Here is a 70141-nt window from a genome sequence, read left to right on the forward strand (position 1 = left end):
AAAGACTATACTGTATTTGAGGCTAGGTTCTCACCAATTGTCCTGTTGTGAAGCGTAAAATGTCAGAACTGAAGTGTGGTTTGTGGTCATTATTGAGACAATGCAACATTCATGCTCCTCTTTGAACAAAACAAATGATCAAATACAGTTTACATACAGACGGCAACTTCTTAACTCTGTTGCCTTTCCTTTTAAATTCAAGATGCAAACAAGCAAATGTGATGATGTAGCACCACCGTGTGTTTAGAAGCAGCACAGCACATGGAGAGTGCGTCAGATATAAATCATATTTCGGAAATTCAAAAATAAAATTAGATTTGGGATAATAATGGCAAGGAATGTAAATTATGTAAGTTTAGGTCACTTGAATAAAGGATAAGAGGTAAATATTTTCATAAAATAATCAGTAAAAATAACAATATCAATAAAACAAACATGGCGCTGATAAAAACCTAAGGCTATAATTAAAAGGCATAATAAAAGGGTACCATCAATGTCCTTGAAATTAAATTTAAATTCAACAGCAGCAGCCACAATAATAATAATTTTAGAGAAAACTGGTTCATTCTTTGTGCACTGTATATACAAGTTGTTAAAATGTGTTTTAAAAGAAAAGAAGTTTGAAGGTGCAAAGATTGAGCTGCATCACACCATGTTGGTTTGAGTGTTGGGGCTGCGGCTCTGCAAGTCCTGTACCTGGTCCAGGACCCAGCTGATGTTTGGTCTCTCCTGGGGGTTTGTAACCATGATGGAGCTCAACAAGACTTTCAGGCCTTCAGAGTAACTAGGCAGAAAGTAAAAATGTACAATTACATTCACATCTTATGCTATATTTCTGTCCTTGTGTCTTATTTTCAGTATTGGTAAACAAAGATATATTGATGGCAAAGAGCAAATTGATTTGACTTGTGTTCTGTAGTTGCTCAGCACTTTAGATAAAGTACATTAAAGTCACATTAGCACATAAAAAAACAACTTGTGACTAACCGGCAGGACTGTGGGATGGTCACTGGGTTCTGCACAGCAAGGGCCACACTGTCGCCCTTTTGAAAGATGAGATCATAAGGTCCCTCTTGCATCATCATGCAGAACAGCACACAGCCGAGCGACTGCAGAGATACAAGAGAGGAAATACACATGAAAAAGATTGTGAGGCGACAGCAAATTACAGCCTTGTTAGCCCGGCTTTACCCAGATATCAGTGCGTTCGTCAATAATACAGTGGCTCTCCACATTGAAGAGTTCAGGAGCTCTGTAGGAAATAGTGCATCGCTGTGCTGCCCAGTCCTGAACGCTCATCGCCTCCCTGCTTCCTCTGACCTGGAAAAAGACAAATATGTACTCACTAGAAGAAAATGGAATATTCCATACTTTATATACATGTGGTTGTAGCTCTGAACAGCAAAGACTTAGTGAATATTATTTTTCTTATCACTGCAATAATCACCTCTATCCTGGCTCTGTTCATTGACCCCAGATCCATCAATACTGGCTTGTCATTTTCATCCAGAAGCACATTGGTAGGTTTTATGTCCCTGACATTTCACAAAACAAAGCAACAGTAAATGTTGGTTATGCAAATGTTGCACCACAACAAAAGTTTACTTCTGGAGGCATTTACCTGTGTGCATAACCCCGCTCATGAATTGCCTTAAGTCCATTGCAGATTCCTCGAAAAATTTGCAGAATCAGTTTTTCAGGCATTAAACTTCCTTTGTCTCTCAGTTTCTCAAGAACTGACCACAGACTTCCCTTCTATTTAGAAAAACAAAAACATCTGCATCCAGCTCATGTGTAGTTATTTTTATGGACAGATTTGTGGCACAGCTTACACTCATGTAAGGCAGGAGCAACCACGCTTCGGTTTTGCTGCCACGTTCCACAAAGGCCTGTGCCACCAGACCCAAGACGTTTGGATGGTTAAACATTTGATGCATCTCCATCTCTGTCTGTGCATCCTGCCGCCCCTCACGATCATGACACAGGATCCTCTTCAGAGCATAAAATTGCCCATCTTTTACACCTTCCACCAGATCCACATAACTGAATCCACTGGAAATGGACAGAGAGAAGGGGGATTTAAAAGATTTAGAAATACTTATTATTATTATTAATGGACAAAACTCTTACTCACCCTTCATCTAGTTTTTGAACAAAGTAGTATTTCTTGTTGTCTACAGTGATGGACCCACGGGAGCATATGCACATGGTTTGCCCCATAGCGACTACTACATTGCTGTGAACCAAACTTTAAAAACCTGAGAAGACAACATTTCATAGAATTATTGGATTGGTTAAAATGCCAAGATGTAATCATGGACATAAACAGTATTTTCAGGTCAGTCAAAACAGTCATGAATTACATGAATGGATTTTTAGAGTCAGTAAGTTTTCTCTTTCATTTTTGTCTTTGCCACATTAGTCCACCACCTTTTTGCATCAGTTTTCCTCGAACAATCAAAATAAATCAGATAACTTACATTCAGATGTAGTCGTTTCAATAATCTAACACCAAATATCAGATTTTTGGATCCATGTAAATATTACATTACATTACACTTACAACTAACTAACAACTCAGGTATATTAACTGTTAGGTGATATCCTCCGATTTCCTAAATGGTTCTTAAATTTTCCCAATAATTGTGCCTACGTTTTAAAGTTTCAACAGAAATGATTAAGTTGATTCCCTTTGAGTCCATTGTCCAAACAGCTGTTGTGTTGTAGCTAAATGTTGTGTTGCAGGATTGTGGCAAAGATAGCCCAAATAACTACATCTTGACAAATATAATTACTTAATAAACGACATGCTTTGGTGGAAGAGTAATATATTAATCCAAATCAAGTATCCACATCTGAATACATATCTTACCTCTTATTTTCATCATTGAAGCTTTGTTTTCTCAGTTAGCTTTAGCTAGCGGCTTGGCTAATCTTCTTCATCGTGGGTTATAAACAAAACACTGAGGCTCGAGCGCCAGAACAACATTAGTGGCGTTAGTGGGCATTTGTCAAACTGAGGCTATGGCGGATCGTAAGCGAAACAGATGGGGTCCTAAAGCGGACGGAGGTGATATTTGAGCTGTTCTGTCTACTTAAATGCATTTGAGTCGTTTGCTCTTAATACTTGTTTTATTTCCATGAGAAAACCGTATAACGTGGCTATAATAGATCCGGAAAATGTCTAAAGATGTTTCTAAGCTAACATGCTAATGCTAACACACACACAGAACACGACTGTCTTACAACATTAATTTCATTATTGATATAGTATGGAAAATTAGCACCACATAACATTACTAAGTTTACAGAATTGATGAGGTTGCCAGCTCTTAAAATGAAGAACACTGAACGTTGCACATACGACACAGTCTTTTCTTCATGGTATCTCGTGCATTTTATTTAGTAGTTTCGCAGAAATTTTTAAATTTAATTGTACTGTGGTCAATGACTACAGCAGGTTTTATGTTACAGGTAAAGTGTCTTCTGTAGATTAGCCTCGAGTAAGCGACTAATCATGACCAAACTTCACTATATACAAAAAATAAACCTAATGTTGACTATCTTAATCGTTTCTGTACAGATTTTAAAACTCGTGCGAAAATACTTTTTTATAAAAAAGGCCGTGTCATTAAAATGTCCACAAAACAACAACGACTTTATTAATAATACACTTAAATTGTAAGTATTCTCTATCTCTATTTTAATTTAGATTTTGTTGTGCCCGTTGGCTTTATTAGACCGGAGAGGAAAGTGTGAGATGGGGGATGAGAGAGAAGGGAGGACATGCAGCAAATGTCGGGAGATGAGCGCAAAGGGAACCAGGAGAGAAACAAGTGAGGAGGGACAAAGGAGGGACAGAGGAGTAACGGAGGAGGGACAGAGGAGGAGAGGAGAGACGGAGGAGGAGAGGAGGGACAGAGGCGGGACGGAAGAGAGACGGAGGAGGAGACGAGGGACGGAGGAGATATGGAGGAGGAGACGAGGGACGGAGAAGGGGTGGAGGAGGGACTGAGGAAAGACGGAGGAGTGACTGAGGAGGAGGGACAGAGGAGGGACGGAGGAGGAACGGAGGAGGAGAGGAGGGACGGAAGAGAGACGGAGGAGGGACGGAGAAGGAGACGCGGGACGGAGGAGGAGACGAGGGACGGAGAAGGAGACGAGGAACGGAGAAGGAGACGCGGGACGGAGGAGAGACGGAGGAGGAGACGAGGGACGGAGGAGGAGACGAGGGACGGAGGAGGGGTGGAGGAGGGACTGAGGAGAGACGGAGGAGTGACTGAGGAGGAGGGACAGAGGAGGAGAGAAGGGACAGAGGAGGAGAGGAGGGATGGAGGAGGAGAGGAGTGACGGAGAAGAGAGATGGAGGAGGGACGGAGAAGGAGACGTGGGACGGAGGAGAGACGGAGGAGGAGACGAGGGACGGAGAACGGGTGGAGGAGGGACTGAGGAGAGACAGAGGATATTTAGAGAGTAAATGTCAGGAGATGAGCACTAAGGGAACCAGGAGAGAAACGAGTGAGGAGGGACAGAGGAGGGACGGAGTAGGGACCGAGGAGAGACGGAGGAGAGACCGAGGAGGGACGGAGAAGGAGAGGAGGGACGGAAGAGGAGAGGAGAGACAGAGGAGAGACGGAGGATATTTAGAGAGATTAACCCTGTGTTGTGCGCTGTCACGCATAATGTGTGCACATTTCTCCAAATGTCTCGCACCCCCCTTAACATGGCTCTGCACCGCCCGAATGGGCGCGCCCCACACTGAGAAGCTTTGCGTTGAATTCTAGAGCTCTCATTACCGTGATTAGTTATTGACTGATTCACCAAAGTCAAAACGTCTAAACAGTTATCCATAATTGCGTTATCAGTTTAATAAGCAACATAAGGATTTGTCTGTCCAAGAACGATTCCTTATTTCAAGATTTGGCAACCCGAATCAAAGAATGACAATATAATATGCAGGCTATGCCATTTACCAACTTTTCACACATGAAGAAAGGTAAACACACCTTAAATGACATAATACATTTGTTCTAGATTTGACTGTCAACATAACATTTAGCCCCACAGGTAAAGTTTAGTCTCTTGTTATTCTGTAGCTCCCCTAAAACAGTTGTTCATCTGGTTGAGTTGTCTCGCCTCAAGCAGGGACGCAGGAGGAGGGAGACAGAGTGAAAACTAAGCCTGTCTCTTGTAGCACTGTGGGGACAGCAGCCAAGCGCACATCACAGCATCTCTCCTCAAGTGATGAAGAGGAGGGCTCAGTCGACCCCCCGGCACCCTCAAAAGTGTCCAAAATTGGTTTCAACTTGAGCAAGTCAAGTCAAATTGGGAAGAAGTCCAGCAACCCCATATCTATCAAACTCGGAGCTTCGGTGAGCTTCGTAAACACAAGTGACACCCTCATTGTTATGCGGTTTTAAATGATTAATTGCTATGTGATGTTTCTTTCTTTATCAGAAACCTAAGGAGCCCGTTCCTACAGCTCCTCCTAAAAAGGCTGGGCTTGCATCAGTTTTCAATGAAGATGATGACGTAGGTTCACACAGAATGATATATATCCTCTTGAGAAAATATTGTTTCGGTAGACTCAATATTATTTCTGTTTGAGCGCAGAGTGAACCAGAGGAAATGCCCCCTGAAGCAAAGATGAGGATGAAAAACATTGGAAGGTTATTGACTTAACTTGTCTTATTCATTTACCACAAAGCCATACAAGTGACTTAGCGTAATAAAGTAATGTGATTTTATGCCTCAGTCTTTTGACACCAACTCTGAACCTTTTCGTTTCAGAGAGACTCCAACATCTGCAGGGCCCAACTCATTCAACAAAGGCAAGCAGGGTTTCTCTGACAATCAGAAGCTTTGGGAGAGGAACCTGAACGCTCACGCAGACGAAGAAGACTAAATGACAACACAACAGTAGTTTTATCAGTTGTCATTGATTATGGCAGTGGTTCTCAACCTGGGGGTCGCAAAATGATTCCAGGGGTCCGCAGATGATGTGGGGAGTATTGAAAACGTATGCAATAGTCTTGAACAAGGCTTTACACTCTTTAAATGCAGTTGTAAATGTAAATTCCTGCCCTGAAAATAAAACCATTCAATAGAAATGAGGCTACTTTATCACTTTGTGGGTAGCCTGTTTTTTGCGTTTGGGGGTCACGGACGCCATGGTTGATATTATGGGGGTCGTGACTGAAAAAGGTTGAGAACCACTGGATTATAGGACTGACTTGTTTTCATCGGCCTACGTCTGTGTGGACAAGTATCTTTAAATTGTTAGTTTCAACTGAATTACTACTACAAGGTTCTTCTGCGGTGACATCTTGTGGTAAGATCTAGAAGATACAGTTGTGTGTGTACCTTCCTGGGGCCCCTTATTTTATAAAAGTAACTATTCCAAATATCACCAAAAGAATGAGTAACTGTACTGGAATTCATTGACTCAAAATGAATATTCTGAATACATATTTTCGGTGCTTGTATTCAGTTATTTCCCAATACTTATAATACATCCATGTGTTTGAACTGATATTAAATCCTGTTAAATGTATGTGTGAAAATGTACATAGTATGACTTTTTAATTTTAAGTCCAACTATGAGAGACATGAGTATTTTCACAGAATGTGTACTGTTAGTTCTCAGTTTTATCCAGGTTTCATTTCACTTTGCCCTGAACGTTGTTTTCTGCTAAAGGTTGGTTGTAGTAACTTTAGTCTTATGCATTTATTCTTGTTATTCATCTATAAACCTCCAAAGATCTTTACTTATAAAAATGTTTGGAGAGTTTATAAAATGGATAATAAGGGAGAATCCTTTGTTTGTACTTGTAATTAAATAAAAAATGAATGTTCCTTTCCAATTGAGTGATGCCAATCATTAATTTCCCAAGTTTTTGCCTAAAGAAAACATCAGTTTAGGAGTAAGAGTATTAAATTATTTTATTTTTTCGAAGGCTTCATGTTGGATCCATTATACTTTATAGCCTACTTTAAATTGTATTTGCTATGTGCTTACGGTGACTAATACTTTAAAGTCACTATCTTATGTGAATAGTCTTCACATATCCAGGCAAAGAAGCAGTATCCAATGCTCTTGAACATTTAAGATTTAATATTCAGTCAATATGACACCAAAAAAAAAATCACTGTTTTGTATTTGGGTTAATTTGCCCTTATCAAAGACTTGTAAAAGCTGCTTGTGATATTACTAAACAATACTGACTTAATTATCACAGTTTAATCACAAACGCAACTACAAAAAATAGTCTGAACTCGGCTCCAAACCAAGACCCGAGCTGATCATTGATGATTCAAAATGACTCGGGATCTGGATTAACTGCACCGCCCTGATCGACACATGTTTCCACTAAATGTCTAAATGTCACTCGAGTTGTTGAAATGTCCTTGACGTGACGAATGATGTAGAGCTGTCAAAAATAAAAGTCCCATTCACTTCTGTAGGGACGAGAGTTTTTGATGGGGCATGGCTTTCCTCAAACACTTCCAGAAGTTGGTGTTTGTGCCTGATGTCCACTTCAGAGCTGGCAGCACCTTCAAGGCTTTTTCAATGACAACAGGAAGTGGTGGGTCCAACTGTGGGAGGGAAACTGGGCCCCTGTTTATCCATATTAGCTGAAGTTTGACACCGGCGTTTTGCAGAAGCGTCTAGTAAAGGTGTGAAAACAAAACCACAAGCAGTTAAAAAAAAAGAGCCCAGAAACATTCAGATAATTATGTTTTCCAGTGAAAGTACCAACTTACGCTTAGACATAAAATGAAACTGGAAATAGTTTCACGCTATGTTTTTGGAGAATGATTAAACTGTGTTATACCTGCACTCCTGATTCCAGCACAAACACAGCGTTGTTATCAGAGAGGTAATCAGCCGACAGAAGGCAGATCAATAGCTGGCTTCTTTGAATAGCATTTGCCACAGCCGTAGTGTAAGCTGCAAGATGAAACAATATTAAAATGACACTGAGTGAATGAAAAATATGTTATTAAGTTGTTAATCTCAAATGTAATCAGTTTTATCTCTAATTAATTTAATATGTTTGAGGCATTCAAAGACAATACTTACAATTGCTTATTCGTACCTACAAATATCCAATGGTCAGGTAATATAGAAATAAAATCATCAACTTCAAATTCCGTTACCAATTTGTGTTTTGCTCTATATATTCCGAGGGTTTTATCACAGCAGATTTTAAAACGTTCTTCCTGCCACATCAAGCTAGATTATTTTGACTGGGGAGATTGGGTGACAGAACAATAAGATGTTCTTTGTTTGACTGATATTTGAATCGTTACCCTTTGTTCATAACACTAACTACACTGTGCCCCTCATCTAAGATTCATACACCAAAATAACTCTGTGTCTCTTTGCATCCCTGACCTCGCCCTGGCAGAAAGTCCCGGTCCATCAGGCAGAGTCGATAGCCCCACTGGTCCTCCAGCACGTGGGGCAGGAGCAGCTCCAACCTCTCTGAAGGCACGTTCACTTCCAGAGGGTCCAGGCTGAACGGGAAAGCTCCATCTGAGAATGACGCCCGCGCTTTAGCCGCCTGTTCATCATCAAAGCCATGTTTACCTTGTAAGTGCTGTAACCGACCGTGATTGTTGTGTCTGCGATGAGAGGAAGCCAGCTCCGTGGATGAGCGTGTCCACACATACGACAGAAACACATCGTAGTCTTTATGACCTGGTTAATATCGTTTGAATTGATGCAAAATAATGAAGACATATCATAATTGTGTAGTACGCATTAAGGCCCTATTGATCTGTTTTAGCAGTGCCCAGAGTTTAGGACACTGTCTAGAATTATACTACTTTTTAAATTATAGTACTACCAGTAAACCGTGTAGTTATATGTTAAACTTACAATTCATAGCTCAAGATAACTGACTCCTTTCTGCTGTTGTGAATATAAAATCCCCCCAAAATATTTTGCTGACTAATAAAAATGCAGGCTGACCAAGACTAAACATTCAGGTAGGTTCTGCCAAACACAATTCAATTCTTACATTTGTCTGACAAGGTTCTGGTAAATCACTTGTCACATGAACTGAAGAAACTACTTGGTTGAGCAGCGAAACATCTTGACTTGAACTTTTGTCCTTTTGACAGAACTCAATTATCTATTGCTAACTGTTTCTTCTTACGTATCAGGTCCACATCTAACCGTTAATTCATTGCGTTCTACTGTAGTTTATTTGAACCTAAATATAGAGCAAATGTTAAGCTAATTTAAGTGAATTTACTTCAAAAGCCAACTATTTTCTGAATCAATTGATCTGATATTGGGCTTTCCCCCCCCCTCCTAAACATGTTTTTTTGTGATGATTTTTGCATTGTTCTTCTTACCTAATTCTGGTTTATGAAAAGTCCAGCGGGATTTCACAAAAAGCTGTATCTCCATCCATTTCACCCGTACAACAAGCCCCAAACACGTGACAAACAGTAACGGAGCCAACGAATATTCAATCAAGGACGGCCATTGTACTGAAACATAAAGAGGCGTTAGTTACCACACACACCGTGAATTCTCTTTGTAATACTGGCTCACTCTTCTTGAGGTAGACTGTGGAACTATTGTTTCCAGACTTATTTTGAGTGAAGCAGATGTATGTTTTGTCGAGGTCGTGGGCTGTCGTTTGTTCAATTATGACTTTCCCAATGATGCAAAGCCCCCAATCAAGTTTTTCTCTGAATAGGTTAAAAAAAAATCATTTCAAAACAATATCATTTGGTGTTAATAGAGTTTATAGTGACGTACTCTCTGTAAGTCGCCATCGTCATGTTCACTAAAGCGCCGTCATCGTTCATGAACCACTGGACGACTCCTGGATCAGCTTCAGGAAAAAACACCTCACAGCGGAGTGTGTTACTCGAACCTAATGTTTCAAAAACATACAGTAAGATCTTTTCCTGTGCCCTTTCTCATTTTATCTCCATCTCTGAGATTTGTGACTTGAAGACACATACCCAGCTCCACTTTTTGTACTGTGTTGTTTTCTGGAGACAGGATTCTTGGGGGGTATTTTTCAGGCTCTAAAGTCACATTAAAAAGTAAAATCATCACATAAAAAACCTACTTAAGTAAAAGCACTAAAAAATCTTTACTACTTACTAAAAAAGTAGATCTGAAAACAATTAAAGAGTTGAATAGTGATCCATTTCTTATTGTTTTCAAGGGAGTTTTGAGCAGTTTTAAACATTCAATCTCACTTTCACTCTGTGTCACACTGAGTGATTTCTAAACAGAGATTTCTAAACAGCAATAACCACATCAAAACCCCACCAGCAGTAGAGGAAACCTATAGTTTTGGGTTCTGACAACAAGACTCCCTCTAATGTCCCCTTCATATCAACATGAATACACATCATTTGCACGTAATGGACTTACCTAAAGCCTTGACCGTGACAGACCTCCTGATGGTCCAGTTCACCCCTCGCTCGCTCACCACTCGGTCACAGAAAAACACATTGTTGTCGTGTTTGCTCACTTCGTGCAGAAACAAGCTTCCGTTTTCAAAAACTTCTTTTCCTCTCAATATCAGTTCAGACACACGCCTGTTTCCCTGTAGCATTAGATGAGCACATAAGCACTTTTTGTTTGATGTATTATTACTTTCATATAGTTCAAAATGAAAACAGAACACAAGACACAGAGAGCAAAGTGACAAAAACAAACAGAGTAAAGAAAGTGAGTTTGGCGTATGTCCCCTTTAGATTATGTCTCATTTGCTCCAATGTGCGGCAAATTTATCAACTTTCAAATGTATCACAAAAGTCAGTCATTTCATTTAATAAATGTCCGATTTTTCAGTCCAGTAATCAAGTCTGCCCTAGTCATCCATTTATTTGTTATTGCTTTTTTCTCCATTGTAGGAAGATTTTTGGACGTTTTGTGCACTGATGCAGGTTTGTCCTTACAATTACATTAATTTCAAAATTGTGGATCAGGTGACTTGACAGTCAGACTCTTACTTGAGTGGTAGTTTCCCAAAATATAATACTCCCGCTGGAACACCAGGTGCCACCAGGTGCCACCAGGTGCTAGAGCGAGTGTATTTCAAGAAACTTCACCCACATTACCTAGCGTGAAAGTGTTGTGAGTGTGAATGATTGGTGGTGGCCAGAGGGGCGCAGATTGGGATCCTCGCTTCTGTCAGTCTCAGGCCCAGGTCTAGACCAAACTGACAGGGTGCACCTGAGTTTTAAAGGGGTGCAAGGATGATACTCTTATTATTTAGCGCACCTGAAATACAAACTTTTAAATGAGGTTGCAATGCACCCTTTTACATCCCTGTTATATTTCTATTGAATGGTATGTTTGATGTTGTATTACCTTGTGCCAGACACTGGTGGTGCTGTTGCTACAGTTGTGTCCGGGACATGTGATTTGTCCTCCCTGTCCGACCCACAGTGTCACTCTGCTCTCCTCAACACTGGAGCATCCCACTGTGTTATTAACGACCTGGAGATGGAGCAACTGCAAACCAGCTCTGCACAACAAAGATTTGTAACATTTACAATAAACTCGTCATGCTATTGTCAGAGCAGTTACCTGCCAAAAACTCTGGGCCTGGGGTGGATTTAACTTTCTTTTGAAAGTTGCAGTATATAACTTTTCTGACAAGGGATGCTGACTCCAGTTTAAGTTCTTACTTTACGTGAAATGTTCCACGTGGAATGTATCTACATTGCATTTATTCAATTACAGATGTTTTTCTTACTAAAATATACCTTATAAAGCATTCTTACTCGTTGTTGCACCTCCACAGTTCTGACCTGCTTGTCTCCATGGAGATTTAATGCCAAACTGTTGAACAATGCAGGAAATGCAAAAACATATCCAAGACAATCAGAAGGTGGCTCTCCACCAGAAAAGTTACAGAATCCACCTTTAATTTTTATTCAAGTTTTTGGGAAATACGATGTTGAAATCAAGTCACCATTTCTCAAGTCCAATTAATTAACTTATTAATGTATTTATTGATGTATTTATTCATTCATTTAATTTGCAGTGATTCATAAATGGAGACTCACGGATAGAAGACTGCAGTGACATAACTCATAACACAAGAGCATTAGTGCAAAATAGTCTCATACTCAGATACAGAAAACACTAATTTACTTCTGTTTACTTCTGGGAACTACAATGTCATTCATATTTTTACTTAATTTACCTTGTGTGGCATGTGTAATTTCCTGAGTGTGTTGCTTCAGTTTTGAAGTGAGCAAAGCTGATCTCGGTCACATTCTCCTTTTTGGGGGCTTCAACCCTGGACCAGCTCTTACACGGCATCATAAATATTTCTCCTTTGACAGCTCGGTAGCGCATTGTTGGTGAGGGTTTCTGATAGATATCTGTGCTCAATGCTGATATAAATACAGATTAATCATAGAGTTTTTAAACACACAAACGTTTGTTGAAAGGCTTACCCGTGCACACGATCAAGGAGATGTAGACTAACCATTGCATAAGGTTCATTTTTGTTGAACCACTTCAGCAGTACTTCCTCATGACAAAACAGTCTTGAAAGATAAAACTTTTTCCATATGTGGTTTAAGCAGGAGCGTCAAGAGATCTGGTGACAGTTCACAGAAACGACCTTCTTCACTGTAATGACAGTCAAACCACTTCCTTTTACACAAGAGCATCTCTGTGTGTCTGAGAAAATGCTGAAGATAGGTGGACTTCACAGTAATTGTCAGAGAAGGTGATGATAATAAAAACGTTGCTCTGGCAATGGACTTTCACAAAAAACATAGAAACAACAAATACTAGAACTGTGTCCCTCATAATGAATAATATAATGTAATGAAAGGCTTAAGATGAGAAAGGTGATGACAATAAGAATGAAAGGTAATGTTAACAAGGGTCTAGTGTTGTAAATATAAAGTTTAGTTTGTACATAATTTAGTTAATCACTGTGGTTTAGTTATTAATGTACTCTTCTTAGTTCTAGTCAGTTATTAATTTACTCTTAGTTCATCAGCTATTCAGCCAATCACATCTTCCCACTTCTCAACCAATCATCTTTTAGCATCCGATGGGACTTCTGATTGTTGAGTAAAACTTTGTGTTGTTTTTCTCTCTTCTAGTTCTGTCGATTCCTGTTTGTACCTAATAGGCCATATATAATAGATCCATGGTTTGTTCTTGGTCCTAGCGCAGTCTGGTTTAATCGTGTCATTATCATCGTTACTTGTGGTGCTCCTTTTTCTTTTGTTATGTCATCGCAATACTTGTTAATGTGTAATTATCCATAATGTTCTGAACATAATTTACCCATATTTGTCGTAATTAGTGCTATTATTCACCGTGCGCCGATGATGCATTCACGGACCATAGGCCACTATCACTTCAGAACACGCTGGTGCTGATGCGTATAGGACACTGGGAATTTCACATTTTTAAATCTTGAAATAATTGCTAACTGTTGTGTTGTTGTGAATGTGAATCTGTTTTATGTGAACGTCTTTTAATGTATATAATTGTTCTCACATATGTATTGTTTATATATTCTACAGCTGTCAAAATTCAGTACATTATTGTGACTCAATGTATTTGTCCATAATATGTCGGTGTAATCCCTCATTCGTCCAGGCGTGTTCCATAGTAGAAAAAGCTTCAGTTGTAGTCATCTGGACTCAGTTTGAAAAAATAGACGTTTCGACTCTCATCCAAGAGTCATTGTCAATAACAGAATTTAGGTCGAGAACTCCGATATTAATACTGTTCTGTGGTAAGACCCGCCCATTGGGAGGAGCCTTCCTGAAGTAGAAAGAGTTGTTTGTTTCAACAGAAACTCCCCCCTTGTATCTACCGAGCTAGCCTATTCAGAATCTTAATGGGCTATTAGAAACCTCTTTGTCTTTGTGAGACCCTGGCTCAACCACCCTGAGTACCTGATTAGCATCTGAATGTCCTCTACCTTTCCAGGGGTTCAGTAACCCATTATAAATAACAGGAAGATTAAACCTTAGCCCTCCATTTCTGTTTAAAGAAGGTCTTTCTTTTTTTAACAAAAATAGCTTCCTTAACTCCTCTTTCAAACCATCTTTTCTCCCTGCTTAAAACCTTCACCTCACCGTCTTCAAACGAGTGATTAGAGGCTTCAAGATGGAGATGCACGGCACTCTGAGGTCCTGAACTTGTATTTCTTCTGTGCTGATAAAGCCTCTTGTGTAGAGGCTGTTTTGTCTCACCTATGTAACGTTCTTTACAGCTTTCTTCACTGCATTGGATCGAATAAACTACATTGCTCTGTTTTTGAGTCGGCAACTTGTCCTTTGGGTGAACCAGTTTTTGTCTTAAAGTGTTTCCTGGTTTAAAATAAACAGGGACTTCGTGTTGTCTAAAAATTCTCTGCAGTTTTTCCGAGAGGCCAGACACATAAGGGATAGAAACACCCTTCCTTCTCTGTTCAGTTTCCCTTTTGTCCTGCTTCTTGGTTCTCTTCACTCTGTTGAGAGCCCAAGCGGGGTAACCACAGGCTGAGAGGGCATTTCGGACATGTTTTTCCTCTTTCTTCTTGCCCTCTGAGCTGGTGGGCACACCTTGAGCTCTGTGTTGTAAGGTTCTGATCACCCCCAGCTTGTGCTGTAGTGGGTGGTTGGAACCAAAGAGCAGATACTGGTCCGTGTGTGTAGGTTTCCTATATACTTCTATTTGGAGTTTCCCGTCCTCTCCTCTGATCGTGGAACAATCAAGAAAGGCCAAGCGATTCTCCTTAGCGTCTTCTCTTGTAAACCTGATATGTGGGTCCACAGCATTGATGTGATCAGAGAAGGTTTCCAGCTCATGTTTCTTGATTGTTACAAAAGTATCATCGACATAGCGGAGCCACAGTTTTGGGGCTATGCCTGAGAATGAGGACAGTGCCTTCTTCTCAAAGTGCTCCATGTACAGGTTGGCCACTATGGGAGAGACGGGCGAGCCCATGGCACAGCCATGAATCTGTCTGTAAAATTGTCCCCGGAATTGAAAGTAAGTGGTGTTCAGACAGATGTCCAACAGTTTACATATGTGTTCAGGTGTCAGTTTGGTCCTTTCCTGTAGGGTGGTGTCTTCCTGCAGTCTGATCCTCACTGCTGCTACTGCATCAGTGGTCGGGATGCAGGTGAACAGGGACACCACATCATATGAAACCATGAGGTCATCTGGGTCCAGTTGGAGATGTTTCACTTTATCCACAAACACGCACAACTTTGTGGATAAAGCCTAATCTTTGATCCTGACCTGTTGGTAAAATATAGACCTATTTCAAATCTTCCCTTTGTCTACAAAATCTTGGAAAGAGTTGTAGTTAAACCGCTGTGTCGCCACCTACAGAATAATCATTTATTTTAAGTTTTCCAGTTGGGGTTTCAGAGCTCACCACAGCACTAAAACTGCACTAGTTAAAGTCACAAATGATTTGTTAATGGCTGCTGCTGATGGACTGGTCTCAATCCTGGTTCTGTTGGACCTCAGCGTTTTGACATGACCTGCTCAAGAGCAGGTCATCACAAATACACTTCAATCCCACACACTCGGTTTACAGAAAAATGTCACCTTCAGTCAAGAAAAGTCTAAATTAGAAAAAGAAAATAAGTAAGTGTTGGAGGTTGGGCAGAAGAGAGGGCTTGTCCAACGTGGGAGATTGTCTTGTGAGTGACATTCTCACATGAAATGTACAATCAAAATGTTTAAAATCTCATTTTGAGACGCAGGAGAGATAGGCGTGGCTGGGATTATTTAAATATACTTTAGTGTGTAACCCCTGTGACGAAGGACCCGCCCCGTTTCTGCCAGGTGCCTGATTGACAGGTCGAGTAGCCAATCACGCGTTAGCATAGGCAAGTTAGGTTGAGGATGCTACGTGTTTGCAGAGTTTTAGTTGTTTTCCCCCCCACATCGTGTAGAGCTTGTGGTTGTTGTTTGGTGTGCGTGATAAAAAGTGAGTATTTGTTAGAAAGGAAAGTAGACATAGACACACCATTTGTTCCATGAGTGTATAAAGTGTTGCATGCCATTTGAATTGTTTAATAGTGTCGTTAAAGTTATATATTTACCTTGTATTTGTGAATGCTAAGTGCCTCGAGCTAAGCGCTAACAGCAGTAGCTACGACGGAGCTCATGTATATTTGTGCATTATATGTTATTGTTTTACAGATTTTATTATAATTTATGTTCTCCTTGTTTATATTACAGAACCACACACGTATTTACATGATTAATAACTGCTCTGTAAATACCAACCACCAGTATTATTTGACTGAAATCTTTAATAAAGAGAAAACCCTGGATCATCTCTCCCAGTGCATTCTTGCCAATGCCCCCTGGCGGTCACAACCCGTATGAAACCAGAAAATTAGCTCTCCCCCAAACAACACCAGAGGAAAGGTTTATTTTGGATAATCTCTTTTCCTATTCTTCAATCCCACTTGTCAGAAACAGTGGGCGACCACACTGCACCACATTATATTATTGACCAACAACTGTATTTTCCCTGGTTAAATAAAGGTTGAATAGAATAATAAATTAAAGGTTTTTGCAAAACCTCCAGTGAGGGGGGCCGAGCCAACTGCACGGGGGTTAATATGGGACCGGCTGTGCGCTGATTGGGAGCGAGGAGCCGCGTTGATTGGCGATAGGGAGCAAGTGCAGGGCGATGTCCTGTCCTTAGACCCTCCTTCTCTGCCAGGAAAAACTACAAAAAAACCTTCACTGGAAAAAAGTAGAAACCTGGAGGAGTTCCGTGATGAAGAAAGGGATCTGAACTCTCACAGACGGACAGGTCGGACTGGGTGCGTTGGTTGAGCTGAGGAGCAGGTGCCTTGATGTAGATGGAGTTAGGTCTTCCAGGCTGAATTTACGCAGGCTTCATTTGCCATTTGTATATTATAATTTGTAATAATCATAGCTTGTACCCATTTGAGCAAGAGTAGTTTTCCTGCAGGTTGATTCACAGAGTGCTCCAGATCACCTTTGCCTTTTGACCGGGTCTGCTCGGACACTGCAGCTCAACAGATTTAGCACACAATCTTTCCACAGTCACTCCTAAATAAACAAGAGTTTTTTTTAAAACCAGAGTTTAATTACAACACAATAATAATTTAAAAAATATTAATGAATTCAAGTAAAACAAAATGTATGCTGATGGAAAACAAGTTAGTTTGTGAGTTTTCTGTCCCAGAGACAATCGATAAATGCTGAGTTGCCACAAAAAATCAGACAAAAATGTGCTGAATGAAATCCCCAGGATTTGACACATAATGAACAAATGTCGTACCTTTTATGGTGTACTGTAATAAATGTTTCTTGTCAAATAATGACTTACCGTTGGATACAGTAATAAATAGTAGAAGCAGCAGAGCGTTCATCATGATGCCGCTGCATGTGCACAAAAAGAACTCTTCTCACTGAGCAGCTTCTGCAGGGCAATGCAGTCAGTCCTTTTACACCCACTAAACGTTTGGAGGAAATAACACATCGAAACCAGGGAGGGGCATTTCTTACGGCCCAAGCATCCCATAATTACACATACAAAAGGTATTGTAAATAGATTTTAAAATTAAGCAACTATTACAGAACTCCAGAATTGGTTTTGTATAATTTTCATGTTCAGAGTTACTTTAACGTTCACTGTGTTACTTTTCTGTTGGAGTGCTTTTTAGCTTGCATTTATTTAATAAAAACTGTTTTTATTCCTTAAAGATATATTTTAAAACGTGCATTCTTACAGTGAGCGGAGTCACCTCTCCATAGATCTGACCATTACCTTATTTTCCGCACTGTAAGGCGTGTTGGATTATAAGGCTCACTGTCAAAACAGTCAGATAAGTCAGTCAGTTGAACTTTATTAATGCTGTATGTGCGGAAAGTGGCCAGCTTTTATTCATGATCCTGGCAGTTGCTGTGAGATATGAATTAATCCATATATAAGGCACACTGGATTATAAAGGTTACTGTCGTATTTTGAGAAAATGAAAAGTTTTTAAGTGTGCCTTTTAGTCCAGAAAAATAGAAAAAAATAGAAGAAAAAAGTAACTTAATGAATGAAGTTTAATAAATACATTTACACATAATGATGAATGCATACATAACGTGAGTAGAAAACCACTATATAAGACAAATACATTTCTATTCATTATAAAAGAGCAAGTCCCACAGTGAACCTCAATAAAAGGTTTCTCTGATCTGATTGGTGGTGGCAGTGGGAGGAGCTACAGATCTGGTATGGCAACTGTCTTGAAGTAAAACACCATAATTAGACTTTACACACGTCAGTGCAGCCACAGCAGTCAGCAGGAGCATGGCCATGATAATGAGAATAGGAAGAAGTGCTGTTTCTTGTTCTATAGAAAAAACAAAGCACTGTAATGAATCATGTTTACGATGCTAAGTCACCTTTAATGAGCTTTTAACCTTGTTACAACAGTGTTTTCACATCATTAGTTTTCTTAAAGCTGTATTTTGATTCCTGCATATTCCTGTATTGTCCTGCCACTGAGGCTTGTCCTATTTACACCTACCCCCTATCCCTGCCCACATCCTGTACTTAGTTGTGATTATTTGGATTGTTATTATTATTATTAAAACTCCAAGTAACACATGAAAAGTTCTAAAATGTCGTGTCACAACTTTTGAAAAATAAAAAGGAAATGACAAGTTACAGTGAAATGTCACTATGAAGAGGCGGGGCTTATCTGTTCTGAAGTTTTGTCAATGGACCTGTTTCTATTACAAAACTATTATAGATCAATATTGTGGTTTAAACTGAACAAAATGTAAAAATATGATCTACTTATGTTATAGTTCAATAATAAATGAAAAAATATGATATGTTTCTGTTAATATCAATTGAAGAACATGGTGTAATTATTTTATTGGACAGGGGTGGGAGATTTGTCACATAATGTTTTGTAATCCATCCAAAATGTACTTAAATGTGCCAGGAAATGTGGTGGCAATGCCCAAAAAGTGAACGAACCCAAAATCAAACCCAAAAGGGCTTATCATTATTTATCATTTAATTATACTCTTGTTTTCAATGCAATTCACTGTTCTATTAAGTTCTTTTTCATCTTTTATACATTTTCAAAAATACCTGATATTTAAAAAAAAAAAACTATTTTAGATTGCGCACATCTATTATTACATAATAATATAAAGGGAGATACGCAAATAAATAAATACATTTCAAACCACAAAACAATATTTCTTTTGGTCACTCTAACGTACTTCTTTTCTGTTCCAGAGTGATTGTCACAAAGCTTGACATCACTAACACAGATTCAAGTTTGCAGGTGAAATTCTTCGACAAATCCTCTTCTAAAACCTCTTTGAAGATCAACAATGTGGTCATGCGTTTCTCCTTGGCATTTGCAAAACTGAAATGGAAAAGAGGACGTTCAAAACCATTTCAGACCTGCATTTGGGGCTCTTGGATTTGATTTATTTACATTGTAGAGTTTGAGAAGACTCTCAAGTTTGTATCAGTGTTCACAAAGGATGCGTCAGTCATCCAGAAAGCCTCATCAAAATCTGAGGATATTGTGGCTGTGCAGTTGACCACAAAAACACAACCTGGAAAATAAGAAATACATTAAATTCTATTTTGAAATTAAGTTTTTATTTCTGTTGGTATTTATTTTACCTAATTCAATTTCAAATACTTTGCTGTTCTGTGGTGAAATAATCTGAACATCTGGCCGTGGCTCTGAAGAAACAATTAGACATGGATAAACAATGCAGTCGTGGATGTAATGATAATTCTCACATTATCACAAGCAGTTTCTGTATGTTAAAGTAACACAATGTGGCATTTATGGTGCTGGGTCAGGTATTGCTTTGTCTATTCCACAGTTAGAGGTGGGCGATAATGACAAAAGGTGAATATGTCAATAACGATAGTAATACATTATGTAAATCCAACAGAAATGTATTCAAACAGGTTAAATTACAATAAAAATCTCAAATGTCTGTCAAATTAACCATAAAAGTGCAAAAATATCACATTATTCCCTTATAATATATATTTTTAAAAACTCTTTCTCACCCTCCGCGGGTGGTCTCTATTCATCCCCATATTAAGATTTAGGTCTGGTTAGAATATGAAGTTCTTGAGAGTAAATTACCATGATGTTTGACTGAGAGTTTGTTGATGAAGGTCATGTTATAAGTTTGACCTTTGTAGCGATAGCTGCGAGTGCAAGTATAAGTTCCTTCGTCTGTTTCCTCAACCCTCGGGAAGAAAAAGACGTCTTTGAACAGCGTCCCTCCGCCCTACAACAGGAGGGGGAAGCATTAAAACCACCGAGACGAGAAGATGAGTTAGAGGGTCTTGAAACAGATTGACAAATCCAAATTCTGTTTATGATTGGAGCGGTGATTTAATTAAAACAAACGGCTACTGAGACATTGTCATGGTTAACCTTTACACAGCAAAGTAAACAAATGTCCAAATAAAAAAATAATTTGAGCAGGTTTGTTTGACACTGCACAGCAAACTTACAGGTGAACCCATAACCTCTCTCCCTCTCTGAACGCTCCTCCCACCTATATTAATCATGCAAATTATGGAGCCCCGTGACCAAAGAAACAATTTACATGATTGAAGTGGCAAAAAGCTTGTAAACAATGAATGATCACTATTCTCTTGTCTGTCTTCTATAAAACGTCTGTAAAGCTAATTGATGATATAGTCTTTGATGCTAAATACCTTAGTCCACGTGATGCCGTGTTGGGTCATGTTGGGTGTGTCTGATCCAGGGGTGTTGGAGCTGGGACACCATAAAGTGCAGCTCTCCTGAGTGTAGCAGGTGGTGGTGTACTGCGCCCCCTCGTGGTTAACATAAGACACAGCGGACAAGACAACTAGCCTGGACCAGAATGTGTTGTTCCTGACGATACAGACATCATTATTATCACAAACATCCATACATTTGTAGTTCATTCATTTCAGATGGATATACAACAATGGATATACATGAAATTGGAGAGAATGAAAAGAAGCAGAATGAAGTATATATGTATATTATCTGATAAAAGGATTTACAGTAAAACATGAAATAAATTACTCTACTCTGCTTTTTCCTATTATTGTATCATAGAATGGTTTCAAACATTTGAATATTTTTGAAGTTTTGATTGTACCTTTGATTCTAAACCTGTTTAGTGTTTCAGTGGTGTATGATTTTCTGATTTGCTTTTTATGTAACTGTTAACTTCAACTGTTCAATATTGGGTTTGATAACGTTTGGTGTGAGGTTCAGCAAGTCATTCAGTATTTCAGTTGAGTTACAGTTTCACTAAATCCATCAATAACTATAGGCTAGTATCTGAATTAATATATATAATAATGTTTACATAACCAATGGTGAACAATAAAAAACATTTGAAATAAGATGGCCTGTATGACTTGCAAATTGCCTTCATTATTAAATGTTTTCTTTACCCCAAAGAGCAGGAGTAGTTTCCTTGTTGATTTGGAGAGACTCTCAGGAATACAAGGCTCCTCTTGTGAATCAAAAGTGTTGTTGTATTTGTGTTGCTTGTTAAAATCCTCTTTTGGGGTGTGTAACTGGTCCAGGTCGCCATGTTGCCCATTCCTCTGACTTTTGGACACCGCAGTGCAACCAAGTCTCCTGCCCTCACAAGTATCTCCTCTGAGAAAACATCTGAGAAAACAGAGACGAATAAGTGAACAAATTTGAGGGACACAAGTATATTCTGTGAGCCAAACCACTTTAAATATGTGTGTTATTTCACTTTTCTTCCAAAAGAGAAAATGCCCGGTGCAATGTGAAATATCACCACCAGATAACCTCAGAGGACTAAAGAAGAGAATATTGTTCATGTAAAAACAAAAAAATCTTTTGTGATCTCTTTGGATGATCTGCAGGACTATTCAGCCCACTTTAGATTTTGACAATAACAATAATAATAATAATAGCAATAATAGTAATTTGGTTATAATTTTTTAAAATATTAAGATTAAGTCATTCTATTTAAAAACATAAAATAACATTAAAGGAAACACTGTTGAAAAAGTGCTTTCATTGGAGAAATATAAAAAGCAACAGCACGTACCTGAGTGCAGGGAGCTGGACAGCAGCAGAAACACACGCAGTAGAGTCTTCATCTCCATCGTGTCCAATGGTCAGAAACACCGCGGCTCCAACATTTAAGCATCACGAGTTCAGACAATGACTCTTGGATGAGAGTCGAAACGTCTATTTTTTCTAACTGAATCCAAATGACTACAGCTGAAGCTTTTTCAACTAAAGTTCAGACAAGTTCAAACAAGTCCAAACATCCTTTGACAAACCGAAAGTGAACTCAATCTATTCAAGTCATTGATGGCTTAACCGAGAAAATCAAGGTGTATTTAGGCCTGATGCCAAAATAAAGAAATCCTCCCGCAAGAAGGATAGATTTTTAGTTTAATAGAGACGTACACTTTTTATGAGCTGATGCCATTTGTTTTCAAAAGGTGACTTTATTTTAGCGAAGCACTTAGACTAATTGACATTGACAATGACTCTTGGATGAGAGTCGAAACGTCTATTTTTTCAAACTGAGTCCAGATGACTACAACTGAAGCTTTTTCCACTTAGACTAATGATTGTTCATTGTTCATCGTGCTGGCTCTGCTTTTCTCGTTGGGTAAATGTTAAATGGTAAATGGTAAATGGTAAATGTAATATTTAAAACATACATGGGACAGGTAAATGACCTGTCATCATACAATACTGTAAATAAACACGAGCACAAGCATTAAGTCAATAGCTGAAGGAGCAAGAGGACCATCAATTGCCTGGACAACAGGATAAAGTCAAAGAATATTTAGACTCATTCATGTCTGCTGAGAAAGGACGGCTTAGTCATTGTTATTTTCGATGTACGTGTCAAAAATGTGTCTCGACTCTTGACCACGGGGTTTTGGCGCACGCATTTTACGCACGCGCTCGACACACACTCACAGCAGGGGTGCCGGATCACTCATGGCAACGGCACCGCGTCCGCAGAGACCCAGAGACCGGATTTACCACTCGACCAAAACCACTGCAACAAAATGACTGATCTCATGCGGCTGGCGCCACACGCGGACAGACGCGCGTTACCCGCGCTGTCTCAGCTCTCAGCTCACGGTGCGCTCTTATGCTTCGTATATATTGTTTTATATAGAACATTCTTTTCTCACTGGGAAGTGAATGTGATGGACCCATGTTCTATGACAGGCCAGAACATTTGAAAATTAGGTTTCTTAATTGCAGCTAGTATTTATTCAGCTGTTTGTTTGTGTTTTACCTCTTTTTCCTTACAGACATTGAACATATCTGGGCCCATGTTTCTGCTTACATTAAAAGTCAGCTGGCCTTGCTAAAGGTATGAACTACCAACGTTTTTTGACAAATTGTTTTGAAGATACACCCATTTTCTTTTGCTGGGGGCAGTCTGAGCAGGGAGGCCCAGACTTCCTTCACTCCAGACACTTCCTCCAGCTCCTCCGGGGGATCCCAAGGCCTTCCCGGGCCACAGAAGGACATAGTCCCTCCAGCGTGTCCTGGGTCTTCCCACCTCTTCTTGGTGGGACATGCCCAAAACAGGCGGTCAGGAGGCTCCGGAACAGATGCCAGAGCCATCTCAGCTGAAGGAGCAGCGTCTCTATTCCAAGTTCCTCCCATGTGACCCTATCGCCCAGCGGAGGAAATTTTACCATTGTATCCGCGCTCTTGTCTTTTCAGTCATGTTCCAAAGCTTATTACGATAGGTTAGGAGTGTATACTGACCGATAAATCGAGAGTTTCACCTTTTGACTGGTTTAATGATTGTTTTTCTTATTTCAAATTATACCAGATAGTAACACTGAAATAAAAAATCCTTAGTGGCAGAATATGTCGGTGTAATCCCTCATTCGTCCAGGCGTGTTCCATAGTAGAAAAAGCTTCAGTTGTAGTCATCTGGACTCAGTTTGAAAAAATAGACGTTTCGACTCTCATCCAAGAGTCATTGTCAATAAAAGAATTTAGATCGAGAACTCCGATATTAATACTGTTCTGTGGTAAGACCCACCCATTGAGCGGAGCCTTCCTGAAGTAGAAAGAGTTGTTTGTTTCAACAGAAACTCCCCCCTTGTATCTACCGAGCTAGCCTATTCAGAATCTTAATGGGCTATTAGAATCCTCTTTGTCTTTGTGAGACCCTGGCTCAACCACCCTGAGTACCTGATTAGCATCTAAATGTCCTGGTCCTCTACCTTTCCTGGGGTTCTGTAACCCATTATAAATAACAGGAAGATTAAACCTTAGCCCTCCATTTCTGTTTAAAGAAGGTCTTTCTTTTTTAAGCTATTTTTGTTAAAAAAGAAAGACCTTCTTTAAACAGAAATGGAGGGCTAAGGTTTAATCTTCCTGTTATTTATAATGGGTTACTGAACCCCAGGAAAGGTAGAGGACCAGGACATTTAGATGCTAATCAGGTACTCAGGGTGGTTGAGCCAGGGTCTCACAAAGACAAAGAGGATTCTAATAGCCCATTAAGATTCTGAATAGGCTAGCTCGGTAGATACAAGGGGGGAGTTTCTGTTGAAACAAACAACTCTTTCTACTTCAGGAAGGCTCCGCCCAATGGGTGGGTCTTACCACAGAACAGTATTAATATCGGAGTTCTCGATCTAAATTCTTTTTTTGACAATGACTCTTGGATGAGAGTCGAAACGTCTATTTTTTCAAACTGAGTCCAGATGACTACAACTGAAGCTTTTTCTATTAGTGGCAGAATATAACATCACTTCCATGCAGTTAGTATCTGACCTTTACTTTCAGGGTATTCGTGTGGCTGGACTAGGAACCTTCACCTTTTCTCAGCAGAAACTAGACCTCGGACTCAAGTCCACCACAATTCAAAGACCCATCTTCATCTTGTCTGGGAAACTGGTTCATTCACTGGGTTTAAAACAAGCCAGACCATTGGCTGCTGGTGAGATATATTATCTCATGGCTTTTTTCAGCGGTAATGAATATCTAGTTTCAATTCAATTCAATGCAATTTATTTTTGTAACGCCCCAAAATCACAACAACAGTTGCCTCTGAGCACGGCAGTGAAAAACAGATTAAACAATGTCTGTGGGGACATGGAGCGATGTCCCAGGGTCCCCTGTCCTTAGACCTTCCAATAGTTTTAACAATTTTTTCAACCCTAGTGCGATGGAATAAACTTTTGTGTGGTACAAAATGGTAGGTTACATTTTTGTGTTAAATTGGATAAACAAGATAAGCTACCAACTTTTTAATTGTACCTTTTTTCTTTAGTTCTGTGTATGTTTTGCATATTTGTTTATAGAATCTTTTTTTTAAATTTATGACTTTATTGATCTCACAGTGGAGAAAGCGATTAATAATGCACAGCGAAGATACATTTAGATAAAAATGAATACATTGGAAAGTCGTATAGGCCTTATTTACAAGTAAAGCCGCATGACACATAGTGATATTATTTATTAACCATCGTTAATGTAAAAATGTGTGTGCGTTTGAGCAGCTACTCATCTTCCTGTGGTGCCCCTGAACTACACGGCAGTGTCCAGAGAAACACTGTTCAGTCGAGACCGTGTCGAGGGCTGTATCAGAGAAACTCTCCTGCTCCTCGTCAGGACTTTGGCGTCCCCTCAAAACGTCCTGTTACCATTCCAGGGAATTGGAGTCCTCTCATTTAAAAACTATAAGGTACAAACCTAGATGTGTCTATTTAGAAAGTGGACAGAGTAATGACATTTGTTCTATACAGGTGCGAATGAAGTTCTGTAAAGAATTCATAAATGCTATGGACGGGACTGGCAACCTAATCTTAGCTTTCAAAAAAGTGAGTAATGGTTATTGTATATATATATGTATATATATATATATATATATATATATATATATATATATATATATATATATATATATATATATATATATATATATATATATATATATATATATATATATGATGAGTATATAATGAGTATATTTTCTCCTTTAGAGACCAGGGAGCAGTGCATCTTTCACCTCTGCTGGATCCAAGTTTCAAAAGACACAGACGGTGAACTTCAGCAACCTAGCCACATTCCATTCTCCAGAGCCGGGGGATCAACCTTCAGACCAAGACAGACAACTTGAACCACCAAATGAACCAGGCAAAATTATGTAGATTTTGATATTTATTTAAGTTGATACAAGAATCCTGTTTCCTGCCTGACAATGATACTAACTTTTTAGACTCAAAAAAACCTTTCACCCCAGGGCAAAAGGAGCAATTAGTGCATTTCCCCAGCATTCAAAAACATAGTTTTTTAAATCAGGGATTAAATGCTTGTTCATTAGTGTATGCTTAGAAATATCAGCACTGGGACTTAGTGAGCACTGCCCTTTTTAAAGCTAATCAGCTAATCATTCAAAATGTTGATACATTATTGAACTGTGCTATATGATATATTTACAGTACATTGCCACATCTGCATTTGTGTACATTTGATAAAGCTAATGGGGGGAAAAGGATTTGTTTTTCATCATGATATTGTCAGCATCTAGAAAATGACCAACATTTCACATCCAAATTGCCAAACACATCACAAACACATCACATACATAAGTCCCAGTAAAATGACAACAACAATATTATTAAACAATATTTCTTTACAGATATTTCTCAACAGCTGGAGCAAAAATCCCACTGGATCCCACAGTCTGCCAAGTCTACCACAGAAGTGGACCCAACCCCTCATGTGGAGACACACAAGTAGCACACACACATAAGCATGTGCACGCACACACACACACACACACACACACACACACACACGTGCACACACACACACGCACGCGCATGCACACACACACACACACACGCGCATGCACAGACACACGCACACACACACACACGCGCATGCACAGACACACGCACACACAGACACACACGCACGCACACACACACACACACACGCACACGCACACGCACACACACGCTCGCACACGCACACACACACACGCGCACGCACACACACGCACACACGCGCACACACACGCACACACACACACGCACGCGCACACACACACACACACACACGCGCGCGTGCGCACACACACACACACACACGCGCGCGCGCGCACACACACACACACAAGCGCGTGTTAATAGTTAATAGCTTGTTAACAGGATTTGTAAGACATCTACAAATGCTAGGAATTGTTTAAACAAAAAACTAGTGCTTAGCAACCCCTTAGCAACCCCTATGAATAGTATACTAAGCAAACTTATTGCACACACGCATGCTGGTGCAGGCAAGGGTCAGATTGTAGGTAACGCTCATCTCGGTGGGGGTCTTCTATTGTTTGTCAGGCCCTGGTTCACCTCCATAAATGATGCACAAGTGTCACAGAGCCAGATTGCACTCTCAACACCATTCGACTCACACTGCAGCAGATCCAACCACACGGCACTGAGTGAACAGAAAATAAAAGGAATCCGGACCAAGATAAGAGAAGATTTGTTTGTCCCACAGTGAGTAAATTCCAGGGTATGAAAATATGAAAAAGATAGATATGAAGGTGGATAAGAAGAAGTTAAAGCCTCTTGTTCTAGTTCAGGGCGATGGAGAGACAAACAACACTTGCAAAAAGCCATTTTTGTAAGAAGTGTGATAAAGTGAATGCATTCTAAAGGGCATTTTGTTGAATGAGAATCAAACGTAAGCAACTGTTCGAAACAACAACATTTTGCAGTTGGACTCACTGTTGAACATGAACCTTTTGGAATCAAATTCCCTTATTCCAAACAGCTTCTTTGTCATGGTTCAGTGGGCGGAGCTAACATCTTCTTCACTCATGGTTCAAAATCGGGTGTTGGCCATTTACGTATTTGCGTTCCATGGCCTAACTAGGGCAGTGCATACTTAACATATGTTCCATTGTATTATCCACACCAATATTTCTACAGTGGGTGTAATAGGCTAAGAATAGTAGGCTGTGTTAGTTTCTGTTTTTTTAAATCCTGTTGCAACAACGCAGTCAACCAGATCAATATATGGGAATGGTATGTGCTGTGGCTACTGACCCTATATTCACACTGAAGGCAGATTATAACTGCTCCAGAATGCTGGTTCTAAAGGACACATCAATATGCAAAATTCACTTTTTAGAACTTTTAGTTCTTTAGTTTTTTTGTTCCCTCATCAAAAACATACCTGGAGGTTTAATAAGCTTCATTCATCTAAGTCTTTTCCCTCTGAGCCTCAGAAAACGTTAAAAAAAAATCCCGATTAGTGACATGAAAGGAGCCCTGGAGCTTCACCGTGGTAATTCCCTCTGACGCCATAGATGGAGTGCTAACACAACATCCTGATGGGCAAAGGCCTGACAGATGTAAAGTAATGTGTGCTTTCAGCAGTTCTATAGCGTAACCTGCCAAAGCGGAGGTACTCAAGAGCATGCTTAAGCTTGACTTATACTTCAGCACGTCAGACAAAGTCCCTTTTTCTAATGTTTGAGTCATGGTTATGTCACACAATCCCTTTCAACATTATTCATAACAAAGCTATTTTGGTTCGAATCAAATGCCGATCCTGACTTATTTACGTAGAAAGTACCGGTACTGAGTTTAAATATTGTGCAATTTGTATCTCATTCAGGAGGCAGATCATGTGTTAAGAGTCACCTCAAAGGAAATGGTCAAACATGAAATAGGAAATAAAAAAAATCATAAAATGAATGCATGAACAAACTGTAAACTTCAACTGTTTCAGTCGCAGGCCGCTCACTTCGCCGGCAGAATCACTTCCCAAAGTGGCTGATCCTCCTGTGAGATGCTCCGGACACACTCGAGCTGGACAGGTCACAAGATAACACTAAACACAACTGAAGGAATAGTTTCATCACTTAAGGAACAGCAAACAGTATTTGATGAAAAATACTCAAATCTCGTAACCAAAATCTTTTGAAATGTGCAATGGCATGAGGAGGAAAATAACAAGTTTTGGTAAATCAAATCTTAGAAGTAGTGAATGTAACTAACAACCTCTAATACACCCAACTTGATAATACAGTGTGCTGTATTCAAATGTGGGTACTCAGTTTCATTTACTTTTTAAAGAAATTGTACTTCTAGGAGTAGTTTTCATACATCATACTTTTACTTCCACCTATATTTAGTTTGAAGTAAAAGAACTCTTACTTAGTGAACGTTTTGGTCACTGTGAGTAAAGGTGAAAGGTCTGAACATGGACAAGACCAAGACTAAACCCGGACAAAAGTATAACCAACCCCAGTCTAAATTAGAATTAAACTTGGCTCAAACCAAGTACAGATGTGAACGCACCCTTAAGGGACAAAATCTTTATGTTGACAACATAAAACAATTAATAACATTTGTGTTTCTTGCATCAAATTCCTTCAGATATGATTTAGTTTCTCTCATTTTACATTCTCTCCTTAGATGTGTGCATTGTTTAGGGTTTTGTCCTTTTAACGTAAATCAACTTCAAATACAAATGAAAAATCAGATGTTACGTCCAGACAGTTACTCTTTTAAGATCATTTCTAGGACTATTACTTTTACTACAGTAAAAAAAGGGCCTGTCCTTTTTTGGCTACTCAGCTCACCTCTGACACTGTCCTCTTGATCAGGAGCTGTGTTACCTGTGCACACAGCGAGCCCAGAGGAACGTGCCAGTGTCTCTGAGGCAGCAGCAGGAGGCAGAGGAGAAGAACCTGGAGAAAGAGCTGCTACTCAGGGCACTGCACAAGGACAGACTCTTCTATGAGCGAGAGCAGGTTGGTTAGTAATGAGCACAATTGGACAAATGTTCATGTAATAAGATCAGAATCCTTACACAATTACACTCTAAAAGTTAAATTAAATGTAATATAGATCACCAAAAGGTTAATGGCGGCTTCAATTAAAAGCACATTGGAACTAAAGTCTTAAAAAAGTTACTTAATAATGGGTTAATAATTGCAATCTCAACCATTATCACTTAACTTTGCTTATCACAAATAAATATACTAATAATAAATTATACTGTTGCTATAATTCTGTTGTAGAAAAGGTTTCAAATGTGGTCCCATTTATGAAGTGCTTACGTACAAAGATGTACCGTATGAGACACTTTTGTTCTCTCCGTGAGCACAGGCCCTGGACATTTGGACCGCCATCCAGAAGTCAGTTTCAATTGAGAAGCTAGAAGAGAATTCAAAAGCAGTGTCCAGATGATAATGGATGGAAATTAGCTTTCATAGCTATAATCTGGTACAAACATTCTTGCCCTGGGGCATTATGTAACTGTCCTTTTAAACAAATAATCTAAATAAATACAAGACAAATACAAGACAAATACAAACATTTCACCCACCAAATATTTTTACATACTTGGCTTCTCACTTTATTAAAAAGTAAATGTAGAATTATGCTAAAAGTGAACTTGTTTGAAGATCTTTTCTCCACTTGTTTGTGCTTTAATTTGTTGTTGACTAATAGTGTTCTGTTTTGAGCTCATAAAAATGTCTCCACGTCTTTCAAGTTTTGATGAGCCATCATGGCAAACAACAGACTGTGCCAAACCGAAATACTAAACATTTTATAGGGTGCTTCTGACTTGTCTCAGCTTGTAAAAATCACTCCTACTTGTTGTTTAAATGAATATATATTGTATAATTTGTGGTACAGGCTCAACTTGCAGAGCGCCGTGAACATTCCAGGGGCGTTGCAGCTTTTAATCTGAGCATGTCAGCGAAGAGAAACGAGACGTACTGCCCTCAGTATCCTGTGAGTACAATCAATCATATCTGTTCTTCCTTACAATGAACTTTATGTTGGAGCAGTTTTATACATGTAATAAGTAAATACGTGGATTTGTCAAGCCAGAAACCCTTTTGCATAATATCTGCTGCAGTAAATGAATAAAGACAAAGGTCGTTTGAGGGTCCATGTCCGTCACATGTTTATGTATGTATGGACACTTTATTGCTTCAATTCATCTTTATAACAACCAAAATCACAAGAGCAGTTGTTCCCAGAGTTGTTAATTTAACCAACAGAAAGTTAGAGAATCAAACAATGAAAGTCATTGTTCAATAATAGAGAAGCAGATTAAATGTTTCCAGGAATTAAGCAAAGGTATTACTGTTCAAGAGAATCCCCTGTCCTTAGACCTTCCTTCTTCTTTTGATGGAGGAAAACTAAAAAAAAAATATGGGGGAACCACAGCGAAGGAGAGATCCTGCTCCCATGGACAGACAGGCTGCAGATGGTCCAGGACTGACGCGCTTCCATTTGCAGATGGACTGTGTAGTATAGCAAGAGTTCATGAGGACAGATGAGCAACAGTTCATTTAGTGTAAAGAGTTTATCCAGGCAGATGAGGAACAGTTCATTTAGTGTAAAGTGTTTATCCAGGCAGATGAGGAACAGTTCATTTAGTGTAAAGTGTTTATCCAGGCAGATGAGGAACAGTTCATTTAGTGTAAAGAGTTTATCCAGGCAGATGAGGAACAGTTCATTTAGTGTAAAGAGTTTATCCAGGCAGATGAGGAACAGTTCATTTAGTGTAAAGTGTTTATCCAGGCAGATGAGGAACAGTTCATTTAGTGTAAAGAGTTTATCCAGGCAGATGAGGAACAGTTCATTTAGTGTAAAGTGTTTATCCAGGCAGATGAGGAACAGTTCATTTAGTGTAAAGAGTTTATCCAGGCAGATGAGGAACAGTTCATTTAGTGTAAAGTGTTTATCCAGGCAGATGAGGAACAGTTCATTTAGTGTAATGTCATATTGTGGAATATTTCAGGTGGAGCAATAGATTTTCGTGAAGAAAAGCAGATGCCCCCCTAGAGCTGGGTGAAAAACCTAATTACAGTCTCATCCTTGTGACGATCTGCTATTCCATATAATATCGTTATATTGTGATTCTCTATTTCTTTATGGAATGCAATTTCATGCTCAAACACTTTTTCCCATCCACTCCTCCTATTGATCAGCCACTGTAAGGCTGGATCTAACCAATGACAGTGACTTTTTTGTCTTCTTAAATGCAATAGAAAAAGTATGTATGAATTGTGATCAAATCAAAATAGGCATTTATTTCCATTTATTAAATTAAGTTAGGATTTTTCTCATTTATAGACCATCCAATTATAGACAGATCTTTAGTTGCCATTGTCTTTGTCATTGTGTTTGGAAAGCAGAAAGGAAGTGTTTAAAATGATATTGGCTGGCAGGACAATCCAAGACACACCAGATGCCTTTGCGACTTTTTTCAACCCGCACTTTTTAATAGATTACATTTGTTATTAAATGTAGAGGTGTTTACATGGTTAAATGTCTCGGTCTGAATCAAACCTCTGTGTGTGTAGACCTCCTTCATCTTTCCGTCTCGGCCCGTGACTCCAACTCCGAGGTTCAAACAGCACAAATACATGAACGAGCTTCAAACCCAAATCCAGCAAAAGCAGCAGCACAAGGCAAAGGAAAAACAAAAGCGTGAGACGTCTGAGTGTCTGGAGCAGGCAAAGCTACTGCAAGAGTGAGTGGAAATATATGCACGAAAATTACTATCATGAGTTTGGTTCCTAGACAAGATTTTGAATAAATAAAATGTAACTTGAGTTATCTTTTTTGGGAATAAACCACACTGAATTACAAATTGTTAACGTATTTATGATTTCATATTTAAAAAGCCAATGCAAATGTGTGTTGTAGGTTAACTTCAGTCAAGGCTCAGCAGCTCAAAGAGAAACAAGAGACGACGGTGCGTTACCGGAAGGCTTTGGATGTCCAGGCAAGGAAACCACAGCAACGACAACTGTTTAACTAATGCACTACAGACCGAATTATCAACACTCTCTGATATAGATATAAACACAGCAGAGAACGTGTCCTTTTAAGTCCAAAACCTGGCCACGCACCCAAAATAAGCAGATTGTGGTAGCTTTAGAGTTAAGCTTATTTCATACATATTTATATATTTTTTCCAAAATAATCAAATTAAATCACTTTAAATATACAAAATAGAAATAAAAATAAAACAAAGGTCAGATCTGTGGTGAGGCAACCCACAGTAAGAATGTAAGTTTTTAATATATTTTTTCAAGAATAAGTAAATAATTGAATAAATGGCTCAGATTGGCTGCAGCGTGTTTGTGGTTGCCAGATTGTTAGATAATATTATGTATAATGTAGGCCATGTACATTATCATGTAAAAGAGTTATATTTCCAAGAACAATCTTGTGTGGCCCTCTATTGAACTAAGGCTCTTCTTTGTCGAATCATAAGCAACAATTACAGAACTGATGTCATTTCATTGTGTAACGTTTGAGGGTGGACATGTCAAAACCCACTTAACCAAAGGAACTTTTGGATGAATGAGTCAGGAGTCTTACAAAAACTGAACAAGCTCAACAAAGGTCAAAAGTTTTACCAAACAAATTTGCCCCACTCATCGTTGGTCTTTTTTGCTGTTCTGCACTTTCCATCAGTTGTACATGCCCAAATATCAGAATTGAGGCTAAACTCGGACCGAACCTTGAATTTAACCTAGATTAAACCATGATTTAGCCCAGGCTAGAACAGGACTAAGCCAAAAACATCAGGACTTAAAGTTGCACCATAGGTACGTTTGGTCCAAAAGTGGTTCCTCTGTCTTAAGTGAACCATAACCAGGCCGTTTGAAGCGGCCCACGTGAGGTACTTTTCAGCTCTGTGTCGGCTGGAGGAGGAGCAACACACTGCAGCCAGATGATTAGATGAGAGAGAATGCAGTCTTCAACAAAACAAGAGGGCAAAAATTAGATAAAAACCTAAAATAACAATTTCTCACCAAACACTGACTTGAGCTTGTGATAAAAAAGTGTTTTTTTCTCCAGTATTTCCAGTGATGGCAGCATAATCCTGAGCCGACATTCTTAGCAGAGAAGAACAACAACATGTCCTTGGAGACAAGTAGATCCTCCACCAGAGATGTTACATAAAGCACCTTTAACTAATATCAAACAAGTGCCAAACCAGTGTGAACTCAGCCTTAATCTGGAAAGACTGACTTTATTACCAAAACATTGTTACATAACATAATTTGGCCCTTTTGCACATCCAACTTGAGCGATAACTGATTAAATCACATGCAACATTGTTGTCACTCATAAAGAACTTCCACACTGGATGCCTGTTCCAGGCTTGTCCCACCGCGAGGAGACCCAGGGGAGGACCATGGAAACGAAGGAGGGACTATGTCTATGGCCTGGGAAGGCCTCGGGATCCCCCCGGAGGAGCCGGAGGAAGTGTCTGGGGTGTGGGAAGTTGGGGAGTCCCTGCTTAGACTGCCCCGGATAAGCAGAAGAATATTGATGGATTTATCTTATTAAACTATGACTCATAAGATATCCTGGAAACTAAAGACAGAGTTACACCCATACATCCTTATAGTATAAACAGTACCACAGATTGATAGACATTTTAGTTATTTTTGTTTGAACACAATGTCTCGACTTGTTTTGTAGGTTGTGGATAAAAAGGGCACTGGACTTCCTGTTTTCCACTCCGATCTCTTCCTCTTCACATGTTCTGAAAATCCTGACAGTGTCATCGAGAGCCGCAAACAAGCTAAAGAGGTTAATGTACATTATTTGATTCACTTTTTAAGTGTGTAAATATTTATAGTTCTATATACTTCTGCTTTTGACAGCTATGTCTTACACTTGTTTTATAAATAATTATAATACACCAAATTACTTTTTGGACTCTGAAAACCGCTTGGTCATGGTTGATTGCTCATTGTGCATGTGTTTGGGTTGATGGGGGAAACTGGAGTTCACACAGAAACACAGAAAGACCTGAGATTCAAAACTGTCATAGAAGTTTTCAGATTGTGAAGGAGAAATGATCTCTCAGCTTATCTCTGCACAATAAAGACCAATTAAAAACAAAAGGTTCAGTTTAATCAATTAAATTCTGTTCTTTCTGCGTTAGCTTTTCCAGGCCAATTTCAGCACTGCTACTCAAAGGAAACACGACAAACTGCAAGAGCATCAAGCGCAGGTGGAAAAGGAGCAAGAGATCTTCAAACAAAACCGAATAGAGTCAGTAAAGTGTTAAGATTGATGCTAATGATAAATAAAGTATGGCTGATATTTATTGTTTTGAAATACAGGATGATTCTGGATCGAGTTCATCGCTTTGAAAAGAGACAGGACATGAGCCGGTCTCTGGAAAACGACTGGAGCCAAAGTCTGAAGCTGAAACAACAGCGAGAGGAAGACGAGAGGCGCTGTTTGAGGTCAGTTTAAATGTGGTGGTGCATAAAGGTCTTGGTCCATAGCAGAGATATTTGGGCAGGATATTTAGGATTGTATGCAGGACCAAGCAGACTAAGCAGAAAAGTCCACACTTCTTCCACCTCTGGCTCATTCATTTTTACATTCAGCTACAAATACTTCAGACTCCATTTTACATTTTTAAACATTCTTATATTATGAAGTTCAAAACCTTTTGCGAGTGATAATAAATCTTTATTTGGTTGTCGGACTAACTCAAATTATGACCAAAATGTTTCTGTTCTTTGTCCCTTCCTCAAAATCTCCTCATATGACATATTTTTCTCAACACATTATTCTCTCTCTATCACAATAATCTGTTTAAGCATCACAGTTGATGTATTTACTCGGTTAATTCCACTTCACTGTGAGGTAAATACATATCTTCTTTGCTTTCGCCTCTTTCCCGCTCAGGTCGGCGGGTCAGCTGCTGGTGGACAAACTGGTGGAGTACAGGCGCTGTGCCCAGTGCAAGAGGAGCTCCTCCAACTGTGGACAGAGCAACATCTGGAGAGACTCACGCTACCGCTCCGGCTCACAGTTCATGATTTAAACACAAAATAATAATCCAGTGAAGAAATACCTTTTCTCCGCAGCACAACAATGTTTGAATGTAGAGTAGCGTCAACAAAACAATCATTAAGACATAAATAAAGTGACATTTTGGGCTGCAACTAATGATCATTTTGCTAGAGTTTTGTCCGCGATAATTGTTTTGATTGCAAATTCATGTGATGAAAAGGTTTTGACTAGATTCGGCTCAGGTGAAGTTGAAGCGAAGCCGTTTGAGGATCCTGGTGGAGCACATTTATGGACAAAATTGTGTTTTCATACAATACACTAAATTTACAGATTTTCCATGGCATTTTCATGCAATTATGGCTCAATTTGAGTCATAAAACCTATTTTCTCGGCTCATGACATGTTTTGTAACCTATGTTTAGACCAGTTAACTGTTGTCCGATTACTAAATTAGTTTAGGATTACTTGAATTAGTTGCAATTAATCGATTAACTTGTTGCAGCCCTATTGTTAAGGTGCTTTTAATTTGTGAGAGAGTCAAGATTTTCCAGTAGGGGCAATACATGAATCATTGGTGAGGAAGTACAGGGAAAACTCACAATGTGGGTTTTAATGTGAAAAACCCACCCAAACAGCGAATGATTATCTTGTGTGGTGTAGAATGAACTATGAAATGCACAAGACTTTTTTATCTTCACTTTCAAGAGGAAGTCAAGAGTCAATTTGTCACATTTTTCCCCTTAAAGAGTAAAAAAACAAAAAACACCTCAACAAATAGGACCATTACAATTCCCAGTCTAAAGGAAAAAAAGGTTAATTAAAGGACAATAGCAGTGATGAAGAGTGCAAGGGCAGATGATGGATGTGGTGTTAGAGGATCCTGACAGTATTTTCTGGCTTCAGTCCATCTCCTGTGTAAAGAACAAACTCCCTAAAGCACAAACTGATCCGAGAGACAGATGCAGCTTCAACTGTGATGTATTCAAGACATTTGTGGTATGTTTTGCTTTCAAAGGGCCAAAAACATACCAACTCTAGTCACATTTAGTCAGTAAAGGCTTGAAAACTCAGAAATTAAAGGTGGTATGGACGATTTTTTTCAGCAAATTTTTTATCATATTTCCTCGTGGCGTGGATAAATCATTTGTCCTGCCACGTATCAATCATAAAACGCACCTACCGCTCACCTGCAACCGCGTGCGGTTCGTCCCCACGTTTCCGCGTGCCTAAGCGCATGGATCTATCATAATATAGTTCCCTCAGTGTACGGGGCAAAATGAAGACAGAGAAAGACAGTTCGAGCTGACGCAGAAGTGGACGGAAATCTACGGGAGACGAGAGATGCGATGCGCTCCGTTGCGCTAATAAACAAACGCACGTGTGTGTTGTATCAGTCCGCACAGGGGAGTGCGCATGCGCACTTCCGCCTGCGTTCTCAAATCGCCGAAAAATTGTCCATACCGCCTTTAAGCATTTACCCCTGAAAAATGCTCAAACTATATTTAATTCAATCTCTGGAAGGTCTTAAAGGTTTTCAGTAACAAAGATGAGTTTAATCATTAGTCATCAAGTTATTAATTCATACAAAGATGCATTGCGTAACTTCTCTGGTCTCCATGGAGATTTAACTGGAATTTTATTTTTCATTTATTGGGTTCTGTATATTCTTACTGCCTTGAAAAACATACCTTCTTTGTGCGATTGTGATCACCTCTCCACAGATCTGACCTGTGACTTAGCGGCTCAACCAGCTTGTCTCTGTTATGGAGAGGAATCCGCTTAATGCCATGTTCTGGAACATTCCAAACAAAGCAATAGCATCCTCAGGGAGACGAGCAGGGGGCATACCGAGGTGGATATGCGTAAGGAAAACATTTTCATCTCACAGAGCAGGAAAAGGATACAGATCCACCTTAAGTTCACACGCAGTTAATCCCAAAATAGTTTTGGTAACACCAGCAGAGCTTTGTCAAGAAAGAGAAAATCATAAATATAACAATACAGCTGGAAGAAACATGTTCATTCAAACTGTCTTATCTGAAGACACACCTCATTTCTGTGTCTTGAGTTCAATCTTTAACAATACACCATCCAGTCTATACATTTACACTTGACAAATCTCCTCTTATTTTGAAATATTGCTGTCTACTTATGTTTTACGCTCAAAGCAAATTACATTGTAAGATTGATACTTTATTTGCTGTGTCTCAGATGACAGTTACTAGTGACATGACAAAGTTGCATCATTCAAACTACTACTGAATACACTGGGTTCAAGGGCAATACACTGAGTCATGCTGCGTCATGTGATCTTTGAAGGAAATGGATAATTTCTATTAAATGTTTTTCCTTTTCAAGTTACAGCTTAAAAGTTTGGGAAATACACCGTCTATGTTGTATTGCCAAGTCATTTGAAAAGAAAGTAAATGGTTTTCTTGATAATCCGTTTTTCACTCCAGCCCTCAGAGGCAACTGTTGTTAGGATTTTGGGCGTTACAAAAATAAATTGAATTGAATAAATTATTGATTTTTTTTCGGTTTACACACAGAACTCGAAGCTGTCATAAACATGACATAAATGAACATTGAAACAAAAAATGAACTAATCAATATTGTGAATTCATAAAAAACACACGCACACAAGAAAATTATGTTGAAATATTAATTATCTGCTACAAAGGGGTAATAAGGGCTCCATAAAACAACTGGACACCGTATTTGGTAAGAAGCTTTCAATGTCACTAAAAATTGTGACTCACAATTATTTAAAAACCTTAAACAGTTAATGAGTCATCCAGCAAGATGTTCAACTTATGTTTGTGTGTGTAACCGTTTACCTCAATCAGACACACTGTAGTTATTTTAGTGAGATTAATGGTAAACTATAAATGTCACTGAAAGTCATGAGGATGAGTGTAAACTGACTCACAAATGTCAAGTGATTACCACGGGTTTATATTTGTGTTGAAAGCTTTTTAACAATAACAATGATTGGTACTCTCCACTTGTATTCGTTTATTCATCTATGCTTTGTGTTTTCCTGATATTGGGGTCAATGATGACAAGTTTATTCCAGTAAGTTTGGTCACACCCTGGACTGAGAAAAGCAGTTGTAAGACTGAAATCTACAGCATAATTTCACATTAACTAAAGGGAAACAGAGGTACAAAAGTTAAAAGTGCATGCTTCTTTTCTTACATTTTCGTTTGGGGAGTGGGAGTAAGAAGGTTTGGTGGATGTAATATTTCAGCCACAAGAGGACAGTGTTTAAGAGCATTAGTGGTAGTTCCAGGCCCTGATAAATGGAGAGCGATGCATCAAGGGCATCAGGACAAGAATCAGAAACTCCAGCTCATCTTTTTAAATGTATTGTGAGTTCTGTTTTTACGCTTGACATGTGATCTTCGCTCTCTAATTCTCTTTATACAGTGTCAATAGTTTGGCTGTTCTTAAGTGTCATATGTTATTTGTTAATTAATTGTGGAATCATACAATGTCAAATATAAATACAAATAAAATAACCAGAGAGAAGAGAAGATAAAAGTAAACTGATAAAAAAAAAAAAAAAATCATTATATACAAAACTTCAAGGTGCAGAATGAACCTTTTCTGGTTGAGGCCCCATCTGCCTGTCTCCATAGCCTCCATTGCCTAGAATGCGCCACAATATGGCTTTAAGCATAAAAAGAGAAAAAGATCTCTGTTTATTTGGGTAGAAAAATATACAATTAGTATTTTCAAAGACAAAAATCCAAGTCAAGTCAGTTTAAAAAATAGATATCCTTTATGTGGCTATTGAGATACACGGCCAGTTCTCAAATAGACAGAGCTATTTCTCGTGTAAAGAAGCACATTTTTATCCAATTGAGAACCTGTTTTTGATGCCAGGCCAAGTTACAGGTCAGATCTGTGGAGAGGCGATCACGCTCAGAGCAAGAATCCATGACTTTAAAGGTGTTTTTGATCAATAAATACAGCAGGATTTGTACAGATGCAAGTCAGATACATTTGATGCATACTGTGGAAAAGCAATAACCATGTGTGGCCATATCGCATTTTGGGCCGCCCTTAGATCTGAGCCCGCGTTCTCATTGGCCATTCATGCCGGTCGCCATTCATAAAAATGCCCCCCCTGATTTTTACGCTCCCTCTGGCCTCTCGCATTGTGCCCGCCCACCGGCGTCACACTTCCGCGTTCCTCCAGCGCCTCACGGCAGGTAAGCGGAGCGCTGTCTCCCCCCTAAATTTTGTGGACTGTCTTCTAATCTTAGACTCCTTTTTGTTACCACGGACAGTCACCTGTAACCACAGATGCGGGTCACTCACTACCGCAAGCTTAGGTAAGCGCCCCTCATTTTAAGATCCGCGATCGTCTGACGCGCTTAGGCTCTCCTGTTTTATAGGCTTTGACGTAGCTGTTCGCTCTCGCCTCTCCCTCGTCGGAGCTCTAAGTCGCGCTCCAAAGAGTAAGTATGCCTGGGTCAGTGGCAAACTAGTGTTAACAACCAAATTCAGTGTTTGATTCCTCCGCTGTACGTAGGAGCTGCCGCTTTGCTGCCGCTTTGCTGCCGCTCCGCTTTGCCGCTGCCGTTCCGGTCTGCTGCCGCTCCGCTTGGCCGCTGCCGTTCCGCTCTGCTGCCGCTCCGCTTGGCCGCTTTGCCGCTGCCGCTGTGCTCGGAGTAACCCGCTTTGCGCGGACTAACATCCTCCTGGTCGGACTGACCGCGGTGAAGTTAGTTTCACGTTGGACGTTGGATATTCGCCTCCGCAACTAGAGCGGGAGCTTCCTCTGAGTGTGCCCCGCCTGCAGTAGCTCGACGCGGGGAGCTGCGCGCTGAAGTGCCGCTTGGTACGCCAGTTAGGGACCGACTCTAAAGTACCGTTTGTTTAAAAATGTTATCTTAAAAAATATCAAACGTATTTATATTAAAAAAAACAAACAATATTGAGCATGAATCCAAGTTGCTAATATTAGATGCATTAGTCCTTTTGGGCTGAAAATTTTCAGCTGAAGATTATTTTCAATAGCTCCTAAATCAGCTAGCCTAGATAGTAAACGCTAAGTGATTATGGTAGTTTGAGTCTCCAGGTGTCACACACACCTTTTACTTTTTCAAATTAACCCTTTATAGATTTTTGAAAAAAAAATGTTCGTCAAAAATCAAGGATTCTTTTCAATAGCTCCTAAGTCAGCTGACCTAGAAAGTCAAACCCAAGTGACTATAGTAGTTGTGGTCTCCAGGTATCACGCACACCTTTTACTTTTTCAAATTAACCCGTTGTAGATTTTTAAGGAATATTTTTCGTCAAAAAACAAGGATTCTTTTCAATAGCTTCTAAGTCAGCTGACCTAGAAAGTCAAACCCAAGTGATTACAGTAGTTGTGGTCTCCAGGTATCACGCACACCTTTTACTTTTTTCAATTTAACCCTTTTTTATAGATTTTTAAGGAATATTTTTTTGTCAAAAATCAAGGATTCTTTTCAATAGCTCCTAAGTTAGCAAACCTAGATAGTAAACGCTAAGTGATTATAGTAGTTGTGGTCTCCAGGTATCACGCACACATTTTACTTTTTCAAATTAACCCTTTATAGATTTTTAAGGAATATTTTTTTGTCAAAAAAAAAATGATTCTTTTCAATAGTTCCTAAGTCAGCTGACCTAGAAAGTCAAACCCAAGTTATTATAGTAGATTGAGTCTCCAGGTAACACGCACACCTTTTACTTTTTCAATTCAACCCTTTTTGAATTTTAAGGAATATTTTTCGCCAAAAATCAAGGATTATTTTAGCAGTTAGCAAACACCGTAGAGTTGCTGAACTGACTGATAAACGGTCAAGGAAACGGCCTGTGCTACTGGACCCTGGACCACAGAATGTCAGCAAAGCTTTGAGGCCTTAAAAGCCAAGCTCACCACGGCCCCGGTACTTTGCCTACTCTGACTTCTCCCTCCCATTCATTCTGGAGGTTGGTGCAAGTCATGCTGGATTGGAGGCAGTGCTCTCCCAGGACCAGGAAGGGAAGGTGCGACCTCTTGCGTACGCCAGTCGAGGCCTACGCCCAACTGAGCGCAACATGTCCAACTACAGCTCCATGAAGCTAGAGTTGTTGGCCCTTAAGTGGGCCCTGACTGAGAAATTCAGGGAGTAACTGCTAGGACACAAATGTGTGATCTATATGGACAACAATCCCCTGAGTCATCCCTCCTCAGACACACTGGGAGCTGTTGAGCAGCGCTGGGCCGCCCAGTTGGCCTCTTTTGATTTTGAATCAAAATATCGTTCAGGTGTAAGTGTAACCAAAATGCTGACACTTTGTCTCGCCAGCCTGGCACTTCCTTACAGGAAGTGGCAACGGGAACTTGGGGCACATGTCTGCCTGGGCAGTTAAAACAAGCCCTACAAGGAATGGTTACACAGGCAACACAGTCCCTTGTGACTTTTCTACCGCAAGTTGCCCCTGCTGACCTCCGCGAGCTTCAGCAGTCTGACCCCGCCATACAGGAGATCCTGACCTTTTGGCAACAAAATCGACAGCCCACTCGTGAAGAGCGACGAGCTCTCTCTTCGACTGCCCTCTTAGTGCTGGCCCAGTGGGACCGCCTGGTAGAGTTAGAGGGGCTGCTGTATCGGCAGGTGTTTCGTCCTGACGGTGGTGGGGCTGTGTATCAACTCTGGTCCAGAATGTCCTCACCCAGGTCCATCAGGAGCATGGACACCAAGGAATAGAGGACTCTGGCCTTGCTGTGTTCCCGGTGCTATTGGCCAGGTATGTCACGGGAGGTAGCCCAATGGTGCCAGGCTTGCGAGAGATGTCAGCATGCAAAGGACAACCAAGCACGGGACTGTGTGTCTGACACTCGGACCTGCAGTGTGGGGGCGCCCCAGGGCACTGTCCTCGCGCCCTTTCTCTTCACCCTTTACACTGCAGACTTCAGACACGACACTGCAGAAGTTCTCTGATGACTCTGCCATCATCGGTCTCATCACGGACGACGATGATGCGGAGTACAGGGGACTGGCGCAGGACTTTGTGGACTGGTGTCAGCGGAACCACCTCCTCATCAACGCGGGGAAGACCAAGGAGATGGTGGTGGATTTCCGCAGACGCCACCCCACTGCCCCCTTACCAGTGAACATCCAGGGAAGGGACATTGAGAGAGTGGACTCATACAAGTACCTGGGTGTTCATCTGAACCACAAACTGGACTGGACTCATAACACAGACGCACTGTACAGGAAGAGCCAGAGTCTGCTCTACCTCCTGAGGAGACTCAGGTCTTTTGGAGTGACAGGGCCACTCCTGAAGACCTTCTATGACTCTGTGGTGGCATCAGCCCTCCTGTACGGTGTGGCCTGCTGGAGCAGCAGCATTGCAGAGAGGGAGAGGAGGAGGCTGGACAAAGTCATCAAGAAATCCAGCTCCGTCCTGGGCTGCGCTCTGGACTCGGTGCAGGAGGTGGGGGACAGAAGGGTCCTGGCTGGATTCACATCTATGCTTGATCATGAGTGCCACCCCCTGCAGTCCGCTCTGGAGAGCAGCTTCAGTGAGAGACTGATCCACCCTCGCTGTGTGAAGGAAAGGTTTCGCAGGTCTTTCCTTCCTGCTGCTATCAGACTTTATAACTGTGATAAAATGTGAATATATGATTATATTTCTGTGATATATTTTATCTGCATAATAGTGATATTTTATCTGCATCATTAGTCTAAGAGTAGAACGGGTGTGTGACAAACTGCATTTGTGAAGGGGTCGTAAAGATGGACCAAAGGATGTTGCCCCAGGAGGGGGTGTGACAGCCCAGAGGAGTTTGGGTAATGTTTACCCAAGGCTTGATCTCTAGGAAAAATACCAGCTGTAAAACAAGTGCCTTGATGTGAGGCTGCCCAATGAGAAATGTGACCCGCCTATTCCAGATAAAATCTAATAAACCAACCAGCATGGGAAAAAACGGGGTGAGACGCAGGAGGATCACGCAGGCTGCTTACCATAGCTTGAGTGATCAGTCCCGGCATTTTCTCCCAAGCTTGCCATCCAAATGTCTGATATTTCTGTGTCGTTTCATGTTCTAAGTTGAATTGTGTTCTTGATGTGTTACGGAATAGCATCGGTGTTTGTCTAATTCCATGACAATAACTAACACTGTTAGTCCTGAACACTCGCAATACTGACTTAACAATGTGCAATTCCGTCATATGTGCAATATGTGCCGTCGTGACACATATTCATGTGCAATTACTGTCGTGATCACATGCAATGGTATTTATGTATTTATTTATTTTTTATCTTTATTATTTTTCCCTCCATCCCTTGTTGGGTAATGGGAGTTTTTGTTTATAAGAGATCTTCTACTGAAAGTGTTTTTCAAACTTCCTATAAGTGATCTGTTCTTTTCTTCTGTATCTACCTCTGTATCTACCTGCGTTGCATCAATGAAATTTCCCCATGTGGGACAATAAAGGAATAATATTATCTTGTCTTATCTTACTCCGTACCACCCAGCAGGAAATGGGCAGTGTGAGCGGTTCAATCGAACACTTCACAATATGTTGCGTGCTCTTCCTGCATCCCGTAAGAGGGACTGGAGTGGTTGCTTACCCCAGGTGCTCTACGCATATAACACCACTCCCCACCAGTCCACTGGTGAGTCTCCATTCTTCCTGATGTTTGGGCAAGAACCAAGTCTGCCTATTGATTTCTTGTTGGGTAGGGTGCAAGACCCCGTGGGGGGGAAGTGTGCATGAGTGGGTGTTACGACCACCTGGCTCAACGGCAGCCAAACAAAGAGGGGAGTCCACACAGCATTCACAATAATTAATAGTATATTTCTATTATAAATAATCAGGCCCTGACAAAAGAAACTAATGTATCTGTGTAGATGGCAACTAACTAAGTGTAGTGTGATATGTATCGTTGCAATGAAAATGTGCAGAAATAAAACTGTGCTGACACACAGTACAGCAACCAGTCTTGGGGCGCGGCGAGAGAGAGAGAGACTGCTCCCACCAGCCTCCCTTATATCCAGGCTGGCTCCACTCAAGCCAAACGATCCTAAGGTGTGTTAGGAGGGACCTGCAGTGGAGAGAATCACCTGGCAACCAGGAGAGGGTGCTGACTCCCACTGCCCAGGGAGCTGACACCCCTACAGAATCCCTAGGTTCGTAACAGTGGGTGAAAAGAGCACCAGACGCGTCTTCAGGTGGCTTTCAACGGGCCAAGAGAAAGATTGCGTCTGGCGGCCTCACGCAGAAAGGCAAATCATGACCAACGGGTCATAGATGTGCCATTTAAGGAAGGCCAGCTGGTGCTACTTCGCGATTACAGTGCTAGGGGTTGTCGGAAGACCCAAGACCTGTGGGGTCCTCAACCTATGTTGTCCTGCAAGCCCCAAGGGAAGATGGTGTGGTACACGGTGGTACACGGTGGCTCCTGTGGATCAACAAACCAAGGTAAAAAGGGTACACCGATCCCTGTTGAAGGTCCTGCTTTGCAGTGATTTTGAGTGGTTTTTACAGCCGCCGGTGCGGCAGCCAACAGTTGTGCCCCAAAACTCATCCCACGTCCCATTACACGTGCCGAGTGCTCAAGAACCATTAGTTGCTCTCCCCACCGTGGTCACTGACCAGGCTCCGCCAGCAATTGACCCTGTGGCCAATCCTGGCTTCAGCGAGGCATCGCCGGTCCACTCGCACGACTGCTGGCCAATACCTAAATCCCCACCGTATTCCAAGGTCCCTAGTTGAACAACCATCCGGCCAAGGTGCTCCTGTGTCACCCTCCAGGCTGACACAAGCAGTTTTTAGGCCTTGGTGTTAAGTTGTGTTTCATCGTCGGGGCGACGATGCATTTCGGGGGGGTGGAATGTGGCAATATGGGCTGTAGAGGCCTGTGCTGAGGGTACACTTACCTGCCGCTCCGTGGCGCTCAGCTGGCAGACTATTTAAGCGCGCCCTCCTCATCCGCCTCTCGTTTCGCCCACACGCTCTTCCGGGCCTTGGTTGTTGGCCACTCCGTCCTCCATTCCAGTTAATGACAATCCCGCGGCTTCGATTCATTCATTTCACAAATTCATGAATTAAATTCTTCCGGTAGTGCTACTGCAGTGCCACAGGCACCCATAATCCAGTCCGGGGCTCTGGCAAATCACCTAGCAGGTAATGAACTCCCAATTCTCCTCAGTCATTCAGTTTCAATGCTCCTAAATCCCGGTTTGCCCCAGATACACCGGTCAAGTACACCCGTTTGGCTTTTAACGCCTTGTCCATGACCACGCGCCGCAGATTGCGGCGAAGGCGCTGTTGTGCGGCAACAGCTGGCCAACGTTGCGTGCGCTGGTCCACTCAGTATGGATGCAGCCTGTGGTGTGGCGCGATCCCATTGAGCAGCTAAGGAAGTATCGTGTGCTACTCCGTCAACCATGCCCGGTATGTGCCGAGAATTTATTAAGATCAGTTTCGATTGAATGTAGTAATTCCACTGATAATATTGCAGGTCTCCTGTGGTGTTCCGCAGCGGCTTGGGCACGCCCCCCTCTGCTGTTTAGTTCCTTCTTGGCTTCTTTTTGTTTTGTTCCTGCTCTGTTCTGATCCTGTATTGTGCCTATTTTGCCGTCCTGTTTTGTTCCTGTTTTGTCCCTATTTTGTTCTTATTTCGCCTACTATTATAATAACTTGGGTTTGACTTTCTAGGTCAGCTGATTTAGGAGCTATTGAAAAGAATCCTTGTTTTTTGACAAAAAATATTCCTTAAAAATCTACAAAGGGTTAATTTGAAAAAGTAAAAGGTGTGCGTGATACCTGGAGACGACAACTACTATAATCACTTGGGTTTAACTTTCTAGGTCAGCTGACTTAGGAGCTATTGAAGAGAATCCTTGATTTTTGACGAAAAATATTCCTTAAAAATCTATAAAGGGTTAAATTGAAAAAGTAAAAGGTGTGCGTGATACCTGGAGACTACAACTACTATAATCACTTAGCATTTACTATCTAGGTTTGCTAACTTAGGAGCTATTGAAAAGAATCCTTGATTTTTGACGAAAAATATTTCTTAAAAATCAACAAAGGATCAATTTGAAAAAGTAAAAGGTGTGCGTGATACCTGGACACTCAATCTACTATAATAACTTTGGGTTGACTTTCTAGGTTACCCGATTTAGGAGCTATTGAAAAGAATCCTTGATTTTTGACCAAAAATATTCCTTAAAAATCTACAAAGAGTTAAATTGAAAAAGTAAAAGGTGTGCTTTATACCTGGAGACCACATCTACTATAATCACTTAGCATTTACTATCTAGGTTTGCTAACTTAGGAACTATTGAAAAGAATCCTTGTTTTTTGACGAAAAATATTCCTTAAAAATCTACAAAGGGTTATTAATTTGAAAAAGTAAAAGGTGTGCGTGATACCTGGAGACCACAACTACTATAATCACTTGGGTTTGACTTTCTAGGTCAGCTGACTTAGGAGCTATTGAAGAGAATCCTTGATTTTTGATGAAAAATATTCCTTAAAAATCTATAAAGGGTTAAATTGAAAAAGTAAAAGGTGTGCGTGATACCTGGAGACCACAACTACTATAATCACTTAGCTTTTACTATCTAGGTTTGCTAACTTAGGAGCTATTGAAAATAATCCTTGTTTTTTGACGAAAAAATATTCCTTAAAAATCTACAAAGGGTTAATTTGAAAAAGTAAAAGGTGTGCGTTGTACCTGGAGACTCAAACTACTATAATCACTTAGCGTTTACTATCTAGGTTCGCTCATTTAGGAGCTATTGAAAATAATCCTTGTTTTTTGACGAAAAATATTCTTTAAAAATCTACAAAGGGTTAATTTTTTAGCCCAAAAGGACTATGACATCTAGGATTAGCAACTTGGATTCATGCTCAAAGTTCTTGTTTTTTTTTATAAATATGTTTATATTTTTTAAGATATAAACATACTTTAGAGACGGTCTCTAACTGGCGCACCAAGCGGCACTTCAGCGCGCAGCTCCCCGCGTCGAGCTACTGCAGGCGGGGCACACTCGGAGGAAGCTCCCGCTCTAGTTGCGGAGGCGAATATCCAACGTCCAACGTGAATCTAACTTCACCGCGGTGTCGGACTGACGGCGCAGGCCGGCGCTTGATTGTGCCCCACGCTGCCCGATTGTGCTCTCCCGTGGTCTGTACCAGCTCTGCGCTGGGTGTGTCGCGCATGGGCGCGATATAGACATTTTTCTGCTGCTCTACCTGCATATCCCTTTGCCGTGCCTACACTGGACTCAAATTATGTACCGCTTTTAATACATTTTTTCTGTGTTATAGGGGCTGATGGTCTGACACTGTGGTGGATTCCCCTGGTGGTGGTTCCCGCGTTTTGGTTTGTGGTGCACTGTTTTGTTGTTTTGGCGTTTTCTTATTAGGTTACTGCCCCATTTGTTTACCTCCACGGCTAAACCTCAGCCCCCCCCTCCAACGGTCTTATTGAGTTTATTCATGTGTATGTGTGTGTGCGTGGTGTTGAGTGGTAGCATTTTAGCTTTTAGGTTAGATTGTTTAAAAATATTATGGTCTTGGTTAAAATGTGTTTTAGATTGTTAGCATTATCTATTTAAATAATAAACATGTTGTAATTTATGGAACTGTCTCTGTCTCATCAGTAATCCTTATCTGCGTGCCTTACTAATTTTCCCCAGTTTAAATTGGGGTGGCGTTGTTGGACAACTTACCATTCAAACAATATCAAAATACTCGTACTGCCACACATGCACATGAAAAAGTTACATAACGCGCCTTTAGGGGTATTTTTAATCTTATAATACAAACATGTTGTAATCAAATAAAAGCAATTTAATATTGAGAAACGACTCTCCTGGAGGAGTCAATTGGTTTGTTGGACTCAAATGTGTTGTATTTGAGGGTGGGGACTTCAAACCTCAGCAGGGGACCCTGACTGCAGCCAGTTTGTCAATCTGACTCAAAAGTGCAGTGAAAGGCTCAGCAAATCATTGGCAGCAACTGTCATCTTTCAACCGCTTTAAAATGTTCTCAACCGCTTTAGAATGCTATTGCATCAACATTTAACCATAATGTGTATGAAAACAAGTTATTCACAGCACTTTCTTATTCATTTTGAACAGTTGGCTTATTGTTCTCCAACGCCCTCTGCTGGTTATAGTGGCAAGTGAGGTGTTTGAAAAGACAAATTAATCAATTGATTAAAGACAATATTTTGCAAACAGATGTGTGGAGGATTTTTGTTAAAAGCTGTAATGTTTGCATTGCACAATCTTTTATTTCTGTACCTGTTACTTTTACACACCCTTTACGTTACTTTTCACAGCCTGAGCTCCTACAGAAGCCCTTCAGGAACATTCAAAATAAAATCAAGTAGCAATTTGATGTACTGATGCAAAGGAAAATGGTTTACAGCAGTCAACAACTTTAACAAAAATGTAAGGAAAAAAAAAACAGGAATGGAAATCATAAAAACCCAGTGATTGTATTTGATTACAACATTCCATTTAACTTTTTTCACAATTCAGTTTTGTTCTTCAGTTGTTAACACCCATCAGCTCACTCCTCATTATAGTGACCCAATGGAGAGCAGTATTAACGCACATAGTTTCCTGGAGTATGTCATGCAGGCAGTTTAAAACAAATTTTGTAGGTTTTTCTCTGTTGGTTATGGTTCAAAAGTGTTGGATCGTCCTGACTTTGCCTTATGTCATCTGCCAGGCTTTTCCCTCTCTTCAGAACTCCAGGTTTTTCCCTCTCTTCAGAACTCCAGGTTTTTCCCTCTCTTCAGAACTCCAGGTTTTTCCCTCTCTTCAGAACTCCAGGTTTTTCCCTCTCTTCAGAACTCCGGGCTTTTCCCTCTCTTCAGAACTCCAGGGAGCAAGTGCAGGACAAAACTGGACTCCATTAACAGGTGATGACATGGGATAGATGCAGTACTTCATATGGGGGCAAAAAATTCTGTCAGATTTTTTTGTATTTTAACAGTTTTCATCGGCGCAATGGTGAAATAAAAGTGAAAGAGTCCCAGATTATGTATTTATCTTTGAGACTAAACCCAGAACTAAGCAAGGTTCAGGGAGCATGAATCGTGACAAGGGAGTCTACACCTTATCACGCACCTGGGATTCAGGTCCAGGACAAGGCCTCAGACAGCAAGGGGAAAGGGTGGGCACATCACTGTCTGTCTGGGAATGTAAACAGAATACACAACATCATCACGTGATGATTCTGAGGAAGTTTGTAGAAAAAGTCATCAAAAGTTGAAGTCAACAAGACTTTTGAAAAATAAGATGTTTTGACTTTTGTCCAAGAGTAATTATCTAGTCTGAGAGTTTGAATATTTATCCTGCTCTGAGCGGTGTAAGCCCTGTCCACCAGGCAGAGCCTCCTGATGATCTCTCCTGTTTATCTATTCGTTTGGACTGTTTTAAGTTTCCCCTGAAACTAATCTTCTAGATGAATACATCTGAATATCTTTCTATCATGGACACTCCTGACGTAGGCTACTGGAACATGAGAAGCAGCAGGTAAACAAACGCTCGGACCAAAAATAAATGTTTAGAGTAGTTGACAGAATGAACCCTCACCAAAGAAATCCCATCTTCCTTTACTTCCTTCTCACCACTACATATTTGTTCAGATTATTTTGTCAACAAGAGCACTACGGCTCATAGATTATTATGTTCAGACTACAAGTTAAAACGTAGATGGTTTGCAACAGCATAAAACCTCAACCCACAGGCCTGGTCTGGCCCTGGCTCCAGCCCACATCTGTGTCATAACTGGACCCGTGTGGGCTGTGTCAGGGACCTCAGGAAATGTACATAATAAATGGATGATGTTCAAGGAAACGCGTGGACAGAAGTGAACGAGCTGGAAAGACAGAGAGAGGGAAGTGGTTAAATATGTCGAGGAGTGAGGGAGGAACGGTCTCTGTGGTGGAAAATAACATATAGGTCAATGTGAGTGTGAATAGTACATGTTTAGCATTCTTAATCAATTACTTTTTCATGAGGGAGCTACATAAACAACATATTGTAATAAAAGTGACACACACATTGAGAGAAGATTGAAAAAAAAACGTTGATATTTGTTTACAGTGCTTGTTAATTAGCATACATGATAAGTATATATAATATACATACTATACATTGCAAACACGTTCTCGTTCATACACCAGCGTTTATGGACTCTGGAGGCAAGGTGTGTACATTTGTTTTTTCTCCAGTATCACGTCTCTGTATCCTCCGACATCAAATTCAGTCAAAAATAGGCCAAATGCAAAATTATGTTATTTATGTTATTTAAAATGGTCTGGTAGACAGTGGTAAATTTGTTGGAAAATGAATTGGAGCACACTCAAACGCAACATTAGAGGTATATTTAAAACTAAACTAAAAGTGGCAGGAGGTAAGTGGTTGTGTTAGTGCAGGAACAGGATGGGAGGAGGTCTATAAAGAACAGGACAAGTGTGTATGAGTGAGGAAATGACTTTTATACCCTGTCAGATTTAAGATGCCCTGTGGAGCTGTCTGCAGTGGTGTGAACAGTAGAACCACAGACGGGGGATTTTTGTATACATGGTTTTATAACAGTGACTCAAAATATTCATGCTGCAATATATCGTTACAGACCGTTCGGCAAAATGCCTATCAATGCAGAGATGTGTGAGACTTTTAAACTATCTTAACTGTCTTATATTCTCGTCCCTGTGTTTAGCTTTGGTTTATGTTCAACAGGAGCTCCAGCTGCCCACATCAATCCAAACAAGTGATTCATCCCTTCTCAGTCTTATTTTTTAGCAGAAAAACATGGAAAACCACAGGCAGAGGTCTCCAATCAGCACAGAAGCTCCCAAACACATGCCAAATGCAGCTCGTGATACTAGAGTGAAATGTATGCTTAGCGAGTCTACTTATGTCACTGAAATAAACCAAGAGAGTTTAAAGGCAGCTAACCAGCTGTGGTAATGTTTGTTTTCAGTCCGAAATAACTTTTAAAACATACTCTCTGTTCATTCAGAACTTTATTGTAAATGACATCATGTGTTTATGCTCATTGGTTACCACACCATCTTTCTTTCTTTTTTAAAAGCGTATACAGGCAAACATGAGAGGGGACTTTACCTCTGAAGCCTGAGAGGTGGTGGGACTGTTGGAGATGACTTTATTGAGCTCCGTCATGAGCTGTAAAACTGACCAACCATTAGACAAATGCAGTGGTTGTGTATTACATTTTGGACTCAAAAACAGGCTGATAGATAACAGGATTGGGTTGTGACAGTCATGAAGTTGTGTTAAATGGTTTCAGTTTAAGTCACCAATCAGTTTGGATTTTAAAGTTTAGATAAACCTCATCATAAGGTCTTATCAGCACAAGCCACAGCTTGTGCTGATAAGACCTTATGATGTGGATCAGTGCAACAGGATTCTTATTCAGTTTTCACGTTCAGTCTCTCATAAAAAGATAAGGGCAATAAAGGCCTTCCTTTCATCTAAAGCAAAGCCGCTCTAATACCTTTCCAAGGAAACAGTTTTAGTTCCTTCCATTGAAAAACCTCACAAAGACATAAGGTATAATTAGAGCTAGAAGAAAACCAATCTGAAGGAAACGAAGGATGCCAAAGTGTGTCAATAGTAAATGCTGTAGCCCTAAAGCTAAGCCGTTTGCATGTAGCTGTCATAAGAATAAGCAGTTTACTAATGTGCTCATAATTTATGAGCGTTTCTTAAATCTGGCAAATGTGTCATAAGAACAAAATCACTTATATTACATTAAAATATGCTAATACTAAACTTAAATCACTCAGGGATCAACTCTTCTTTCCACATGGGAAAAAACGAATGATTAATGATCACGGTTGAAAACATGAGTTGAATAGTGCATCACAATATTGTGAGAAAGCAGGTGTCTTTGTGCTGCTGTCATCAATAACATCTCCAGTCACACAAGGGATAAGTAATTGATTTTGGAGCAGAGGAACTGAGATGATTTCATCTTCAAAAGTACCTGTATTAAAGGAACATCTTTGTTATCGTCGTTTTATTCTGTACAATGTGGTGAAGTCATACCCAGATGGGGGAGGAGCCTGACTTTTGTATAACTTACTGTATTTCTAAATAATAATTTGAGGAGTGAGATTTATTCCACACCAAAATGTGGCCCTTGTGTCTGTTGTGATGTCACTATAACCCTGTGATTACAGTAAATGTAGACATAAAGTACTAAGTCCTCACAGTCATGTGGCTCAGTTTAACCTTTGACCCCGACAATAATGTCATCCCAAAAACAAATACTGTAAAGTCAAACAGAAAATCTGCTTAAAGAATTCCAATAGACATTCTTGCTCTTTGTTGCTTTCTGACAATATTGATTTACTTTGAGTCCATTGATCTAAACATGCAGATGTCTTTATCCTGATCAGTGGTGAAAGTAACAAAGTAAAAGTAACTTAACATTTTAGATATCTGTAATATTTATACTTTGCATTTGTACATTTTACACCGGATACATTTGACTTGTTCTTCAGTCCATCAAAAGTTGTATTAATGTTTCACGAATATGTAGCTCAACATCCACTAGAGAGCGCCAAAGGGAAAAGGGAGCGCACCATTGTAACGGATAAGGTTTCATTCTGAATTTAATCAAATTATTTTCAGATGCAAATGGTGGTGCACTTTTGAAACAACTTTGCCAACCTTTATATCTTGGAGCCCATTGTCTGTTCGGTCATCTGCCTGTAATTTAAAAACTGCTGTGAACTAATCAGAACTTGGCCACGTTCAAATCCTTTCATCAACAAACATTTTGCCAACTCTAATCTGTTGCCTTGAATGCATCTTAAATGATTGCTCTGCACATAATCATGTCTGTGTTGAGTGTGAGAAATGCATTTCTCCATCACACACGACTCTTGCAGCCTCAAAGATGAATGTGTTCTGCTTTGGGACCGAAACAATGTCTGGACGAGTCTTAATCAAACGCACCCTGGGACAAATCCAAATAACTCCAACACAAACTGGATTCACAGGAATTTGAGGTCGTCTTTGTATGTGGACTGTCCCACTCGCTGCCCTCTCATAGTTCAGTAACACCACGGTTTAAATAAATTATAGAGTCATGTTTATGGTCCATGTGGCTGTGTGAAGCCTGTAATGCAAACTCAGTGCTTCTGATTATCTTTGCTTTTATGAATCATGACATAAACAAAAACATTCAAATGGGACTATAATTTAGTTCAGAATGAGAAGATTACAATACAATATGAAGTAGGTTTAAAACAATGGAAGTATGCAGATCCAAGCCTATGAGTACAACAGTGACAGTATGTCAAGAATACATCAACCCAACCCTCCCCTGTACTCCCTCCCCTGTATCCCTGTACTCCCTCCCCTGTATCCCTGTACTCCCTCCCCTGTACTCCCTCCCCTGTATCCCTGTACTCCCTCCCCTGTACTCCCTCCCCTGTATCCCTGTATTCCCTCCCCTGTACCCCTGTACTCCCTCCCCTGTATCCCTGTACTCCCTCCCCTGTACTCCCTCCCCTGTATCCCTGTACTCCCTCCCCTGTACTCCCTCCCCTGTATCCCTGTATTCCCTCCCCTGTACCCCTGTACTCCCTCCCCTGTATCCCTGTACTCCCTCCCCTGTATCCCTGTATTCCCTCCCCTGTACCCCTGTACTCCCTCCCCTGTACCCCTGTACTCCCTCCCCTGTACTCCCTCCCCTGTATCCCTGTATTCCCTCCCCTGTACCCCGGTACTCCCTCCCCTGTACCCCTGTACTCCCTCCCCTGTACTCCCTCCCCTGTATCCCTGTATTCCCTCCCCTGTACCCCTGTACTCCCTCCCCTGTACCCCTGTACTCCCTCCCCTGTACTCCCTCCCCTGTATCCCTGCATCCCTCCCCTGTACCCCTGTACTCCCTCCCCTGTACCCCTGTACTCCCTCCCCTGTACTCCCTCCCCTGTATCCCTGTATTCCCTCCCCTGTACCCCTGTACTCCCTCCCCTGTACTCCTGTACTCCCTCCCCTGTACTCCTGCACTCCCTCCCCTGTATCCCTGTACTCCCTCCCCTGTACTCCCTCCCCTGTATCCCTGTATTCCCTCCCCTGTACCCCTGTACTCCCTCCCCTGTACTCCTGTACTCCCTCCCCTGTATCCCTGTACTGTACTCCCTCCCCTGTATCCCTGTACTCCCTCCCCTGTATCCCTGTACTCCCTCCCCTGTACCCCTGTACTCCCTCCCCGCGGGATACACCCTAAAAAAAACTATATTCACTATATTCTAATGTCGGATGTCAATCATTGGATGCGAGAAGAGAACACTGCCTTTTGCTTGTTTATAAGGCTCTCATTGGTATGTTGCCTGATTATTTATCATGCATGTTGAATATCAGATCAAGTATTTACCAATTGAGATCTCAGGATATTGGGATAGATGTACAATTTTTACATTCTCACCAAGTCAACACAGAGTCAGGAAAAAATAAACAACTTTGCTCCCTGTTTGTGGAACAGAAAAATATTATATAAATTAGATAATCTTGTACCTTTTGGTTAATTCAAAGCACTTGTTAAAGACACCCACAATGCAAGTGCTCTTAATTTGCATAATTGTATTCCATATTGTATGTATGTTTATGAATTTGTTTTATTGATTGTTTATTGACATGACAGTGTTACTAATTGTTTGTTTTGTATTCGACACTCAGGAAAAAGGAGTTTCTCTCATTGAATTTTGCCCTATATGAATAAATAAATATTAATAAACAAGAAGGTTGACATTAAATCAGTCCAACAATTGTGGCTAGTGATACATCTTAAATACATGACATATGACAGGTCAGAATACACATGATTAAATTCAAGATTTGCCCATGTTTCTGTGACTATTCTGGTCACATTTATAATATCACTTCCACCTGTTACCTAGCAACCATATTAAGGACCAATATTATTTTACAAATAATAATAACTGATAACACCTTTATTGTGTTAAATAAATGTTCAAACTGTCAGCAAAATGTCAGTTATGTGTAAATTGTCCCTGCAGTTTTGATGTCGCTTATTGATGACATCACAGAGAGATCCTGTTTTAGAACTCAGCACTACTGTCATGTCAAACTTTTACTTTGATTTTATTCTTTACAAACTGTCACTTGACTGTAAAATTATGATAAATATGCACTTAAAATGTTTTTATTAATGTTCACTAATCCCTTTACACAATAAAACATTTAAGTTTTTCAGTTTTGTGGGTGGTAAAATTGTTGCTTAACTGGTAAGAGTTCACAACATCAACACAATGCATTTGATCACATTTGAATATAACAAATCTGCATGTTATTTGAATTGAATTGTTGTGAACAAAAACGTATTCATGCTGCATTAAAAGAGATCTAAAACGCATTGCTAAGAATACCTTCCTTTCTGCTTTGAAGCTTTAACCTTGGCTTAGATTCCCTGAAAGATTTCACAGCGAATAACTCGTCTACAATGGTTTTGCTCGTGATTATCTCATTTGGCCAAACAGCTGTTTCAGGGGCCACGAGGGAGAACCCGAGCTGAACAGATGACTCACCATCAGAGATGGGAAACGGGAAGAACATAAGAAACACATTCTCACATTTTCTATAACTTATCTATGACAATAGCTTGTATTTTATTATTCCCAGTGGTGGAAAGCAACAAAGTACAAAAGGCACAGTACATACCTTTTAGTTAAACAATGAAAATATAATATAAAGTAAAACAAAAGCATGTTGTTGTTGTTGTTGTTGTTGTTGTCGTTGTGTTTGTTGTTATTTTTGTTGTTGTTGTTTCCATTTTGGATGGTTTTATTGCTCTAAAATGTATTTTAAAATCGTGTCTTTACAGTGAGTGGATTTGCTCAAAATCCACAACATTGAGTCGTACTTGGACTGGAGGCGGGTCACTTCCTGCTTGTTTCCATGGAAATGTTCTTCAGCCATATTCCCCAGTATGGCATTAAACTTATCTATCTGCATGGAGAATATTCTGAAGTATAGTTTGTCCATGGACTTATGCAGAGAATTATGCATTCCATCTTCTGTGCGTAATCTTTTACAGTGGATACTTTGACTTTACTGCACTTGAGAGCAGGCATTAGTACTTTCTACTCCACGATATTTGAACTGGACTGAAAAGTAGAAAGTCCTTTTCATGTGGTTTTAAGGGTTACGTTTTCAGCACATTCATGGTGACATCCTGCTTAAAGGGCAAACAAAATTATGCACATTAAATTGAGTAGGAGAATTATTAAATTGATTAAAATCACTACTGTTGACTAAAAAACAGTGAGTGATCAAGAGTTCTCAAACTAGAATATTAAATCAATACTAAAAGTGGTACTTTAAAATGTTTTCGTCTGTAGATTTGTGTATGTGCTACTTATACTTATTTTTGTATAGTAGAGTAGTATTTTTGATTGTAAACATATTGTAACATTACCGTTTTAATTTTATTGTTAAATAAAGTAATTGTCAAGTCTATTTTTACAAAGTGGAATGGAGACACAACGGCACTTGTGACGATCTCCACACTTGTTTGATTGTGTCTTTGGTTGAAGCGGAGTGCACAGAGTGGGAGGAATAAAACAATTAACATGAGCAGTATCCAGGGAATGTGCGTTTCCCTGACAACAGCGGGCACGGCCAAACAAACAGCCTTTTATCGAAATAACTCTAAACAAGCTGGAGTTATGAACACAGAGGAGAAAGGGGAAGAGGCATCACCTTGAGGACAGCAACAGAGCAACGCTTCTGTAACACTGTTGTCGTTGTGTCCTTGGGCAAGACACTGTGCTAATGAGGAAGTAAATGTTGTGTTTACATGCAGATCTCCGTTAAAATGCACTCTTTCAACCGAATAAACAAATAATTCAAATCGACATATGCTTTTTTTCAGGTACATTATTGAACTATGATGTAAGTAGATCATTAAAGTTTGTTTATTATAAACAGTAATATTGATTCAAAACCTGCAGAACTGATGAGCTCCGCCTCTTCACCGTAACAAGCCGCAAGTAACTAAGAAAATATCTGGCTTTCTAAGTTTAGACAGAGCTAAACCAGGTCTATATCAGCTTTACATGCTAAAATGAGGCTATAATATAGGTCTACACTTTGGCTAATAGAGAAATATCACTATGGCACTGGAGGCCATAGTTAAATGAAACACAGTTAGCCCTTTTATGGAGGAGTTTTTACAATGGTGAGAAAACCTCAAAGGTAAGTGTGGAGCCAGGACATGACACATTGTGTGCTGAATATTTCCCACCAGAGAGAAGTGCTTGACTAGAGTCTGACCCATAAAGTCTGAGGATGCACTCTCTATTGTCAGTAGCAGTTCACCCAAAATATGACCCCTCTGCAGCCCAGAAAGCGAAAACGTACATCAATACATCAATAAGACAGACATTATTTCGCAACACAGATAGTGGTTTTGTTGACTTTGTAGCCGATAATAACCCATGATATAGCGCTCCACTGAAGTGACTTAAAGTTGCACTCACTTCTGGGGGGTCTGCCATCTGCTTGTCTCCATGGCAATGTTCTTGCTTCCTCCGGAATGTTCCACAGCATGGCATTAAACTAATTTTATTTTATTTAAGCGAGTGGCGACCAAGCTCACAGGAAGACTTTTTCAATATCTATACATTTATCAGTAAAAGCGTAATTGAATCAATGCAAAACAGATAAGTTAAGGCAATAACAATCATCTCCATGGAAACTAGCATGTGACAGACCTTCCACCACAAAGGATTGCACAGATAACGTGTATATTGAACCGTTCAGTGAGACAACTGTTGTGTGGGGACATGCACAGCTTTTGCAACATATTTTGTAAGTGCTTTTACAAGAGCCATATTTTCCTGACAGATTGAATCAAGTATATTCATGGACTCGTTGAAGTAATATTGTATTGTTGAGGATGTTTTGAGAGAGTTTAGGGGTAAATTGTTCCTGTGTGTTCGGGGATGGGTGTAGGCTCTGTGTGACGAGCCAGTGGGTCCACCCTTCATCCTGGCAAACACTGCATCTATAATCAGAAGCAGCAGACCTTCAACAAACGCTTTTCAATACGACTTTGAGGATCATGTGAGTGATTTATCCATGAGCGAATTGCTGCAGGATAAGGACAAATGAGTCACCACTTCTACCTCGCTCACTCGCCTCTTTGTGTCTCTGTCCCGGTCTTATACCCACTCAATCACACCCTGTGAAGGCATTCATATTTGTGAGGAAGCTTGGTAATCAGAAACCCTCTGGACAGAAGGTTGCTCCCGAAAGAAAAATGTCAGGGAATAAGCATCCGCGTCTAAAGAATGAATAAGTGAATTGTTAACTGAAGAATGATTTTACACTGCTTCATTTAGCAGATCAGATGACAAAATCTGGGCCAGCTGCATATAAAATAATAACCAACTTCATGATTGATGGTCAGGTAATCGATAAGGATCATGAACATGGAAAACATGACATTTTGTTAATAATTAGTTCTATTAATACCCACATCACAATTTATTGCAACTGCCCTGTGTGTGCTTAACGTTTCTGTTTGAGTGTCTGTCACCTGCTATTTGCGTCGACCTGGTATGATCCACAGTATGGCTTTAAACTCATCGATCAGGCTTTTGTACAAGTATGGGTGCCTTTCAAAAAACAAATATTTGAGGATGCATTTTGAGAAATCAAGAATCAAAATTTCCATTTTACCACAATACATTCAGTCAGTATGATTTCATCTGCCATCAAAGGGTAACGACAGCCATCTCCGTCTTCTGAGAGTCCACACTTCCCTGTAATTGCTTAAATCCACCTGTCACTCACTCTGAGCCTTACAGAGACTGACCAATTGGAGGAATGGGTCAGGAAAAGTGTCTTTGTTTGTTTGCGTGAGCTTCAATAAACAGAAATGCATTAAATCCCAAAAAGCAAACCGTTTCAGGATGAAATCACAATTGTATTTATTATTTGTTACACCGGAGCCCTCCTCTAAAAAAGTTACATACAATGTGAGTCAATAGAACCAACAACCTCAGGACCAACTAAAACAGCTCAGACTTCTGTAGCTGAATTCACCCAAATCTGTAAATACAATACTGAAGCCTCTTGTTAAACTGTCCAGCAGCTGTTGACTGGACAAATGCAGTGGGAGGGGAAATAGATTGTGCCAACATAAAGGATGGAAGAGGGTGAGCAGAGACAGGAAGAGCAGGTTACGGGCAAAGACTCAAACATAGACAAAGAAAGTGACCGTTTTTATCCATTCGCCTCATCACAACTCATCCCCTTCTTCCTCCCTGCGTCACATCTGTCCAGTTTTGGACTTTGTTTTGGCTCGGTCCCGGATCAGCTGTGGTCTGCTGTCCTGTCCACAACAAAACATCAAGTCAAGGCCCTGTCAACACTGTCAGAAGAAATGTGCAGTGAAGATACAAAAATCAAGTTGACAACAGGATGCTGGCAGCTTTGTGCAAACATTTTCTTTATTTTTTTTAATGCAAGTTTGTTACTGTAAATTAAAATAATTATGAGTTTTTATCTTGTTTGATTCTGCTGGAAAAAGACGACTCCTCAAGTTTTATTCAGGCAAGAAATGCATTTTGCTTTCTTGAGTTTGCATCAGCTAAATGTGGCAATAATCCATGAATAGAGCAGATTTGTTGCAGTGCAAGCATACTGCTCCAAAACGTGACAAGTTTATGATGAAATAAAACAGATGTAACTTGGATGAGTAGTGTCACATGACTGCATCTGTTCGCTGAGGCGCGTTGCATCTTTTTCCTCACAGTTCACACGAGCGCCATGACTGACCCAGGACCAGCGCTGCACCTCTCCTCCTCTGTGCGCCTTTCCGCTTTGCGCCTTTCCTCTGCGCTCCTCTACTGCGCCCTGCCACGGATCACTGTCATCTGAGGCGAAACACCAAGGACCAAAGAGACAAAACAACTTTTAGGATCCGTTTGCGCTGCGGCTCCTCACCTGCACAAGCCATGCGCCTGTCAGCTGCGTAAGTTACGTTTTTTATTTTAAGCAAACTGCAGGAGGTCGAAATACTCTTCAAGTTGTAAACAAATAGAGTCTGTAGAAGAGTGAGGTGGAGATTTCAATGGAGAAAAGGGGATTAACCTCAGAATAGAATAAAACATGGAATATCAAGGCATATATATGCGAGGCGTTTATGATTTTATTTTACATAATTTGATTTTTTAAATAGAGATTATTTATGGAAGACAGTTTGGCATTTTTGATGGAAGCAAAATTATGATTTTATTGGACAAATACTTACAGAAATGGTGATTCCACTATGTATTTTATATATAACAAATTATACTTTTTGTAAAGCTTGAATCGAATTTTGAAGCTTTGCTTCCATTGCTTAAAAAATAAATAAATTTATGAGTTTATGATTGCCCATGTCATTGTGTCTTATCATTATGATTTTTTTTTTCCTCCAGCCAAAAACATGACATATAATTTTAAAGGGCCTAAAGACTAACCAACTTTAATGTTATTTACCTCAAATTTAATTGCTGTACGTGACTTTATGTTGGATGCTCAAGTATCTTATCTACAGTGTTGATGGAAAGTTATTGCAATATAAGTTATCTGTTCTTTGACTTCTGTACCTACTTGTGTTGCAACACTGAAATGTCCCCATTGTGTGGACAAATGAAGGCTTATCTTATCTTAAATGTTTGAAATGAACCCTATAACCTCTGAGACATTATAAAGTTATTAGGGCGGGCTTGTTAATTCAACCAAATGAAACTCATGACCAAAAAACATCATGGCATTTTCCATCTAAGGCTGGTCATCTGCTCATATTCTGCATGTTTAGGCTGTGTATGTGATCCATACAATCTCCTCTGGCTGACTAACTGCTGATCCCTGCAGCCATTTTAAAGCCATAGTCAGTGTTATTCATCTTCTGATGCAGTATAAAAGTCCCTGGGGCCACACAGGAATTTTCCATCAGTGCACAAAGCCCGATCTTTGCCCTGTCTGTCAAAAAGTGCACTATTAAAAGCAGAGGATGTTTATGGCTGAAAAATTCCTAAAACACTCCCCACATCCCTGTCTCTCTAATGTAACGTAACCAAATGAAATACGAGTGCAAACTAATGAGAGACCAGACTCAACAATATTATCAGAAACAGAAACCCAAAAATAGGCCTATTTCCTATAAGAACTATCCACACTACAATCTAGAACAAACACAGACAGACATTCCGGAATCATAACTCACAACATAAAACTGATGAATAACTTGAATAACAGAGATAATGTATAATACGTTTTCCTTCACTATCCTCAGATCTCCATCACTCTGCCCTGTGCTCTTTCTCCTGCTGCTCCCCGGGTGCTGGTCCCGTCAGCAGTGGGTGCTCCAGCGCGTCCCTGTGGTCCTCCCACAGCAGACCGAGCCCCGACCCGCCCCTCACTTCCTGTCCCAGGCCCGTTTGGACGTCAGCTCCTCCTGTGACCCGGACTGCCACAGGAAAGCCCCCAAACCAAACTACTGGGACCTCCAAAATATTTTATCTTATGAGACGCTCCACTCAAACGGGAGTCTAACCACGACTTCTGTTGGGATTTATGGCTACAATCCAAATTCTGATACTTCTGTGGTTTACAAGGCAAGGTCCCGTGGGAAGAGGGAGGCTCGTGTGAGAAGGAAAAGACAGATTTTTGGACATGATGGGAGGTTTAGCATTGCAGGGCAGGACTTTTTGCTCCAATTCCCCTTCTCTGTGGCGGTCAAACTGTCCACAGGCTGCTCTGGGACACTGGTGGGGGACCGGCATGTGCTCACAGCGGCACACTGTGTCCACGATGGGAAGAACTACGTGAAAGGAGCTCAAAGACTCCGTGTTGGCTTTTTAAAACCCAAATACCGTGAGACACAAGCATCAAACCTCTTCCTAAACTTGACCAATCACATTGAAAGCGTTGGTTCACCTTACGCCCCGCCGACTAATGACAAAATGAAGTTTCAGTGGATCCGGGCCAGACGCACCCATGTCCCCAAAGGCTGGATTAAAGCCAACGCAAATGACATTGGCATGGACTATGACTATGCCCTTCTGGAACTGAAAAAGCCCCATAAACGTCGCCATATGAAGTTGGGAGTGAGCCCGCCCGCCCAGAGACTGCCCGGACGAAGAGTGCATTTCTCTGGATTCGACAATGACCGACCGGGGCGTCTGGTGTACCGCTTCTGCCCGGCCGGTGAGGAGACGCCCGACCTGTTGTACCAGCACTGTGACGCCCAACCCGGGGCCAGCGGGTCTGGGGTCTACGCCCGCATGTGGGACCCCCGCCGCCGCAGGTGGGAACGCAAAATCATAGGGGTGTTCTCGGGGCATCAGTGGGTGGAGAGACAAGGGGCGTCCCAGGATTATAACGTGGCGGTCAGAATCACTCCCCTAAAATATGCCCAAATCTGCTACTGGATCAAGGGCAACTTTGTGGACTGTAGAGAAGGCTGAAGGGAACAGGAGGAGAACCAAGAGAAATCACTGAGGGAGTGGTTCAAACTCTGGCCACAGGACAAGCACAGACTTATTATTATTGAGACGACGATAAACCTTTGCACATCCATTTCACCACTTTCAACCCGAGTTGGCTCAGTTTTGAGGCCCTGAACTCCCTCCTCACCAAGTGACACAGTCTCAGTTTGTCAGACAATGAGAAATACTATATAGAACCATTTTTGTGCCAAAAGGTGCCTTTTTGGTAAGATTTTTAACATTGGTTTATGTGGACTGTAAATGAATTAGAAAGGTTATAATTATTCATGGGTTTCAACTTCTTGTTATATGCAACATTTGGAGGATTTTTATGTTTTTAAAATTGTTAATTGCTGTTGCATTTGTCCTAATTTTTTATCATTCTAAAACCTGGAATAATTATATGATCATGTATATTTATAATACAGCTTTATTAGGGGGGCTTTAAAGGTGTACTATAACTTTTCTAGTCGAGGGTCCGCCTCCTTGTCTCCATGAAGATGTAGGTGGAAGGTCTGCCACCAGAAAATGCATACAATGCCCCTTAAATCTCTTAACACTATGGTTTGCTGCAACTTTTTTTATATTTTATTTCCTAATGCCTTTATGAAACTGGACCCGTAAACAAAAACACGTGAGTCTGATTTCTCATGATCTATAAAGACATTAAATGGACCGACTCAAACACAACAGGAAAAGTCCTCAGATAAGGCTAAACTCCTGAACTATGTGTCGTATTCAAACTGTATAATGCACTGTAATATTTTTCTACTGATGCATTTGAATGTATGAGAGACACCAAAAGTGCCTTGAGTTTCAAATGTTTGTGGACTTTCTAATGTTCTCAAAGGAGCTTAGCAGAAGTCAATACAGGAATGTATAAAGTGGGCTCCCTCTGGTGGCAAAGTCTGAACACTACAAATCAAATCAATTCATTTTTGTAAGGCCCAAAATCACAACAACAGTTGCTTCTGAGGGCCAGTTGCCTCTGAGGGCCACAAGAAGTGAATGCAATAAACTACATCTACCACTGTGTTGTATTTTTGATCACGTACATCTGTCAGAAAACATGTAAGACCTAAAGTGTAGGACCATTCAGGGCCGTGACAAAGGACACAAGATCCACCATCAACTGAGAGTTTTATTATGACTGTTTCAAAATTATACTTTCGTCACGGTGCTCAACTCAAGTTTAACACGAACAGAAACATGCCAAGTCAACAGCACCATTAACTGTAGCGGAGTAAACCAGCATTAAAGTTGAAATGACCAGATTTACAGAAAACAAAACAAAAGCACGCAGAATTAAGTAAAATAACAGGAACATTATGGCATTCATGGGGTCTATGAACAACCCGTTACAGATGAGGCACTCAGTTATACACAAGTGGTTTGAATTTAGATCCATCAATACAAAGATGAAATTTATTGAAATATGGACCTTTATTTTATGACAATACTGCAATGGGGAAATGCAATAAAGAAGTTGAACCAGAAAAAGCGGAGGATTCCCTGGAAACCACTTAATACGCATGTAGTTAAACAGAAGGCAACAACATGCAGAGTGACTTGTGACACCTTTCTGTAACACCATTTTGGTAACACGGCATGTCACTAATTGACCATCTGTCTTCGTTGCCACTTTAGAAAAAAAAAGGTAACGTTCACAGTGGGCACCTAGTTAAAACTGAAATATTCAGCCACTTGTGTTTTGGTTCAATCTAGAAAAATAAAATGGGTGTCTTTCAATACCATTGGATGGTTTCAGAAAATAACAAAAAATGGCTTTTCAGCAAAAATAAGCACTTTTTCTGGTTAGACCAGAGCAGCAGCCAATGGAACAATCAGACAGAAGTTAAGGCAATGCAAGGAAGCAGTTTGTGTTATTGAACATGTGTCGCTGTCACTCTTCAAAAACACTTGGAATAGGCAGGCACTGTAAGCAATAGCACACACTGAATACAATGTAATCTGTGATCCCAACATGGGCAAATGTCAGGAGTACCAAAGGAGCTTCATCAATTATAAATGAATTAGTTTGAAATGACTGATGGGGACTAAAAATCTCAGGTTTGACCACTTGCTCTGAAAAGCCACAGCCTCTCTCTGATTGGCCACCTGCACTTAAAATATCTTTGGTGAAAGTCATCTCCTGGCATTTCCCAATGTTCCTGTCACCAACACAATAATACAACATGCTCATGTCATCAACATGGAAATGCCCGGAGTAACTTGAAACAGTATACAAAATAAAATATTCTTTTAAATAAGTTTATATATATAAACATTAAAAATATAACCGTATCAAAACACGATTATGAGTTCACATTGTCCCTAACCTCCTCATGGGGGCACACAAGGTCCAAAAAGGGGACTCTCACTGAGACTTAAGTCCAAGGCTGCTGGGGGGCACAGGGTAGGAGTAGGCCTTCCCCAAAACGATCCTGTCGCGAAGCAGTTTGAACAGGACATAATAGTTACAGAAGAGGATGAGGCCAAGGGACAGAGTGTGGTTCCAGCGCTCGGACCGCAGCAGAGAGTAGAGCTGGTACAGGACCACGCTGGACTCGATCCAGATCAGCAGGTTCAGGATCCGCAAGGGCTTATGGAACAGGAACTGAAGGACACACATGAGTTACATAGTCTTTTAGGCAAATATAAAAGATTAGAAATGTAAACCAAAGCATGGTAAATTGACATCTAAAATAAAGTGTTTTTTCCTCCCTAAATTATTTTGTTGATTGGTGATTAATGAAGATACCAGAGACGCATGTAAACACAGGATTGTTCTCGTGATAAACTTTTACCAACAACTCACTGAGAGCATGAAAATGGAGCTTATTTAATGGCAGGACTCACATAAAATCTTGAATGCGACACATCGGAGGGCAGAGCAACGTTATAAGTCCCTACTGCTTTATACAAAGACCTGCTGTGTCGCACCAGGACCCCCTGTGGCCAAATGGTGCCGTCAGACCACCTGAAACCACAAAATACACAATTACGTCACATACACACAACGAGAAGCCTCTCTTGTACATTTTAATAAAAGGATTTGAATAAAAATTTCAAAGCAAGGTATGAATTAAACAGAACAACCATCCATCCATCCATTTTCTGCCGCTTTATCCGGGGCCGGGTCGCGGGGGCAGCAGTCTGAGCAGGGACTCCCAGACTTCCTTCTCCCCAGACACTTCCTCCAACTCCTCCGGGGGGATCCCAAGGCGTTCCCAGCCCAGCCGAGAGACATAGTCTCTCCAGCGTGTCCAGGGTCTTCCCCGGGGCCTCTTCCCGGTGGGACATGCCTGAAACACCTCCCGAGGGAGGTGCCCAGGAGGCATCCGGAACAGATGCCCGAGCCACCTCAGCTGGCTCCTCTCGACGTGGAGGAGCAGCGGCTCTACTCCGAGCTCCCCCCGTGTGGCCGAGCTCCTCACCTTATCTCTAAGGGAGCGCCCAGCCACACGGCGGAGGAAACTCATTTCGACCGCTTGTATCCGCAATCTTTTTCTTTCGGTCACTACCCAAAGCTCATGACCATAGGTGAGGGTAGGAACGTAGACCGACCGGTAAATAGAGAGCTTTGTCTTTCGGCTCAGCTCCCTCTTCACCACAACGGTCCGATGCAGCGACTGCATCACTGCAGCCGCTGCACCGATCCGCCTGTCGATCTCACGCTCCATCCTTCCCTCACTCGTGAACAAGACCCCGAGATACTTGAACTCCTCCACTTGGGGCAAGGACTCCCCACCCACCTGAAGAGGGCAAGCCACCTTTTTCCGGTTGAGAACCATGGCCTCGGATTTGGAGGTGCTGATTCTCATCCCAGCCGCTTCACACTCGGCTGCAAACCGTCCCAGTGCATGCTGCAGGTCCGGGTTTGATGGAGCCATCAGGACAACATCGTCTGCAAACAGCAGAGATGGAATCCTGTGGTCCCCAAACCGGACACCTTCCGACCCCTGACTGCACCTAGAAATTCTGTCCATAAAAATTATGAACAGAACCGGTGACAAAGGGCAGCCCTGGCGGAGTCCAACATGCACTGGGAACAGGTCTGACTTACTGCCGGCAATGCGAACACAGCTCCTGCTCCGGTCATACAGGGACCGGACAGCCCTGAGCAAAGGGCCCCGGACCCCGTACTCCCGGAGCACCCCCCAAAGGACACCCCGAGGGACATGGTCGAAAGCCTTCTCCAGATCCACAAAGCACATGTGGACTTGTTGGGCAAACTCCCATGAACCCTCGAGCACCCGATGGAGGGTATAGAGCTGGTCCAGTGTTCCACGACAGGGACGAAAACCACTCTGCTCCTCCTGAATCCGAGGTTCGACTATCGGTCGGATTCTCCTCTCCAGTACCTTGGAATAGACCTTACCCGGGAGGCTGAGGAGTGTGATCCCTCTGTAGTTGGAACACACCCTCCGGTCCCCCTTATTGAACAAAGGGACCACCACCCCGGTCTGCCAGTCCAGAGGCACGGTCCCCGAACGCCACGCGATGTTGCAGAGACGTGTCAACCAAGACAGTCCTACAACATCCAGATACTTTAGGTACTCAGGGCGGATCTCATCCACCCCCGGAGCCCTGCCACCGAGGAGTTTGCGAACAACCTCAGTGACTTCAGCTTGGGTGATGGATGAGCCAGCCTCTGAGTCCCCGGTCTCTACTTCCTCTTCGGAAGACGTGACTGAGGGATTAAGGAGATCCTCAAAGTATTCCTTCCACCGTCCGACGACATCCCCAGTCGAGATCAGCAGGCCTCCACCAGCACCGTAAACGGTGTTGGTGAGGCACTGCTTCCCCCTCCTGAGGCGCCGGACGGTTTGCCAGAATTTCTTTGGTGCCGACCGATAGTCCTCCTCCATGGCCTCCCCGAACTCCTCCCAGGCCGGGTTTTTGCCTCTGCGACAGCACGAGCCGTGGCTCGCTTGGCCTGCCGATACCAGTCGATGACCTCCGGAGACCCACAAGCCAGAGTGGCCTGATAGGCCTCCTTCTTCAGTCTGACGGCATCCCTTACTTCCGGTGTCCACCACCGGGTTCGGGGGTTGCCGGCACGACAGGCACCGGAGACCTTGCGACCACAGCTCCGAGCAGCAGCATCAACAATGGAGGCAGAGAACATGGTCCACTCGGACTCAATGTCCCCAACCTCCCCCGGGACATGGGAGAAGCTCTCCCGGAGGTGCAAGTTGAATACCCTACTAACAGAGGGCTCTGCAAGACGTTCCCTACAGACCCTCACAATGCGCTTGGGTCTGCCAAGCCTGTCCGGCTTCCTCCTCCGCCAGCGGATCCAACTCATCACCAGGTGGTGATCGGTTGACAACTCTGCCCCTCTCTTCACCCGAGTGTCCAAGACATGCGGCCGGAGGTCAGATGACACAACAACAAAGTCGATCATTGACCTCCGGCCTAGGGTGTCCTGGTGCCATGTGCACTGATGGACACCCTTGTGCTTGAACATGGTGTTCGTTATGGACAATCCGTGGCTAGCACAGAAGTCCAATAACTGAACACCGCTCGGGTTCAGATCGGGGAAGCCATTCTTCCCAATCACCCCTCTCCAGGTGTCACTGTCATTGCCCACGTGGGCGTTGAAGTCCCCCAGTAGAACAACGGAGTCCCCGGTCGGTGCACTGTCCAGTACTCCTCCCAAGGACTCCAAGAAGGCCGGGTACTCTGCACTGCTGTTCGGCCCGTAGGCCGCCACAACAGTGAGAGACCTGTCCCCCACCCGAAGGCGGAGGGACGCGACCCTCTTGTCCACTGGGGTGAACTCCAACACGTGGCGGCTGAGCTGAGGGGCTATAAGCAAGCCCAAACCAGCCCGCCGCCTCTCCCCGCGGGCAACACCAGAGAAGTGGAGCGTCCAGCCCCTCTCGAGGAGATGGGTTCCAGAGCCCAAACTGTGCGTGGAGGTGAGGCCGACTATATCTAGTCGGTATCGCTCAACCTCCCGCACAAGCTCAGGCTCTTTCCCCCCCAGCGAGGTGACATTCCATGTCCCCAGAGTTAGTCTCTGTGTCTGGAGATCTGGTCGCCGAGGCCCCTGCCGTCGACTGCCGCCCAGATCTCTCTGCACCGGCCCCTTATGGATCCTCCTGCGGGTGGTGGGCCCACGGGAGGGCGGCCCCACGTCGCTCCTTCGGGCTGTGCCCGGCCGGGCCCCGTTAAACAGAACAATGATGTGCAAATTTACCACAATAATACTATTAATACTATAAAACATATTGATATCTGGATACATTATTACTTGTTTTCTGACTCATACTATTTGTAAAATTGTTTATACAGAATATCAGTATTTTGAGACATTAAAGGAAAGTTTATTTGTAGAGCACAAATCACGTACAAAGTAATTCAAAGTGCTTTATAGAGCCAGACACATTAAAATCACACACAATAAAACATAAATGTGTTCTTTTCTTATTGACATGTCCTTGAGTATTTGTTGGGGGTCACTTACATGTGCTGAGGCGCGTTGCTGTATGAGCCATGCTCTAGTTTCTGCCATCGTCCCAGATGAGCGGCTGAGCGGTGGAGCAGGTCGCAGTAACTCGGGGGGAGTAACTGACTCATTAGCATCACAAACGCATTGATCCACACCATGATGAGGTGCTCACACGACCAGCGCATGTCGTAGTACTGCGTACTCTGCGGGCGTAAAAATATAGCACTGATTATTAAGAATGAATCCATTAGTGACGCTTACTAACAGCTAGATTTAA

At 41.3% G+C, this 70141-nt stretch overlaps 7 protein-coding genes across 9 annotated transcripts in view; 3 read left to right on the plus strand and 4 right to left on the minus strand.

Annotated features, from left to right (window-relative positions):
- Positions 1-521: 521 nt before the first annotated feature.
- On the minus strand, positions 522-2967 carry stk16 (serine/threonine kinase 16). The gene is made up of 8 exons (XM_072464926.1): positions 2873-2967; positions 2135-2258; positions 1833-2052; positions 1622-1755; positions 1448-1535; positions 1192-1320; positions 988-1109; positions 522-784 (listed from the first exon to the last, which is right to left on the minus strand). The coding sequence occupies exons 2-8, from the start codon at positions 2218-2220 to the stop codon at positions 646-648; spliced, it is 918 nt and encodes a 305-aa protein (XP_072321027.1). The 5' UTR covers positions 2221-2258; positions 2873-2967; the 3' UTR covers positions 522-645.
- A 7-nt stretch (positions 2968-2974) lies between these two features.
- Positions 2975-6863, plus strand: LOC140380944 (PEST proteolytic signal-containing nuclear protein-like). 2 transcript variants are annotated; one of them, XM_072464928.1, is made up of 5 exons: positions 2975-3070; positions 5146-5372; positions 5458-5532; positions 5614-5669; positions 5791-6863. In XM_072464928.1, the coding sequence occupies exons 1-5, from the start codon at positions 3025-3027 to the stop codon at positions 5903-5905; spliced, it is 519 nt and encodes a 172-aa protein (XP_072321029.1). In that variant the 5' UTR covers positions 2975-3024; the 3' UTR covers positions 5906-6863. The 2 variants fall into 2 exon arrangements, with proteins under 2 accessions (XP_072321029.1, XP_072321028.1); XM_072464927.1 differs by having other exon boundaries at positions 2996-3070; positions 5143-5372.
- A 389-nt stretch (positions 6864-7252) lies between these two features.
- On the minus strand, positions 7253-12550 carry LOC140381684 (interleukin-18 receptor accessory protein-like). Of its 2 annotated transcripts, none has more exons than XM_072465787.1 (12): positions 12451-12544; positions 12195-12387; positions 11354-11510; positions 10409-10583; positions 9988-10053; positions 9779-9896; positions 9569-9708; positions 9367-9504; positions 8615-8704; positions 8399-8539; positions 7836-7951; positions 7253-7668 (listed from the first exon to the last, which is right to left on the minus strand). In XM_072465787.1, the coding sequence occupies exons 1-12, from the start codon at positions 12497-12499 to the stop codon at positions 7453-7455; spliced, it is 1599 nt and encodes a 532-aa protein (XP_072321888.1). In that variant the 5' UTR covers positions 12500-12544; the 3' UTR covers positions 7253-7452. The 2 variants fall into 2 exon arrangements, with proteins under 2 accessions (XP_072321888.1, XP_072321889.1); XM_072465788.1 differs by having other exon boundaries at positions 7255-7668; positions 12483-12550.
- Positions 12551-18098: 5548 nt separating this feature from the next.
- On the minus strand, positions 18099-21693 carry LOC140381256 (interleukin-1 receptor accessory protein-like). The gene is made up of 7 exons (XM_072465287.1): positions 21456-21693; positions 20721-20901; positions 20137-20284; positions 19656-19718; positions 19462-19585; positions 19241-19389; positions 18099-18354 (listed from the first exon to the last, which is right to left on the minus strand). Exons 1-7 carry the CDS (start codon positions 21605-21607, stop codon positions 18176-18178), a joined length of 996 nt encoding a protein of 331 aa, XP_072321388.1. The 5' UTR covers positions 21608-21693; the 3' UTR covers positions 18099-18175.
- Positions 21694-23037: 1344 nt separating this feature from the next.
- LOC140380706 (coiled-coil domain-containing protein 81-like) lies at positions 23038-36122 on the plus strand. The gene is made up of 16 exons (XM_072464620.1): positions 23038-23151; positions 23328-23389; positions 24829-24982; positions 25545-25729; positions 25791-25865; positions 26028-26181; positions 26687-26783; positions 28786-28873; positions 29666-29812; positions 30705-30803; positions 32387-32556; positions 32733-32844; positions 34527-34637; positions 34996-35105; positions 35177-35302; positions 35754-36122. The coding sequence occupies exons 1-16, from the start codon at positions 23076-23078 to the stop codon at positions 35890-35892; spliced, it is 1905 nt and encodes a 634-aa protein (XP_072320721.1). The 5' UTR covers positions 23038-23075; the 3' UTR covers positions 35893-36122.
- Positions 36123-60630: 24508 nt separating this feature from the next.
- Positions 60631-63608, plus strand: LOC140380663 (serine protease 23-like). Its single transcript, XM_072464550.1, has 2 exons — positions 60631-60901; positions 62210-63608. Exons 1-2 carry the CDS (start codon positions 60885-60887, stop codon positions 63381-63383), a joined length of 1191 nt encoding a protein of 396 aa, XP_072320651.1. The 5' UTR covers positions 60631-60884; the 3' UTR covers positions 63384-63608.
- A 929-nt stretch (positions 63609-64537) lies between these two features.
- The window catches only part of tmem39a (transmembrane protein 39A), a 25174-nt gene continuing 19570 nt past the window's right edge, over positions 64538-70141 (minus strand). The window contains exons 7-9 of the mRNA XM_072464549.1: positions 69880-70067; positions 66264-66384; positions 64538-66021 (exon numbers count right to left, since the gene is read on the minus strand). Of these exons, the coding sequence (XP_072320650.1) occupies positions 65782-66021; positions 66264-66384; positions 69880-70067 (549 nt within the window). The 3' untranslated portion in view covers positions 64538-65781. The remainder of the gene's footprint in view (positions 66022-66263; positions 66385-69879; positions 70068-70141) is intronic.

Source organism: Eucyclogobius newberryi, unplaced genomic scaffold (assembly GCF_026437365.1).
Source record: "Eucyclogobius newberryi isolate DKJ021-1_F unplaced genomic scaffold, fEucNew1.0.hap1 SCAF_5, whole genome shotgun sequence".
In the NCBI taxonomy this organism is placed as follows: domain Eukaryota; kingdom Metazoa; phylum Chordata; class Actinopteri; order Gobiiformes; family Gobiidae; genus Eucyclogobius; species Eucyclogobius newberryi.

Bases quoted from the DNA above. Each gene is read 5' to 3' on its own strand.
- stk16 (XM_072464926.1), bottom strand. From the start codon at position 2,220: ATGGGGCAAACCATGTGCATATGCTCCCGTGGGTCCATCACTGTAGAC. The intron at 1,756-1,832 runs GTAAGCTGTGCC...TTTTCTAAATAG, and splicing joins TGCTCCTGCCTTACATGAGT to AAGGGAAGTCTGTGGTCAGT. The intron at 1,321-1,447 runs GTGATTATTGCA...GTCTTTTTCCAG, and splicing joins TGAACAGAGCCAGGATAGAG to GTCAGAGGAAGCAGGGAGGC.
- LOC140380944 (XM_072464927.1), top strand. From the start codon at position 3,025: ATGGCGGATCGTAAGCGAAACAGATGGGGTCCTAAAGCGGACGGAG. The intron at 3,071-5,142 runs GTGATATTTGAG...TCTCGCCTCAAG, and splicing joins GGGTCCTAAAGCGGACGGAG to CAGGGACGCAGGAGGAGGGA. The intron at 5,670-5,790 runs GTTATTGACTTA...TTTTCGTTTCAG, and splicing joins AGGATGAAAAACATTGGAAG to AGAGACTCCAACATCTGCAG.
- LOC140381684 (XM_072465787.1), bottom strand. From the start codon at position 12,499: ATGAACCTTATGCAATGGTTAGTCTACATCTCCTTGATCGTGTGCACG. The intron at 9,505-9,568 runs GTGAGCCAGTAT...TTTATGTTTCAG, and splicing joins CACAGTCTACCTCAAGAAGA to TACAATGGCCGTCCTTGATT. The intron at 8,705-9,366 runs GTAAGAAGAACA...GATATTAACCAG, and splicing joins TTTTCATAAACCAGAATTAG to GTCATAAAGACTACGATGTG.
- LOC140381256 (XM_072465287.1), bottom strand. From the start codon at position 21,607: ATGGGCAACATGGCGACCTGGACCAGTTACACACCCCAAAAGAGGATT. The intron at 20,902-21,455 runs GTAAAGAAAACA...CTGTATCGTCAG, and splicing joins AACTACTCCTGCTCTTTGGG to GAACAACACATTCTGGTCCA. The intron at 19,390-19,461 runs GTAAATAAATCA...TTTCCATTTCAG, and splicing joins GTCTTCTCAAACTCTACAAT to TTTTGCAAATGCCAAGGAGA.
- LOC140380706 (XM_072464620.1), top strand. From the start codon at position 23,076: ATGACTGATCTCATGCGGCTGGCGCCACACGCGGACAGACGCGCGTTA. The intron at 23,390-24,828 runs GTATGAACTACC...CTTTACTTTCAG, and splicing joins GTCAGCTGGCCTTGCTAAAG to GGTATTCGTGTGGCTGGACT. The intron at 25,730-25,790 runs GTACAAACCTAG...TGTTCTATACAG, and splicing joins TCTCATTTAAAAACTATAAG to GTGCGAATGAAGTTCTGTAA.